General features: G+C 46.4%; 1 protein-coding gene across 1 annotated transcript; it reads left to right on the top strand.

Annotated features, from left to right (window-relative positions):
- Positions 1-31,414: 31,414 nt before the first annotated feature.
- LOC139262462 (uncharacterized protein CG45076-like) lies at positions 31,415-67,399 on the top strand. The gene is made up of 3 exons (XM_070877647.1): positions 31,415-31,514; positions 57,792-58,249; positions 67,307-67,399. Exons 1-3 carry the CDS (start codon positions 31,415-31,417, stop codon positions 67,397-67,399), a joined length of 651 nt encoding a protein of 216 aa, XP_070733748.1.
- Positions 67,400-72,089: the final 4,690 nt, after the last annotated feature.

Genomic DNA, 72,089 nt, shown 5'->3' with positions numbered 1-72,089 from the left:
GTTCCAGCGTATCTTTCCCAGCCAGCTCTTGCCGAGCAGCATGGGACCATCGCCTGGTACCACCCAGAGTGGTAGCTTGTGCAGTGCTCCATCGTAGGAGACCTTTACGGTAGCACTGCCAATTACAGGAATTAGTTCTTTCGTGTAAGTTCTTAGTTTCATGCAAACTTGCGTTAAGTCTGGCCTTGAGGCCTTGTTGCACCACAACCTTTCGAAACTCTTTTTGCCCGTGATGGACTGGCTCACACCTGTATCCAGCTCCATTGACATCGGGACTCCGTTTAGTCCAACATTCAGCATTATCGGGGGGAAATTCGTGGTGAATGTGTGCACCCCATGTACCTCTACCTCCTCGACCTGCGGCTCTGGTTCATCCTGATCCTCCATGGATCAGTCCTCCTCTGCAACAGGTTTAACAGGCTTTGCAGCTCGCCTGCACACTCGTTGGAGGTGTCCCATTGGTCCATAGCCCTTGCCTTGCAAACGTATTCTTTGTATTGGCATGAATGGAATCGATGATCACCCCCACAGCACCAACAAGGTGTTAATGGCCTTGCATTCATCACCCTTGATGGTGGACTCTTGAGACATCTGCGGACGTGTAGCTGCAGGTATGTGTGACCTGCCCTGCATGTTACGATTCGAAAGCAACATCACTTTGTTCACAGTACTTGTAGCAGCACTTGTGTGCTGAGAGATTTATTTTGTATTGTCACTGGTGGCAATGAACGCCTGGGCTATCGCTATGACTTCACTCAAGGTTCAGATCTCTACAGTCAAAAGTTTGCGAAGTATGGTTTTGTGGCCAATGCCAAGTACGAAAAAGTCTCTGAGCATGTGCTCCAAATGTCCTTCAAATTCGCAATGACATCTTAGCTCGGCGACATAACTCACCAATTTCTGGCCTCCAGACCTTTTGTGGGTGTAGAACCAGTACCTCGCTATCAGAATGCTTTCCTTCGGGTTTAAATGCTCCCGGACAAGTGTGCAAAAATCGTCGTACGATTTCTCTGTGGGTTTCGCTGGAGTGAGCAGATTCTTCATGAGGCCATACGTTGGTGCCCCACAGATGGTGAAGAGGATCACCCTTCGTTTGGCAGTGCTCTCTTCCCCATCTAGCTCGTTGGCCACGAAGTATTGGTCGAGTCGCTCCACAAAAATTTCCCAATCATCTCCCTCCGAGAATTTCTCCAGGATGCCCACTGTTCTCTGCATCTTTGGGTTCGCTATCTGTATCTCATCACCAGTTGTTGAGTATAGAGAAAGAGTCAGACTGAACAATGTGAGCTCAAAGTAAAGTGTGACCGTAGTCTTTTATTGCAGGTCTCCAGAGTGACTCTCCAACCTGTGAAGCCTGCTTAAATACCTGTGCTCCCAAGGGATTATGGGATCCCTTGGGACTCCACGGGATGAGCCCTCTGGTCGCTGTACAGAGTAAATACAAATGTACATATAAAATACCCACAGCCTGTCAAATGTCCTCTGGCTCATTATTGATTGACTCTCACCTGTGTCCAATTCCATCGATACTGGCACACCATTAAGTTTTCCATTAATTATTATCAGTTGGCTCTTTGTTAGAAATGAATACAGTCCATATTCTTCCTCCTCTGGTATCTCGGATTGCATATCCGAATCCACGCTAGACTAGTCATCAGCCTCCAGGTGGTGTGTCGCAGCACACTTACTCAGTTGCAGACACATGCACTGGAGATGTCCCACTTTCGAACAGCCTTTACAAATATACTGTTTAAACCGACACTGATGATCTGATGATTTCCCCCACAACGCCAACACGGTGATATTGGATTTATTCCCGTTGACGAATTTTGAGCAGCCACAGGTTTCGTGTATGCAGTTGTGTAGGCCCTGCCATATGCAGCCCTGCCAAATGACGATACTATCTTGTTGACAGTACTTGCCGAGTTCCGATTTTTCAATTATATCTGCTTTAAGCTTTTGTCCGTCGTCATGCATGATTGGGCAATCGTGGTGGCCTTGCTCAAATCCAGCGTCTCCGCCGCCAGTAGCTTACGAAGGATCACCTCATGGTTGATGCCAATTAAAAAGAAGTCCCGCAGCATGTCTGCTGATGCAGTTTTGAACCTACACGGTCCAACTAGACGTCTTAGGTCGTCAACGAATTCCGATACATCGTGGCCCTCAGAACGAACGTGCATAGAGCATCGATATCTTGAGATGATGATGTCTTCATCTGGTTTGAGATGGTCATGTACCAGAACACACAATGTTTCATAGTCCTTGTCCATTGGACTTAAGGGCGAGAGGAGATTCTTTATGAGTCCATAGATTTTCAGACCACAAACCGTGAGGAGGATTGCCCGGCGCCAAACTGCGTCTGCCTCTTTCTCCATTTTGTTGGCCACGAAGTACTGGTTCAAGCAGGCTACAAAGTCTGTCCAATCTTCTCCCTCCATGAATCGCTCCAGAATTCCAATTGTGTTCATTTTTGCATGCAAAGGTTCTTGTTACCTCATCGCCAAAATGTTGTGTATGCAATAACTCAATAGTCTGAATACTATAAACTCCGAACAGGTACAAACCTGGCTCTACTTTATTAGGGCCCAAAGTGATTACATTACAAGATGGCTGGCCTTTTATACCTGGGCCGCACACACGAGCACACAGCCCAATGACCTCCGACAGTGGCGCCACCTGGTGGCTAGTAAACTCAAGCATACAAACATGACGCTTAGCAAGATGGAGTGATGTCTAACAATGTGATTTTATTTAATAACACAGAACTGACAGCTCACAGCAGGATCACCAAGAAGCCCAATGTCACACAGCAAACATATCCATTAAATGGGATAACCCAGTTCACCAGCAGGTTTATTAAAACTTTGAAATTTTCCATCAAAATCATGTTTAATATTTGAGGTTGATTCCAAGTTACTAAGAAAGACCCATCATTAGAGAAAGCTGTTTATATAAAAATCGGATAAAACCTGAACTGTGCTTTGGATAAAGAGTCTTTTAATAATAATATGATATAATATACTATGTAATTTTTGTTATGTATTGATGCCAATGATCTAATGATGTACTGTAACACTAGACCTGTACCTTACCTGTACACCAGAGGGTGCTGCTGCTGGAGACCTAAGGGTCACCTGTACACTGCAGGTAACCCAGTATAAAAGGGAGTTCACCTCTTGATGTCCTCACTCTAGGAGCTGCAATAAAGGACTACAGTCTGTACAGTTCAAGTGCCATACCCCTGCCTTATGGAATCATTAACAGAGTGTCTACATACACAATAACTGGCGACGAGGTTACGAATTCCACGCACAACATGTCTAATCTCAGCAACTTCCAACAATTCACCGATGGGGAAGATTGCGACACCTTCATAGAAAGGTTAGAACACTTCTTCATCGCCAACGACCTGGAAGGGGTCTCACCAGCCACACTAGCGAACAAGCACACAACCATCATGTTTAGTAGTTGTGGGCCCACTATCCACGGCCTCGTCAGGGACCCGCTAGCCCCAACAAAGACAACAACCAAGAGCCATGGGGAGCTTGTAACCTTAATATAAGAGCAACTGAAACCGAAAGAAAGCATCCTCACAGCCAGGCACTGGTTCTACACTCACCGCCGCCCCAAAGGCCAAGAAATTGCTAAGTATGCTGCAGATTTAAGAAGGTTGGCTGCACCGTGTGATTTTGGCGACCACCTCACAGAAGCACTAAGGGACATTTTTGTTCTTGTGTTCGGCCACGAGGGCCTCCTCCACAAACTGCTCTCTGCGGGCATCACAGTCACCCTGCAAAAGGCAATCAAAGTAAGTCAGGCCTTCATGATTTCGGTCTGCAACTCCAAACAAATGATGACCCATGCCCAGGACTCTAAACTGACAAGCGCAGTGAACAGAATGATGACTTTCAAAGGCAGAAATGCTGCCCCGAGTCCCGAAACCCTGAGTCCGCCACATGGGGCCAACTGGCTAGCCCCGTGATGGTGCTGTGGAGGAAACCACAGGGACCACCAGTGCCACTACAAAGACTATACCTGCAAAGGCTGCAACACGAAAGGTCACCTTCAGAGAATGTGCAGAAAAAGCTTTATTCACCATGTCGCTGAAGAGTTGGCTGATCACCTGGGCTCCGACATTGATGAAGACGAAGCTGCTCAACCCTTTGAAGTAGAATACGGAATTTATACCGAGAGTTCCCCGTGGAAGATGGAAGTGGACATCAATGGAGTTCCAGTTTCAATGGAGATCGACACAGTGGTGAGCTAATCTTTGATGCGCCAGATGACTTCGAAAAACTTTGGAACAATCCCGCCGAACGACCAAAGCTGTCTCCTATCCAGGCAAAGCTGCTCACCTACACCAAAGGCAAAATCCCAGTCGTTGTCAGCATGGACGTCCAGGTCTCCCAGCGCGGCGCTATGAACAAGCTCCCCTTGTTGATTGTTGCTGGTGATGGTCCAACACTGTTGGGAAGAAGTTGGATGAAGCAGGTCCAAATCGGTTGGAATGATGAGGGCCTCTGGGGCCTAGCAATCAACATCCCATGCAGCCCCGAACTTGGATCCATCGCAGCAACTAGAAATCCCACTGTCCAGCTCGGCTGCACAGCGACGACTGCACAGTACCGTGGCGAGATCACCCAAACCGAACGTCCAGACCTCACCTTCCGGGCCGTGGTAGGACTCCGAGGGAAGAAGATCAGTTAAAAAGGTGGATTCCCAATGGCTGTGGCCAAACCTGAGAAGAAAAAGATCACCACAGCCTACCTCGAGGAGAGCGAGAAGATGGCAGCCACACCATGAGGCGAAAAACCTAAAATCAAAATGGCCACGACGAAACCACGAGGGGCAGCGTTGGAGGAGCAACACGTGGCACCGAGCGGCGAACCAGATTGGAAGGCCCCCTTAAAGGAGACTGGTAACCCAAAGAAACTAAAGGGACAGTTTCACTCTCGGCACAGCGATGCCAAGGGCTTTAAAGTTAAAAGTGCAGTAAGCGAATGCAGGTATGCAAATGTAACATTGAATTGTGATGCCGGATTAACTAATGAGAAAAATGTAATGAATGCTTGTGAAAGTGCTGTTAGCAACAAATTTGTACTGTTAAATGATGATGCTAGAAATTTTAATATGATAAATGTAACCCTGTATGGCGACACCAATACACAAGGAAGTGTTGTAAGTGCTAAAAGTGATAATGTAAAGAAAGATAACTGTGTAGAATCAACTATTTGTGATCGGAGCCAATGTGTCATGTATGCAGAAAGTAGACTGCTGAAGGACACCGTATTCTAGAGGTACAATGTAAATGCCAGAGGTAAGCCCTCATGGGAGATCCCCAGGTCTAGCGGGCTACCTGACCATGTAGCCTGGCTTTTGGGACAAATGTGATGCCCCAGGAAGGGCTCACTCACACCCAGTGGGAGCAGACCCACTGCAGGGACAGCGGTCAATGGGCAGCACAGCCACCACCACTGGCAATCTGCCCCAAATCGGCCCTACACCCCTTGGCCACCAGAGCCAGGACCGGAAGCGAGAGGCCAGTACCCTCCAGCTTTCCTTGCAGACCCTGGGATGACCAGACTTCTACCACCAATGGAAGACAAGGAGCCCACACAGCCCTGTGGCCCTGCCCACCACCAAACACCATCACTTATCCACTCTACAGTGTATGTACTCTATCCACTGCACTGGCTCCACCACTGAGGAATCTTCCAACAGTGACACCCACATGGTCTGTGTGTGAGAGGGGGGAAATGAATGAGGGCAGCCTCAAGCACAGGGATCACAGCTGGCACCCACACAACCCTCACCACAACCTCCTACAGCCCACTACTGATCACCTCCCCATTTCATGGCAATAAGGACTTGGGAAAGGCTTAGGGGGGAGTGTTGTTATGTATGCATGTCAATGATGTAATGATGTACTGTGACACTAGACCTGTATATACCATACCTGAACACTAGAGGATGCTCCTGCTGGAGACCCAAGGATCACCTGTACACTGCAGGTAACCCAGTATAAAAGGGAGCTCACCTCTTGGTGTCCTCCCTCTGGGAGCTGCAATAAAGGACTACAGGCTGTACAGTTCAAGTGCCATAACCTTGCCTTGTGGAGTCATTAACAGAGTGTCTACATACACAATAAAAGCAGCCCTATTATGTTATGAGCCTATCTCTGGCCTGTGCCCCTATCAAGTAAGACCCTAATCGGGAGCTAAATCTCACCAAGTCATCCTATAATGTACTACTAGTTGTGCTCATCTAACAGTTCAGGTAGGCGAGAGAAAGCAGAATGTTGTGAAGTATCATTGAAGTGAATGCCATATTAAATGAATAGAAATAGAAAAAAATGTTCTATCTACAACAATAATTCATTCTTATTAAATTAATCCTTTTAATTATTTCATTTTAAATAAATTAATTCTGCTGATATAAACTTAAATAAGAGCCTAAATTACAGAACAAATGACAACAGCCTGAAAATATGAAGTAGTTTACACATCAAAAACTTTCCATTACAGTTTAAATTATACATTAAGCAAAATCGCTTTTCTTAGTATCAGTCCATGAATTTCTAGCAGAGTATAGGTTTCTTGATGAACTAATATGTGTTCTTCACTTAAAGGGGCTACTGTCTTTGGCAAAAGATTTCCATTTGTTTACAACTGCAATGCATAAATCACATTGAAACACATCACTGTGCTGTGTGACAAAAATAGTGTAGAGCTCTCCTCCCTATCAATAACTCTCCCATTAACAACTGTCCATAATACATTTTCTACTTCCCTCCTAATGCAGTTCTTTTGTCACATATAGTTTTGTTCCAAGCCTGATAATGCAAAGACTTAACTAGCAGATTATATTCCATTCAGAAAATACTTTTCGCAAGTATATAATATTATATTGCAACTTCTGTTTCTTTTTAAGAATCTTGTATATGACACTTTTTCAAAGATCAACATTTTAAGGTTATGAGTACAAATGTTGCAGACTCGGTGTGGTACAGCTTAATGTAGGAATGCATTAGTAATTAAGTTATTCCCTACCAAAACTAACATGAAATGCTGTAGTGTGCAGTGACTATTCGTGTCAGCAGTTACGTAATTTTGGTAACATTAAACATATAAATGTAACAAGTGGCTGACAGCTTTGACTCTAATGCTAATGCAATTCATCAGTGATTTTTCAGAATGTACTATGAAGAAAACAGCTAAATTAAATTCAAATGTAAGAATAATTACTACTAAGCTTTGCAATATTGTAGTCCACATTGAAACCTTTTTTTATTAGAGTAATTAGCCCTACTTGGGGAGAAGTGAGTAGTGTCTCCAGCGCCAAGTTGACAGGAAGATGACAAGACTGGCAAACGGAGGATACATTCGAATTTGTGGTAGATTTGGTAACCTAATAGCTGAGTCCACATGTTTATAATATTAATAATTGACAGTCAGGATCTGGAGGGTTTGACTGGTCACTGGGGGCTGGTATTCTTCCCCCAACCCCACATAACAATCTAAGCCAATATCCTAACAGGCAGCCTGGTTTTCACTAGACAATCAGTGCACTGTACTGGGTTCGCTGGTTAATTTCCAATGGTATTCTATGCAGATATGGGGGTTGCTGAGCTCTGTCTCTTGTCAACCTGTGCCTATAATCTCTAGTCTTGGGTGAGTAGAGCACATTGCTATGGGGAAATTGACCTGAATTTTAATTGGGAGGTGGATTGGGAGTGGGGGGGGTGGGGTTTGGAAGTGGTCATGAAGCTTGGGAGAACGGGTTTCACGCAGGCGCTGACTATTTTAATTGCAGGGCCAGATATATGCATTGGAAACCTCTGTTTCTCACCCACAGTCAACCAGATTGCGAGATTGGCTGGTTTTTCTTTTATTCGTTCATGGAATGTGGGCATCGCTGGCAAGGGCAGCATCTATTGCCCATTTCTATTTGCCCTGGAGAAGGTGGTGGTGAGCAGAGTTCTTGAACCGCTGCAGTCCGTGAGGTAAAGGTATTCCCGCAGTGCTGTTAGGGAAGGAGTTGCATGATTTTGACCTAGCGATGATAAGAACATTAGAACATAAAAAATAGGAGCAGGAGAAGGCCACTTGATCCCTCAAGTCTGCTCCACCATTAATAAGATAATGGCTGATCTGATCATGGATTCAGCTCCACTTCCCTACCCGCTCCCCATAACCCTTTATTCCCTTATCACTCAAAAATCTGTCTATCTCCGCCTTAAATATATTCAATGACACAGCCTCCACAGCTCTCTGGGGCAGAGAATTCCATAGATTTACAACCCTCTGAGAGAAGAAATTCCTCCTCAGCCTCCTAATCTCAGTTTTAAATGGGCATCCCCTTATTCTGACACCATATCTCCTCATTCTAGTTTCCCCTATGAATGGAAATATCCTCTCTGCATCCACCTTGTCGAGCCCCCTCATTATCTTATATGTTTCGCTAAGATAACCTCTCATTCTTCTGAACTCCAATGAGTATAGGCCCAAACTACTCAACCTATCTTCATAAGTCAACCCCTTCATCTCCGGAATCAACCTAGTGAACCTTCTCTGAACAGCCTCCAATGCAAGTATATCCTTCCTTAAATACTGAGACCAAAACTGTACGCAGTACTCTAGGTGTGGCTTCATCAATACCCTGTAGAATTGTAGCAGAACTTCTCTGCTTTTATACTCTATCCCCCTTGCAATAAAGGCCAACATTCCATTGGCCTTCCTGATTACTTGCTATACCTGCATACTAACTTTTTGTGTTTCATGCACAAGGACCTCCAGGTTCCACTGTAGTGCAGCACTTTGCAATTTTTCTCCATTTAAATTATAATTTGTTTTTCTATTTTTTCTGCCAAAGTGATAACCTCACATTTTTCCAAATTGTACTCCATTAAACTCCATCTCCACCTGCCAAATTTTTGCCCACTCACTTAGCCTGTCTATATCCCTTTGCATATTTTTTTTCCCACCCATCTTTGTATCATCAGCAAACTTGGTTACATTACACTCGGTCCCTTCATCCAAGTCATTAATATAGATTGTAAATAGTTGATGCCCCAGCATCGATCCCTGTGACACCACACTAGTTACGGTTTGTCAACCATAAAATGACCCATTCATCCCGACTCTCTGTTTTCTGTTAATTAGACAATCCTCTATCCATGCTATATATTACCCCTAACCCCGTGAACTTTTATCTTGTGCAGTAACCTTTTATGTGGCACCTTATCAAATGCTTTCTGGAAATCCAAATGCACCACATCCACTGGTTCCCCCTTATCCACACTGCTCGTTACATCCTCAAAGAACTCCAGCAAATTTGTCAAACATGATTTCCCTTTCATAAAACCATGCTGACTCTGCTTGATTGAATAATGCTTTTCCAAATGTCCTGCTACTGCTTCCTTAATAATAGACTCCAACATTTTCCCAACGACAGATGTTAGGTTAAATGGTCTATAGTTTCTTGCTTTCTGTCTGCCTACTTTTTAAAATAGGGATGTTACATTTGCGGTTTACCAATCCGCTGGGACCACCCCAGAGTCCAGGGAATTTTGGTAGATTACAATCAATGCATCCACTGTCTCCGCAGCTACTTCTTTTAAGACCTAGGATGTAAGCCATCAGGTCCAGGGGACTTGTCTGCCTTTAATCCCATTATTTTACTGAGTACTACTTCTTCAGTGATAGTGATTGTATTAAGTTCCTCCCTCCCTATAGCCCCTTGATTATCCACTGTTAGGATGTTTTTAGTGTCTTCTACCATGAAGACCAATACAAAATATTTGTTCAATTTCTCTGCCATTTCCCTTTTCCCCATTATTAATTCCCCTGTCTCATCTTCTAGGGAACCAACATTTACTTTAGCTACTCTTTTCCTTTTCATGTACCTGTAGAAACTCTTACTATCTGTTTTTATATGTTGTGCTAGTTTACTTTCATAATCTATCTTCCCTCTCTTTATTATTTTTTTATTCGTTCTTTGCTGGTTTTTAAAAGTTTCCCAATCCTCTGGCCTCCTACTAGACTGTTTTCAGTTTGATACCATCCCTTATTTCCTTAGTTAGCCATGGATGGTTATCCCTTTTCTTACAGTCTTTCCTTCTTATTGGGATATATTTTTGTTGCGAGTTATGAAATATCTCCTTAAATGTCTGCCACTGCTCATCAACTGTCCCATAGTTTAATCTATTTCCCCAGTCCACTATAACCAACTGATTGGAAGCAGTTGGGACAAGTTAGTTAACTTTAGCAAACAAATATATCTATACAGAACACAGACAGACAGAACAGACTGCCATTATGGCTATTCTTGAGATAACGACCCTTGATGTAATTTGTCAGGAAAGCAATTAAGAAAAAACAGTTGTGAAACCCTAGCAACTGTGTGTACACGATAGACAATCCTATCACTGGCGTCTGGCCTTGTGAGGGCTAGTGGGCTAGATTTTCCACTTTTTTTGCATGCTTAACACCCAGTTAATGTTCATTTTACCCCTGAAATGACGTATAGCGCCCATATATCGCCCATTTAGCCACAAAATGGAAACTGACGGTCATTTTTCGGAAACTTATCACCACGTGTTACTTTCCCCATGTGCGTAACGCTGGGAAAAAATAATACCACCCACCCACTTTTTTTGGGCGTAATCATAAGAATGGGCGAAATCAACGCCCATAATATCACCCGGCGTTAGTTTCCACACAGAATTAATGCCGAGATTCAATAATACCACCCTCCCATTTTTTTTTGTCGTAAATATCACATTTGCCGAAAATAATTGCCATGAGATCACCCAGCATCACTTTCACCACCTCGCACACATATCGCACACAATATCGCTCGCCCCAAAAAACACCCGGAAAAACTGGAACTAATCACAGTGTTATGGATGCCATGTTCTACATCGCATGTTGCTTTAAAAGGCTGCTCTGCTTCAACCTCGGGGGAGGTCTGTTTTACTCTGGAGGTGATGTGAACATCTGTATAAACATCTTGACCATACTGTGACCGATTGGAATTTAATAGATGTCTTCATCAGGACATTCATTCTTTGTGACCAATCAGTGAAAAACAGAGAGCTATTGCAATGGGGCCTGTCCTTTCTCACCCTCTCTTGATGACCAATTACATGCTGCACAGCATTATGTCCCCAATGTAAGATGTGCCAGACTGATGAGGAGGACCAGACATTACAACCCCTGCAAGTACAGGGACAAGCGGTCTTACTTCAACTTGCCTGACACCACCTGCCTTCAGATATTGCGCTTCCACAAAGATGTTATCACTGAGGTATGCCAGCTCATAAGAGTAGATCTGCAGCCTGCCAGCACCATCAGTAGTATCGTTCTACGCGTCGGGTTCTTTTCAGGCTTCAGCTGGCGACATTTGCAGACTTTCTTAGCATGCCACACATCGCTGCATTAGACAGATCACTGAAGCCTTGTACACATGCAGGAGGGACTTAATCAGCTTCCCTATGATCAGGGAGGCACAGACCGAGAGAGCTCTAGGATTCTCCAGAATTGCAAACTTCCCCAAGGTGCAGGGAGCAATAGACTGCATGCACATCATGATGCGGGCAACTTTTCAGGATGCAGATGTTTTCAGGAACCGCAAGGGATTCCACTCCCTGAATGTCCAGCTCGTTGTCGACCACCAGCAAATTATAATGGCAGTGAATGCTAAATTTCCGGGCAGCATCCATGACAGTTTAGGCGAATGGGCAAATACATGGCAGATGCAGTATAATATGGATAAATGTGAGGTTATCCACTTTGGGGGCAAAAATACAAAGGCAGAATATTATCTGAATGGCGACAGATTAGGAAAAGGGGAGGTGCAGCGAGACCTGAGTGTCATGGTCCATCAGTCCTTGAAAGTTGGCATACAGGTACAGCAGGCGGTGAAGAAGGCAAATGGCATGTTGGCCTTCATAGCAAGGGGATTTGAGTATCGGAGCAGGGAAGTCTTACTGCAGTTGTACAGGGCCTTGGTGAGACCCCACCTGAAATATTGTGTTCAGTTTTGGTCTCCTAATCTGAGGAAGGACATTCTTGCTATTGAGGGAGTGCAGCGAAGGCTCACCAGACTGATTCCTGGGATGGCTGGATTGACATATGAGGAGAGACTGGATCAACTGGGCCTTTATACACTGGAGTTTAGAAGGATGAGAGGGGATCTCATCGAAACGTATAAGATTCTGACAGGACTGGACAGGTTAGATGTGGGAAGAATGTCCCCGATGTTGGGGAAGTCCAGAACCAGGGGACACAGTCTTAGGATAAGGGGCAGGCCATTTAGGACTGAGATGAGGAGAAACTTCTTCACTCAGAGAGTTGTTAACCTGTGGAATTCCCTGCCACAGAGAGTTGCTGTTGCCAGTTCATTGGATCTATTCAAGAGGGAGTTAGATATGGCCCTTACGGCTAAAGGGATCGAGTGGTATGGAGAGAGAGCAGGAAAGGGGTGCTGAAGGAATGATCAGCCATGATCTTATTGAATGATGGTGCAGGCTCGAAGGGCCGAATGGCCTACTCCTGCACCTATTTTCTAATTTTCTATTTTTCTATGTTCACATCCTGCGTGAGAGCACTATATCGTACTTGTTTAACAATTGGTCACAAGGTCAATGCTGGATGCTTGGTGACAAGGGATATGGCCTCGCCACCTGGCTGATGACCCCCCTGCAATGACACCCACACAGAAGCTGAGAGGCGATACAATGAGAGCCACAGAGCCATTCGCAATATCGTGGAGAAAACCATTGGAATGCTTAAGCAGCGCTTAAGATGCCTGGACCACTCAGGAGGGGACCTCCAATAACACCCTGAGCAGATATCTCAATTTGTGGTGATGTGCTCCATGCTGCATAACTTGGCTATCAGGAGGGGACAAGAATTGCCTGAAGAGTCTGACCATCCACCTCACCAGAGAGAGGAAGAGGAGGATGAGGAGGCGGATGCTGACATTGGCCCAGACAATCAGGCTGACGTTGAAGCCATGCCCCCGCCCGCCTGTAGACCACAAGAAAGGGCATGATAGCTGCAAGAGCCTTACGTCTGGAGCTCAATCAATGAGCGCTTTGCCTGAAAGAACGTTGGTTTTATTTACAAGGCTGACACACTGCTGGGTGCGCAGGTCATACATCAATGGTGGGCATCACCTTGGTGACAGTTAAAGGTTAAGTTAGTTGACGTTATGTGTAATTATACCCTTTGATGTTAAGGAATCACCAGCCTGTGACGGTGCAGCTATCTGAGCCAATGCACTGCAAGGTTTTGTTAAATAAAAAACATTTAAACTGAACATTTGTCTGAAATCATCAGTATTTCTGTAGAAACTAACCCTACCCCCTCCCCCCACTTCTCCTCCCCACCTCTAGCCCTTCCCCTTCCCCTCCTGACTCAAAGCCGCCTGGCCGAGGAGCTCCTCAGGCAATGCTTCATTGGGGGGAGGGGATGACGGCTGAACTGCTGCTTGGACGGATACGGGAGAGAACGGTCCCGAGGCGGGAATGTGCTCTCCGGTATCCGTCCAAGGAGCGGTTCTGGCTCTCATGTGTGATTGGCAATGGTGGTGTGACACCTTGGGGTGCAGTGCCGCACTCCGGGACCACTGGGACCCCTCTGCCACCAATGTTCCTGGCTAACAGTTCCACGGCCTCCTCCATCCCTTCCATGTTATATATTATTTGTTGGACAAAAACTTGGTGCCAACTACCTTCTTGGTGCTTAGTAGGCTTTTTGCTGCTGGTGAATCTTCCTCGTGCCTCCCACAACAGCCAATCAAGCACACATCACAGCCACACACGCTTTCAGTCCCTCTCAACTCCCTCTCTCTCTGTCTCCTCTTCTGCGCATGTCATGATAACCTTTGATCTCCTGAATTGCGGGAATCGAGCGTTGCCATGCCGTTGCTAAGGACGGTGACATTTTACGGCAGAACATCAGCGAGATTTAACACTGTTGCCCATTTCATATTGCTCGTGGTAATGCCCAATTTCAAAAATGGAGTCTCGGTGCTTTGAGAATGAACAAGAAGCCGGTGATCTGAAAACCCATTTTTACCGCCCACGCCGGAAATAACGCCCATTTTTGAGCGATAGGCACAAAAGTGTAAAATCTAGCCGATGGTCTATTCTGAGAGAGCGGCTCAAGAATGTGGAGTCCGTTGGAAAAACAAGGATCTAAATAGATTAAGCAAGCCCAGAACATTCGAATATTGATAGATATGTAATTATAATGTGAGCCGAGCACCCGGGGACCACCCCCGGTAACGGATGGACAGGGACCAAAAGAGGTATAAGAATGTAACCATTTCTGTACTTCCCAAGTGCTCTGCCCCGAGCGGTCGAGAGAGACTCTCCTTGAAAATGCTCGAATAAAGCTTTATGGAACGCCACTCATGTCTCTGTGTCGAGTACTTAAATAGTATTCCACAACAATTTGGCACTGCAAGCAGAGTACATCATAGGAGAGCCAACCCGGCACTACAGGGAGGGTGAGTACATTTAAATTGCCACCATGGTCGTACTCACCTCCTGCGAGTACCAAAGAACAAGGAAGCGAAGACTCGACTGGCGGTGGGAAACCCGGGTGGGGTAAAAACCACGCAGGTAGGAACTGCGCAGGCAGGAAGACGCCACACCGGGTGTAAATGTCGCGCTACGGGTGTGACACAGAATATAAACCATGCCAGGATAACTCGCATGTAATGGCCAAAAAAGAGAAAGGATCGGGTAGTTCCACATGGGGGCCCGGCGGATCAATAATGCGTTATTTAATGGAGAAACACAGGAAACTGATTGAACAAATGAAAAAAAATGGTTGGGATCCAGAAAGTAGCAGGGAGGTGGGGTGGATTTTCATAAACTTCCATTGATGTTTATTAGCTGATTGCGGAGATGTCTTATTTAGAATTATCTTTCAGGTTTATTTATATGGAGCAGTAAATAGAAATGAATTGCCCATATAACAGGTTACATTTGTGGTGTACACTCTAGAATTGCTGATCATGGGTATAGTGTAAGCATGCTTTTTGTGCAGCCTTTTAAATGTGTTAGAGTAAATACAAATATTCAGTTAACCAATTTACGTTAGAGAAGGACACCCCGCTTGCTTTACCTTGCAGTAACTCCTGTTAAAACAATAGTATGCTCTTTACTGTGTCTATGCAGGGAAAGGGGCGATGAAAACATTGGCCTCAGGTTAAACCTTAGGACTCACCTTCTGTTTCTACCAGCAGGAAGGCAAACAGCAGGTCGCTTAACTATTTTGTTTCAGAAAGATCCATGGCACAATGGCGTCCTGATGAACGACGCAACGTTAACCCCTGCAATTAGCCATTGAATAATATCAACAGATTCGCATGTGTGTGATATCTGCAGGATGATTGCTTTAAAAATATTAATACTCACCGTAACCCACGGGATACTCCGCGGAGAGGCAGAAGTTAAATGCACCAACACAGACGCGGACGATTACCCGATACTGATATACTCTGTGACAAAACATGTGCCGTGTAAATAAGGGTATTTGAATGTAACCAAGGTGGAGCAGATATGTGTGGGTTGCACTTCAGGCACTCCGACTTTTACTAGGGCCATCGGGAAAATACAGGAAAACAGCTGTATTCTAATGTACAATATTGAATGGTGCAAGCGGTAATAAACCTGACCAAGCTAGAATTGCTCGGTTGGTGCCCAGACCACATACGAAATATGTATAAGGCTATGGAGAAGCGAGTTCTATTACAAACAGGAAGAAACAAGGGGAGATCAAGGCTGAGGACGGGGATTATAAATGATGCCCTAACAGAGTACAACACTGGGGTCTCTACTATTAATTCTTTTGACATTGCAGATGATCTAAGAGCTTATGGACACAGAGTAGTGAGATACAACAAAGTGCAGCTCAGACACTGGAGAAGGGGTAGGGAGATTATTAGACCAGGTAACAGTTTTAGAAGCACACACCCGGGCTATAATCCAAGTGGTTGACCAATTACAAAACACCTCAGTCAGACAAGGCAGCACTCCGGCATGTAACATGCACACAATGTGGTTAGTAAAGGATATCGGAATAACCTGAGGCTGATTAACCACGGGGAAATACCGAATTGGATATCAAATCGAAACCTCACGGATTGGGGGAATCAGGAAGACAGCAAGAACCAAACGGAAGCTTGCACCTTGCAGGCCACGACCAAAGTATATAATATAAAAGAGGCATGCAATCACCCGCAAGTGGGAGTACTTGGGACAGTACGAGCAGTACCCCACTTAGACGGACAGAAGCCAACCTCTCTGTGAGCCATGGAAAACGTGGGAGTGGTATGGGACGAATTCCTGATACAGTTCTCCCAATCTCACCAGTATGCTACAATCATGAGCATTGTCACACTAGTGGTACCACGGTTGTCTGTCCTGGTCAGTACGGGAAATAAGGATAAATGCAGGTTCGCCCAGGCAGTAAACTGTAATATCAGATCTTGGAACTGACACACCATGAAACCTGTGTTGCACCTCGTGACAAGGGAGAATATTGTGTGACCATGGGCGAAACCGCCTTTATGTATAAAAATATGATATGTATGATTGAAAACTCAAGCTTTTACTTTAATCTACATTGCCCTATAGTCATTGGCAGACAGCACATTGTCCATGTACGGACAGCCTTGAACTTTACAATACATGCTGATGGTGGACTGGGTGACGTGAGCCAGTTCATAGCCCCAATGATGGCGCGATTCCACATCTGAAGGAGCACCTGAAATTATTGAGGAATCGGGTTCAGACTATTGTTAACCACTACCACGTCATTAAAGAAGAAAGCAAGGAATTGGAGAAGAAGGCCGAAGAAGACCTCCGAGACAGTACGTGATGGGAAGATGTTTGGAATTTTGGACTTAACCTTAATATTCATCCATGGATTCGAATTGCCTCCCATCTATTAGTGGTTGTACAATGTGTACTTGTAATAACATTGCTAATTGATTGATGTATAAGACATGGAAAGCGGAAAGCACAGACATTAGTCAGCCAGATTAGAAGTCAGATGAGTGAAGAGTATGAAACATTGATGAGGAAAATTGAAGAAAAGTATACGGACTTCAAGAGAACAAGGTGTGATATATTCTTTACGACATCACAACACACACTTTTACAAGATGGCTCTTAACTCAGGAACTTGTCAGGTGACCTGACCTGTTTATTCTTGTAAACAGCAATGGCTGCATTACCACAGTAGTCCATGAGGTGGAGCAGTAGTCTATAAGGTGGAACTATATTACACTTTTCCCTCCTTAATGAAGAAGTAATTACAACAAACAATCATCATACATAACTTGCATGGTTACACATAAAAGATATGGGGCTAGATTTTCCATTATTATTGCATGCATATAGCCCACAACGTCCATTCTAATGCAGAAATGGGGTGTAACGCCCATATATCGCCCATTTAGCCACAAACTGGAAAGTAACGCCCATTTCTCGGTCACTTACCGGCGAGCATTAGTTTCGGTATATAATTAATGCCGAGATTTAATAATACCGCCTGCCCACTGTTTTTTGTCGTAAAGATCACATTTGCCGAAACTAACGGCCATAAATTTGCCGAGCCTTACTTTCAGCACCTCGCACACATCTCACCAACAATATCGCTCGCCGAACAAACCGCTGTGAAAAAGTTGAACTGAGCTGACCTAATCACAGTGGTATTGGCGCCATTTTCTAAATCGCAGGTCGCATCATTTAAAAGGCTGCTCTGTTTCAACTTCGGGGGAGTTTGTATGCACTCTGGAGGTCTTTTAAGGTGATGTGAACATCTGAACAAACATCTTTTCATACTGTGGAAGATTGGAATTTATAAAGGTGTCTTAGTGGGGATATTTATTGTTTGTGAACAATCGGTGTAATACTGATAGCTATTTGAATGGGGCCTGTCATTTCGCAGCCTGTCTTGATGACCATCCACATGCTGCAGACATGAGATGGCAGGAGGTAAGATACATTCGACAGCATTATGTGCCCAATGTAAAACATGCCAGACTGATGAGGAGGACCAGACATTAGACCTCCCTGCATTTATAGGGAGCAGTCTTACCTCAACTTGTCCAATACCATTTGCCTTAGGAAACTGCGCTTCCATCAGGAGGTTATCAGTGAGATATGCCAGCTCATCAGAGGAGATGTGCAGCCTGCCAGCACACGAGGCCAAGGTCACCACGGCACTTTTGTTCTACGCGTCGGGTTCCTTTCAGGAATCAGCTGGTGACATTTGCCCTATATCTCAGCATGCCACACATTGCTGCATTAGAAATGTCACTGAAGCCCTTTATGCACGTAGGATGGACGTGATCAGCTTCCCTATGACCAGGGTGGCTCAGACTGAGAGGGCTTTAGGATTCTACCGAATTGCTAACTTCCCCAAGGTGCAGGGAGCAATCGACCGTATGCACAATGCGATGTGGGCACCTTTTTAGGATGCAAAGGTTTTTAGGAACCGTAAGGGATTCCACTCCCTGAATGTGCAACTTGTTGTCGACCACCAGCAAATTATTATGATAGTGAATGCTAAATTTTCAGGCAGCATCCATGATGCTCACATCCTTCGTGAGAGCACTGTACCTGACATGTTTATCAGTTAGCCACAAGGTCAATACTGGATGCTTGGTGAAAAGGATATGGCCTCACCACCTGGCTGATGACCACCCTGCGTGACACCCACACCAAAGCCGAGAAGCATACGAGAGCCACAGATCCACTCGCAATATCATGGAGAAAACCATTGGAGTGCTTAAGCAGCGCTTTAGATGCCTGGACCAGTCAGGAGGTGAGCTCCAAACCACCCTGAGCAGGTAGCTCAATTCATGGTGGTGTGCTCCATGCTGCACAACTTGGCTATCAGGTAGGGACAAGAATTGCCAGAAGGGACTGACGATCCACCTCAAGAGAGAGAGGAAGAGGAGGACGAGGAGGTGGATGCTGACCTCGGGCCAGACAATCAGGCTGATGCTGAAATCATGCCCCCATCCCCCTCTAGACCACAGGAAAGGGCCTGTGGTAGCTACATAGCTGCAAGACTCTTACATCAGCAGTTCATAAATGAGCGCTTTGCTAGAAAGAACATTGTTGTTGTTTACAAAGCTGCAACACTGCTGGGTGTGCAGGTCATACATCAATGGTGTGCATCACTTCGGTGACAGTTAAAGTTTAAGTTGATTGAAGTTACGTGTAATTATAGCCTTACATGTTAAGGAATCACCAGTGTGTAACGGTGCAGCTTTCTGAGACAATGCGCAACAAGTTTATGTTAATTAAAAAACATTTAATCCGACCATTTGTCTGAAATCATAAGTATAACTGTAAAAAAGACCCCACCCCACCCCACAACAAATTTATCACATTTACATCATTCGATTGGTCCCCATTTCCAGCAAAACAGAACACAAATGCAAACCAACAAGGTAGCCCCCTCGCCCCTTGCCCCGACCCTCCCACCAAAATAGCAGCAGCAACCTAAAAATATGCCCCAGACAACACCTGCGGCCATGCACCTCAATTTCCTTCCACCCCCCGCCCGCTTCTCCTCCCCACCTCTACCCCTTCCCCATCCACTCCTGACTCCAAGCCACCTGGCCAAGGAGATCCTCAGGTGCTGCTTTATTGGTGGGGATGACGGCAGAACCGCTGGTTGGATGGATAAGGGAGAGGACGGTCCCAAGGTAGGAACGTGCTCCGAACCAGAAGCAAGATCTTCCTCCTGGCTCCGGTATCCGTCCAAGGAGCGGTTCTGGCTCTCATGTATCATTGGCAATGGGGGTGTGGCACCTTGGGGTGCAGTGCCGCAGTCTGGGACCACTGGGACCCCTCTGCCACTATGGTTCCTGGCTAACAGCTCCAGGGCCTCCTCCATCCCTTCCATGTTATATATTATGTGTTGGACAAAAACTCGGTGCCAACTACATTCCTGGTGCTTAGTAGGCTTTTTGCTGCTGGTGAATCTCCCTCGTGCCTCCCACAACAGCCAAACAAGCACACACCACACCCACACACGCTTTCAGTCCCTCTCAGCTCCCTCTCTCTCAGTCTCCTCTTCTGCGCATGTAATGATGACCCCTGACCTCCTGAAATGCAGGAAACGAGCATTGCCATGCCAATGCTATGGTCGGCAACACTTTACAGCAGAAGGTTAACATTTTTTAATACTATCGCCCATTTCAAATTGCTCGCAGTAACGCCCATTTTAAAAAATGGAAAGTTAGGGTTTTGGAAATGGGCAATAATCCGGCGATCTCAAAACCCATATTTACCACCCATGCTGGAAATAATGCCCAATTTGGCCGATTTGGATAAAAGTGGAAAGTCTTATTTTGCCATATTTACAAATCAAACTTCACCACTGGTTTTCTGTTTCGAAGAGGATACCTTCGCTCTTGAACAGATCCTTTCAAACATGGTGTCGAACTTACACTCATTCTAGGCTGATCCTGAGGAAAGTTTTCATCCAAGGGATGCCCATGATCTACATTCGAACTCTCTACAACTTCAGACTGTTTGTCTGCCTGACTCCGACTCAGACTTAAATTCTAAATTTCTTTGGACTTGTTTCCAGTACATTTGATGCAGGATATGTGAGTCAGAAATAATTGAATCATTCCAACTTTAAGCTCCTTCCACATCTGTAGGTAAAATATGTTCAATGTGAACAACCCTAACCTGTCCATGATCAAACATCTTGACCAAATATGTGCGAGGACCACATATCTTCACTAACTTCCTGATAACCACTTTAACCATTTATGGTGATGGTTCTTCACTCTCACGTTCTGGTTTAATTTCACACTTCTCTCTTTTATTCTACTGCTATCATGATTCTCTTTAGATTCGTCATAGTGAACTAACATGGTGCTCTCTACCAATTGGCTTTTACGCTCCTTGAATGCTGCGTCACATTCTTCTAATACTTCTACTGGACCTGTTTTTTCAACAGCTCATTCAGTGGATGTAACCAAATTTGGTAGGAACTTCCCATAATAGTTCAAAAGACCTAAAAATTATCTAAGTTCAGTGACATTCTTGGGAGTCGTTGCATTTCAATTTGCATCCAGTTTTCCCTTGGTTGGATGTAAACCATCTTTGTCTACTCTATGCTCTAAGTACTCCACTGAGTTTAGAAATAACTCACACTTGTGAGCAGTCACTCGTACTCTCTAGCTGTTTGAGCACTTCATTCAATATGTTATTATGGTTTGCCTGTTTGATGCTGAAATGAGTATGTCATCTAAATAACATACTACCCCTTGAATGCCTTGCAAAATCTGGTTCATCACCACTTGAAACATGGCGGGGGTGGAAGACACACCAATTGGTAGCCTATTAAATTGACATAGGCCTAGATGAGTATTTATAGTCAAGCATGACTTGGATTCCTCATCTAGTTCAAGTTGTAAGTAGGCATTTGTAAGTTCCAACGTTGAGAAGATCTGACCACCTGTCAGTGTTGGGAACAAATCTATATTTGGCAATGTATTGGGGAGATTATCTTTTAGAACTTGGTTTACCTTTACTTTATAATCTCCACACAACCTTACCTTACCATCTGACTTAGGTACAACAACAATGGGTATAGCCCAATTACATAGATCTATCACAGCGATAATGTTCTGTCTCTAGTCTTTTGAGTTCTTGCTCAACTTTCTCCTTCAGTGCATATGATACGGGACGTGTCTTGCAGTAAACTGGTCTAGCGTCCTTCTCCTTCTGTACCCTGACACTCATCTTGAAGTCTTGGATCGGACTGCCTGTTTCGCAGAACACCTTCGGATAATTCTTGATGACATCACCCTTTGATGCAAATCTCGTTTCAACACAAAAAAATCTCACTCCAATCTAGCTTCAGTGATCCCAACCAATTTCTTCCTAGTAAGGCAGGCTTGTTTCCTGCCACTACTAAGAGAGGTAAGCTCTGAAAATGATCCTTGTATTTCACTGGTACGGTGATATGACCTACCACAGGAATGTTCTCTCCCGAGTAGCCTCGCAGCTCTATCTTGGATTTCTCCAATGGGAATTTGTGGAGATATAGCGATTCCGGTACTACACTCACGGATGCACCAGTGTCGATTTCCATGGGTATCTTTGTTCCTGCAACATCTACTTGGATGATAATACTTTTTGAATCGCTGTTAGATACCATCGTGCTCCTAGCGATGTGTATCTCTTCATCCTGTTGTTTTTCTTCCATGCTATGTAGTCTTTGGGGATTTCTACTTATAGTCTTGAAAGTTGATTTACTCTTCAGTTGGCATGCCTTCACAAGATGCCCAGTTTTCCTGCAGAAAGAAACACTCTGCCTTCTCATATGGACAACTTTGAGCAATGTGTTGTCCCAGACTTCATGTAGCACGACTTCAATGCTCTGTTACTATTGCCTGTTGCTGAGACCTTGGGGCCGAACTGCATTTTACGTTTTACCTGTAGGTGATTCACCTCAGTTGTCGGATAACTGAAAATGGTATGAAATTCTCGGGAATATTTGTCGGCCATTTCCATCGACATAGCTGCCTGACAAACTAAATCAAAAGTCAAGTTAGGAGTTGTCAACAACTTTCTTCCGATCACTGCATTTTTCATCCCACAAACAAAGTGGCCACGCAATGCTCGATCCTGAAAGTTTCAAAAATGTCAGTGAATGGATAGCTTTTTTAATGCTACAATGTACTCACTGATACTCTCATCAGGTAATTGATTTTATATTCCAAAACGATAACTTTCAGCAATTTCTAGGGGCTCAGGACTGTAATGCTGTTCTAACTTGCTTAGAATCTCCGTAAATGTGTCCTTTGGCTTGACGGGAACAAACACATTTTTCAGGGTTTCATACACCTCGGGGCCTGCTTCAGTCAGGAAAATAGTCTGTTTTCTTTCCAACACTGCCTAGTTAAGGTTTTCATCATTGGGGGCTTTGATGATACTATTTGTGGTGAGAAACATTTCTAGCCACTCCACATATGCTCCAAAAGTCTCTCAATCATGATGGAATTCACCTAAGTGCCCTATTATTCCCTTAGGCATGGCCATCTGGACTCTTCAGTTCAGCCGTGTGTTTGTAACTTACCTTGGATTATTAGCTGTTCTGCAACATGAAGGACCTCTCTAGTCTCCTTGGTGTTTGATTGGAATTATCCACCAACAAAAATTTCAGCTAGGGAATCCAGGAATCCGATCCTATGTCACCAAATGTAGTATATTCTCTACGACATCACAACACACTCAACTACAAGATGGCTCCATTCCTTTTATTCTTGTAAACAGCAATGGCTACATTACCATAGTAGTTCACTAGGTGGAGCAGTAGTCCACTAGGTGGAGTTATATATTACAGTCATGCTGACTGAAGAGTAAATCAATGTTCAATACTAGAAGTAGTAATCGCCAGAGACTACATAGCATTGAAGAGAAGCAACAGTATGAGGAGCTTGTGGGGATACACGTCATCAAGAACAAAAGAGTACCTAACAATGATTCGCCAAGTATCGTCATCCAAGTAGCCATTTCAGGAACCAGGATACCCTTGGAAATCGACACTGGTGCATCCGTGCACGTAGTACTGGAATCACTTTATCTCGACAAGTTGAATGATTTTCCTCTGGAAAAGTCAAAGATAGAATTGCAAGTTTACTCAGGAGAACAAATCCCTGTGGTAAACATATCACTGTGCCAGTGAAATACAAGGATCAGTTTCAGAGCTTGCCTCTCTTAATACTGGCAGGAGACAAGCCTGCCTTAATAGGTAGAAATTGGTCGGAATCACTGAAGCAGGAGTGGAATGAGATTTTTCATGTTGAAACAAGACTTGCATCAAAGGATGATGTCATCAAACAGTATCCAAAGATGTTCCGCAAAACAGTCAGTCTGATCCAAGGCTTCAAGGCAAATATCATAGTGCAGAAGGACGCGAGACCAGTTTACTGCAAGCCATGTCCCGTACCATAAGCACTCGAGGAGAAAGTTGAGCAAGAACTCAAAAGACTAGAGACTGAGAACATTATCTCTAAGATAGATCTAAGGAATTGAGCTACATCCATTTTTGTTGTACCTAAGTCAGATGGTAAAGCTGAGGCTATATCCAGGTTGCCATCCCCATCACAAGTTACACCCAGTAGGGAAAAAGGGTTCTATTTTTCATACATTGATGAATTGCCTATCAAAGCTGAAGAGATTTGTAGTACAACCAAGCATGACCCAGTTCTGTCAAGGGTACATGATTACATAGAAAATGGCTGGCAAACCATGTATCAGAGGAAGATATTGATCCGTACTTCATTCGTAGAAATGGATTGTCAATGGATGAAGATTTTATCATGTGGGGTGCAAGAATAGTTATCACAAATAAGTTCAGGTCCAAATTATTAGGAGACCTTCATGACCAGCACCTGGGAATGTGCTTGACCAAGAGTTTTGCAAGCAGTTACTTATGGTGGCCTGGTCTACATAAAGATATAGAGTACTTCGTTAGTCAGTATACAACATGTCAATTGGTAAGCAAGAAACCAGCTATGTTTGTGGCAAAGGTTACATGTAGAATTTGCTGAGCTCGGACACATGTCATGCTTCTCCTGTACCATGTGGGAACTCAGGGATGCTTCCAGTGTCCCTGATGACTACATGTGCGGGAAGTGTATCCTGCTGCAGCTCCTGACAGACCGCATTGCGGCACTGGAGCTGCGGGTTGATTCACTCTGGAGCATCCGCGATGCTGAGAATGCCGTGAATAGCACATTTAGTGAGTTGGTCATACCGCAGGTAAAGATAACAGACAGATAGGGAATGGGTGACCAACAGGAAGAGCAGTGGAAGGAAGGTAATGCAGAGGTCCCCTGCGGTCATCCTCCTCCAAAACAGATACACCGTTTTGGGTACTGCTAGGGTGGGATGACTCATCAAGGGAAGGCAGCAGCAGCCAAGTCCATGGCACCATGGGTGGCTGTGCTGCACAGGAGGGCAGGAAAAAGAGTGGGAGAGCTATAGTGGTAGGGGATACAATTGTAAAGGGAATAGATAGATGTTTCTGCGACTGCAATCGAGACCCCAGGATGGTATGTTGCCTCCCTGGTGAAAGGGTCAAGGATGTCTCGGAGCGGATGCAGGACATTTTGGAGAGGGATGGGGTGAACAGCCAGTTGTCGTGGTGCATATAGGTACCAACGATATAGGTACAAAACGGGATGAGGTCCTACAAGCTGAATTTAGGGAGCGAGGAGTTAAATTACAAATAGGACCTCAAAGGTAGTAATCTCAGGATTGCTACCACTGCCACGTACTAGTCAGAGTAGGAATCACAGGATAGTTCAGATGAATACGTGGCTTGAGGATGGTGCAGAAGGGAGGGATTCAAATTCCTGGGACATTGGAACCGGTTCTGGGGGAGGTGGGACCAGTACAAACCAGACGGTCTACACCTGGGCAGGACCGGAACCGATGTCCCAGGGGGAGTGTATGTTAGTGCTGTTGGGGAGGGGTTAAACTAATATGGCAGGGGGATGGGAACCTCTGCAGGGAGACAGAGGGAAGTAGAATGGGGGCAGAAGCAAAAGATAGCAAGAATAAAAGTAAATATGGAGTGCAGAGAAAACCAAGGCAAAAATCAAAAAGGGCCACATTACAGCAAAATTCTGAAGGGGCAACGAGTGTTAAAAAGACAAGCCTGAAGGCTCTGTACCTTAATGCGAGGGGTATTCGTAATAAGGTGGACGAGTTAACTGCACAGGCAACAATTAATGAATATGATATAATTGGCATCATGGAGATATGGCTCCAGGGTGACCAAGGCTGGGAACTCAACATCCGGTGTATTCAACATTCAGGAAGGATTGACAGAAAGGAAAAGGAGGTGGGGTAGTGTTGCTGGTTAAAGAGGAAATTAACGCAATAGTAAGGCAGGACATTAGCTTGGATGATGTGGAATCTGTATGGGTGGAGCTGCGGAATACCAAAGGGCAGAAAACGCTAGTGGGAGTTGTGTACAGACCACCAAACAGTAGTAGTAAAGTTGGGGACAGCATCAAACAAGAAATTAGGTACAATAAAGGTACAGCAGTTATCATGGGCGACTTTAATCTACATATAGATTGGGTTAACCAAACTGCTAGTAATACAGTGGGGGAGGATTTCCTGGAGTGCATTAGGGATGGTTTTCTATACCAATATTTTGAGGAACCAACAACAGGGCTGACCATCCTAGACTACGTGATGTGCAATGAGAAAGGACTAATTAGCAATCTTGTTGTGCGAGGCCCCTTGGGGAAGAGTGACCATAATATGGTAGAATTCTTTATTAAGATGGAGAGTTACACAGTTAATTCAGAGACTAGGGTCCTGAACTTATGGAAAGGTAACTTCAATGGTATGAATTGTCTAGAATAGACTGGAAAATGATACTTAAAGGATTGATGGTGGATAGGCAATGGCAAACATTTAAAGATCACATGGATGAACTTCAACAATTGTACATCCCTGTCTGGAGTAATAAATAAAACGGGGAACATGGTTCAACCATGGCTAACAAGGAAAATTAAGGATAGAGTTAAATCCAATGAAGATGCATATAAATTGGCTAGCCAGAAAAAGCAGCAAACCTGAGGACTGGGAGAATGTTATCATTCAGCAGATGAGGACAAAGGGTTTAATTAGGAGAGGGAAAATAGAGTATGAGTTGAAGCTTGCAGAGAACATAAAAACTGACTGCAAAAGTTTCTATAGATATGTGAAGAGAAAAAGATTAGTGAAGACAAACGTAGGTCCCTTGCAGTCAGACTCAGGTGAATTTATAATGGGGAACAAAGAAATGGTAGACCAGTTGAACAAATACTTTGGTTCTGTCTTCACGAAGGAAGACACAAATAACCTTCCGGAAACACTAGGGGACCGAGGGTCTAGTGAGAAGGAGGAACTGAAGGAAATCCTTATTAGGTGGGAAATTGCATTAGGGAAATTGATGGGATTGAAGGCCGGTAAATCCCTGGGGCCTGATAGTCTACATCCCAGAGTACTTAAGGAAGTGGCCCTAGAAATAATGGATGCATTGGTGATCATTTTCCAACAGTCTATCGACTCTGGATCAGTTCCTATGGACTTGCGGGTAGCTAATGTAACATCACTTTTTAAAAAAGGAGGGAGAGAGAAAACCGGTAAATATAGGCTGGTTAGCCTGACATCAGTAGTGGGGAAAATGTTGGAATCAATTATTAAAGAAGAAATAGCAGCGCATTTGGAAAGTAGTGACAGGATATGTTCAAGTCAGCATGGAATTATAAAAGGGAAATCATGCTTGACAAATCTTCTGGAATTTTTTGAGGATGTAACTAGTACAGTGGACAAGGGAGAACCAGTGGATGTGGTATATTTGGACTTTCAAAAGGCTTTAGACAAGGTCCCACACAAGAGATTGGTGTGCAAAATTAATGCACCTTGTATTGGGGGTAATGTACTGACATAGATAAAGAACTGGTTGGCAGACAGGAAGCAGAGAGTTGGGATAAACGGGTCCTTTTCAGAATGGCAGGCAGTGACTAGTGGGGTGCTGCAGGACTCAGTGCTGGGACCCCAGCTATTTACAGTAGATATTAATGATTTAGATGAAGGAATTGAGTGTAATATCTCCAAGTTTGCAGATAACACTAAGCTGGGTGGCGGTGTGAGCTGTGAGGAGGACGCTAAGAGGCTGCAGGGTGACTTGGACAGGTTAGGTGAGTGGGCAAATGCATGGTAGATGCAGTATAATGGGGATAAATATGAGGTTATCCACTTTGGTGGCAAAAACACGAAGGCAGAATATTATCTGAATGGTGGCAGATTAGGAAAAGGGGAGGTGCAACGAGACCTGAGTGTCATGGTACATCAGTCATTGAAGGTTGGCATGCAGGTACAGCAGGTGGTGAAGAAGGCAAATGATATGTTGGCCTTCATAGCTAGGGGATTAGAGTATAGGAGCAGGGAGGTCTTACTGCAGTTGTACAACGCCTTGGTGAGGCCTCACCTGGAATATTGTGTTCAGTTTTGTTCTCTTAATCTGAGGAAGGACGTTCTTGCTATTGAGGGAGTGCAGCAAAGGTTCACCAGACTGATTCCTGGGATGGCAGGACTGACATATGAGGAGAGACTGGATCGACTGGGCCTGTATTCACTGGAATTTAGAAGGATGAGAGGGAATCTCATAGAAACATATAAAATTCTGACGGGACTGAACAGCTTAGATGCAGGATGAATATTCCCGATGTTGGGGAAGTCCAGAACCAGGGGACACAGCCTGAGGATAAGGGGTAAGCCATTTAGGACTGAGATGAGGAGAAACCTCTTCACTCAGAGAGTTGTTAACCTGTGGAATTCCCTACCGCAGAGAGTTGTTGATGGATATATTCAAGAGGGGGTTAGATATGGCCCTTGTGGCTAATGGGATCAAGGGCTATGGAGCGAAAGCTGTAAAGGGCTACTGAGTGAATAATCAGCCATGATCTTATTGATTGGTGGTGCAGGCTCGAAGGGCCGAATGGCCTACTCCTGCACCTATTTTCTATGTTTTTATGTTTCTAGAAGGACAACAATAGTTCATTGTGATTGATAGCCATTTGAAGTGGGTAGAGCTGTTTACGATGCAGAAAATAACAAGTAGAACTATAGGCAATTCGGGAAGAGTGTTTACTTCATATGGCCTCACAGAAGAAATTGTGTCTGATAGTGGGCCACAATTTTGTTCAGAAGAATTTGCACAGTTCACAAGCATAAACAGTGTGAAACATACGAAGGTTCCACTGCACCAACCTGCTTCAAATGATGTAGCAGAGCGCAGAGTACAAATTGTAAAACGTGCCCTCATCAAGCAAATGTTGGATCCAAATCCAAGGAAATGGCAGTTGTCGTTGGACCACAAAACCACAACACTGCCTCCAGTGTGCCAGTGCAGCCTAAAGTTGCCTGAGAAAGAGAGTGTCTGAAGATCAGGCCCCCAAATCTGGCACCAAACTTATGGTCTGCAGGGCTGTAGTGAAACCATGCCCTCTTGTATGGCTCAGAGACATGGACTATATATAGTAGACACCTCAAATCGCTGGAACAATACCACCAATGATGTCTCCGCAAGATCCTGCAAATCCCCTGGGAGAACAGATACACCAACATCAATGTTCTCGTTCAGGCCAACATCCCAAGCAACGAAGCACTGAACGCACTCGACCAGCTCCGTTGGGCAGGCCACATTGTTCGCATGCCCGACACAAGACTCCCATAGTAAGCGCTCTACTCGGAACTCCTATATGACAAGCGAGCCCTAGGTGGGCAGAGGTAACATTTCAAGGACACCTTCAAAACCTCCTTGATAAAGTGCAGCATCCCTACCGACACCTGGGAGTCGCTGGCCAAAGATTGCCCTTAGTGGATTAAGAGCATCCGGGAGGGCGTTGAGCACCTCGAGTCTTGTCGTCGAGAGATTGCAGAAAACAAGTGCAGGAAGGAGTGTGCGGCAAACCAGATGCTCCACCCACCCTTTCCTCCAATGACTGTCTGTCTCACCTGTGACAGAGATTGTAAGTCCCGTATTAGACTGTTCAGTCACCTGAGAACTCACTTTTAGAGTGAAAGCAAGTCTTCCTCAATTTCGAGGGACTGCCTATGATATGATGATGACAAATTAGTAAATTTTCTAATTACTTATTGTAATACTCCTTATACAACTACTGGTAGAATACCAGCAGAGTTGTTTCTCAAATGACAGCCACGAACCAGGTTCTCATTGTTAAAGCCAAACTAGGCACAGTCAGTAGAAGAGAAACAATTAAGACAGAAAGAGAATCATGATAGAGGTAGAGTAAGAGAGAGAAGTGTGAAATTGAATCAGAAGGTTACAATGAAGAACCATCACCATAAATGTTTAAAGTGGTTTCCAGGAAGAATAGTGAAGATATGTCGTCCTCACACATATTTAGTCAAGATGTTTGATCATCGACAGGTTAGATTTGTTCACATTGACCATAATTTACCCACAGATGTAGAAGGAGTTGAAAGTTGGAATGATTCAATTATTTCTGAATAGTCAGATAGTCTTGTTACAAATAGAGTACCAATAACAAATCCTACATCAGATGTACTAGAAACAAATCAAGGAGAATGTCAGAATTTAAGTCTGAGTCCGAGTCAGGCAGACAAATAGTTTGAAGTTCTAGAGAGTTCAAATGTAGGTCAAAGGTTGCCACTGGAGACAGATGTACCTTAGGATCAGCCTAGAATGAATCTAAGTTCTAAAACAAGTTTGGAAAATTCTGTTCGAGAGCGAAGGTATCCTCTTTGAAACAGAAAACCAGTTTGATTTGTAAATATGGCAAAATAAGTCAATGGGCTAGATTTTACACTTTTGTGCAGGTCGCCCAATAATGGGCGTTATTTCCGGCATGGTTGGTAAAAATGTGTTTTCAGATCGCCGGCTTGTCGTCCATTCTCAAAGCCCCTGTTCTCCATTTTTGAAATTGAGCATTACCGCGAGAGATATGAAATGGGCAGTAGCATTAAATCTCTCTAACCTTCTGCCATAAAGTGTCGCCGTCCTTAGCAATGGCATGGCCAAGAGGGAGCTGAGAGGAAGTGAAGGTGTGTGTGGGTGTGGTGTGACTGCTTTGGGAGGAAGGAGGGAGAGTTTCGAGCTTTAGAGCAAATTGGGAAAAAAAAATTAGCTGTTACCATCCATATATTTGCCTGAATTTGGTGCCTATAATGGAGGGAAAGGAGGAGGCGACACAGCACACTGTGGGGACTGATGCTGGCGAGAGCAGTGAGCTGGGTGAGGAGCACATTGGAGGGGGAAAAGAATGAGGAGGTTCTCGGACAAGGCAAATGCCTCCCTCCTGCCGGAGGTCGAGTTACGCTGGGGTGATTTAACACAGGGAGGGCATGGGAAGCCCATCCCAAAGTGCCTACCAGAAGATGTGGGCCGAGATAGCACAGGTGGTCTCGTCGGCGACCAACCAAGTGTGTGAGGGCAACCAATGCCGCAAGCGAAGGAATGACTTTGTTGGATCCACAAGAGTAAGTATTACATTTATTTACATGTACTTATGTATTTATATAATTTGATTTGTAAGAGTCATGAGTGACTATCATCAGATGTGAGGTCTTTCACTTTTACTGGGAATGTTGTACTCAAAGCCTGCGTTCACAGTGTACATCTTTAGGTAAAGAATAATAATTATCATTATGATCATGATTACATCTGTCGGTTATGTGTTGTATCAATCTTTGTGACAATACCGAGCAATGACATCATGCAATGACCTCATGCCATGTCGTCCTGTTACCTTTTATAGAAGAAGCTATCGAAGATGAGGTCTGTGCAAAGGCGAACGGGTCATGAGCGATATCACTGATATCGAGGAGAGGCTGCTCACACTCGTGGGGCAGCACCCCTGGACGGCCATGCAAGCAGCTGCAGACCCTGAAGTGATGCCACGTGAGTAAAGTATACGCCATTGCGTGATGTAAGGTCAATTGATGCCAGACCCACTCATATCTGAAGATTAATATATGATAGATGGTTTCTAAAATTGGCCTAATGAAAATCATTGCAATGCACAATGTGTTGATGGTCATGAAATGTGATGTCTGTGATGATTTTGATAGCAGTGCTGCTTTTGTTGTGCATAGAAACATAGAAACATAGAAAATAGGAGCAGTAGTAGGCTATTCGGCCCTTCAAGTCTGCACCACTATTCAATATGATCATGGCTGTTCCTCTATCTCAACACCATATTCCTGCTTTTTCCCCATACCCCTTGATACCTTTTGTTTCTAGGAATCTATCCATCTCCCTCTTAAATATATTCAGTGACTTGGCCCCCCAGCCTTCTGTGGTAGAGAATTCCACAGATTCTCTACACTCTGAGTGAAAAGATTTCTCCTCATCTCGGTCCTAAATTTCCTACCCCATATCCTGAGACTGTGGCCCCTTGTTCTAGACTTCCCAGCCAGGGGAAACATCCTCCCCGCACCCAGTCTATCCAACCCAGTCAGAATTTTATACTTTTCAGTGAGATCCCCTCTCATTCTTCTAAACTCTCGTGAATACAGGCCTAGTCGACCCAATCTCTCCTCATATGACAGTCCTGCCATCCCAGGAATCAGTCTGGTGAACCTTCGCTGCACTCCCTCCATGGCAAGTATGTCCTTTCTTAGATAAGGAAACCAAAACTGCACACAATACTCCAGGTGCGGTCTCACTAAGGCCCTGTATAACTGTAGTAAGACGTCCTTGCTCCTGTACTCAAATCCTCTTGGAATGAAGGCCAACATACCATTTGCCTTCCTATCTGCTTGCTGCACCTGCATGTTTGCTTTCAATGACTGGTGTACAAGGACACCCAGGTCCCTCTGTATATCGGCATTTCCCAAGCCATCACCATTTAAATAATACTTTGTCCTCATGTTTTTCCTACCAAAGTGGATAACCACATTTATCCACGTTATACTGCATCTGCCAAGCATTTACCCACTCACTCAACCTATCTAAATTGCCTTGCAGCGTCCTTGCATCCTCCTCACAACTCACAATCCCACCTAGTTTTGCGTCGTCAGCAAACTTGGAAATATTACATTTGGTTCCCTCATTTGGTTCCCTCATCCAAATCATTTATATATATTGTGAATAGCAGGGGCCCAAGCACTGAGCCCTGTGGTACCCCATTATTCACTGCCCGCCATACTGAAAACGACCTGTTTATTCCTACTTTCTGTTTCCTGTCAGTTAACCAATTTTCAATCCATGCCAATACAATGGGCCCAAGTTTCCACAAGAAAAAAAACGGGCGCCCCTCCGAGCTGGGCGCCCGTTTTTCGCGCCTAAAACGGCGCCTAAAAAAAAAAATCGCGATTCTCCAGCGTTCTGCAGCTCCTTGTCTGCCTGGCGCGGCGTGCAGGGGGGCGGAGCCTACACTCGCGCCGATTTTGTAAGTGGGAGGGGGCGGGTACTATTTAAATTAGTTGTTTTCCCTGCCGGCAACGCTGCGCGTGTGCGTTCGAGCGTGTGCGCGCGTGCGTTGGAGCGTTCGCGCACGCGCAGTGTGAAAAAAACATTGGCACTCGGCCATTTTATAAAGTGCTGCAGAAAACGTGAAGATTTGTTCTTGGACCCCTGCAAAGGCTTGTATTTTAATTTTATTGATATTTCTGTGTATGAGGGAGTGCTTTTAGCAGCACTGCTGAAGAAATCACCTGCTGAAATCAGTGAGTTCAGCTTTTCACTGCTAAACTTGCAGTACCTGTGCCTGCAAATTAAGGACTGTGTTTGGAGAAAAAAAAGTGCCAATTCAACTTTGCAATGGATCAACCTCTACCAAGAAAAAAGAATTTCTTACATGAGGAAGTTGAGATATTAGTGAATGTAATTGAGCAGAGATGGCAGGAGCTAGATACCAGCAACAGAGGTCGCATAAAAGTGCCACCAAAAGAAATGAAGAAACGCTGGAACCAAGTTGCAGAAGATTACTGCACAGTGGTGAATACCAGGAGATCTGGAAGTCAGTGTAAAAAGAAATGGCACGACCTTGGTCAAGTAGTTAGTGTAAGTAATATTTCCCATTTTTAATTTAATCGTAATTGTAACCTGGCTATCTGTATGTCCCACCTTGCAGACTGACATACTCTCTAAAAAGTTATATTTTACTCTTTGCAGAAGAAATTGGCCCACGACAAAAGGGAAGCAACTCGAACAGGAGGCGGCGTGCCCAATCTGCATCCACTGACACCCTTGGAACAAAGGGTAGCTGCTATGATGAGTCGGACATGGAGTAAACCAATCGGTGCAGCACAAGCTGGGCCCGCACGCGAGGAAGAGGGTAAGTCCTGAAAATGCATCGTGGCTCTTTAAATCAACCTGCTGCCTGGCCTGCTATGTGTGAGAGTACTCATGCCACCCATCCGGCCCCCTCCCTTGCTGTTAAGCATTTGACTGTTCTGATGTATTTTGCAGAACATAATGATGATGATGATGTTGATGATGATGATGATGCTGCTGCTGCTGCTGCCAACCCTGAGGATCCTGAGGGTACAGAACAAGGACCAGTACAACCAGCTGCGGACGATCCAGACTGGATGATGGCAGCGATGACTGAAATGTCTGCAGGGGAGAGCTTCCAATTAAATGTTTATGAGCCCCCATCAAGGGGCATCAGAGTTTCAACCCCTAGCATAGGTCTTGGTCCCACCTTCCATGCTTTCGCTTCCGATGTTGCGGGTCCCAGTGGTGCTGCTGGTATAATGCAGCTTTCTACAGTCACTGCACTACCGTCCCAGCCTCCCTCTCGCATAGGTTCTGGTTCCACCTACTATGGTTTCGATTCCGACGCTTCGGGTCCCAGTGTTGCTGCTGATATCATCGAGCAGTTTACACCCATTCGTCCAACATCCCAGCCCAAGGCTCGCACTCGAGTGCTGTTGTCTGGAACACAGAGCATCCCACCATTCCAGCCCGAGCCTCTCCCTCCAGTTCAGCCATCTGGAACACAGATTGTCCCACCGTCCCAGCCCGCGCCTCCCAGTGTAGTGGTGCCACGAGGCAGACCCAGGCAGAGGAGAAGGAGATTGGAGACACGCTCTCCTGAAATGCAGCGTGCAACAGATGTGGCTGAGGTTGTGGCATTGGCTATGGAGACCAATGAGCTTACCCGATCACTCATCAGTGGCGTCAATGCAGTAGGTGACGAGTTGACGGGCCTGACGGGAGAAATAGCAGTAATGACACGGGAACTTAGGGAGGGAATGTCCGAGGGAGTGCAATCGATGGCACAGGTCATCAGGGAGGGCATGCAAATTACGGCACAGGCCATCAGGGAGGGCCTGGTTGAGGTAGCTGCTGCAATAAGGGCACACAGCCCAGCCAATCAAATGACACCCCCATGAGGAAGTGAACGTTCACTGAGATGTGGATGAGACATGGTTGCAGCCTTTCTTTGCTGCTTTTGTTCTTGTTCTTGATGTAGCTGTAGTACCATTTTTCAAATTGAAATTGTTTTGTAAGTTTTGTTACGTTACAACTTATAAGGGAGCTTATGGTTTTTAAGTGATCTTATAGTGTAAATGCCCTGACATTTTTTTGTATCTTATTTAATTTTGCACCTAAAAAGTGATCCTGAAGTTTAAAAGTGTTCTTCAGAGTGTAAGATTTTTCAAATTGAAATTGTTTTGTATGTTTTGTTACGTTACAACTTATAAGGGATCTTATGGTTTTTAAGTGATCTTATAGTGTAAATGCTCTGACATTTTTTTGTATCTTATTTAATTTTGCACCTAAAAAGTGATCCTGAAGTTTAAAAGTGTTCTTCAGAGTGTAAGATTTTTCAAATTGAAATTGTTTTGTAAGTTTTGTAACTTTACAACTTATAAGTGATCTCAGGGTTTTCAAGTGATCTTATAGTGTAAATGCTCACACATTCTGTAAATTATTTAATTTTGTATCTAAAAAGTGATCTTGAAGTTTAAGTGATCTTAGAGTGTAAAATTTTTCACATAGAAAGTGTTTTGTTACTTTTATAACTTTACAAGTTTTTAAGTGATCTTCAAGAGTCATATTAAAATGTATAGTTTGATACAACAAATATTTTATTAGAGTGACGTTAACTTTTTAATAAAATATTTTTTCATTAAAACTGTTTCATGTTCCATTAACACAACACAACGTAGGAACAACCACAAAGAATAAACATGTCCATATGCAAAAGTGTTCGCAGAGCCCTCAGGCATCAGTAGTTGAAGCGTTCATGGATGAGCTGCTGGCGCAAGGCTCGAGCAATCATTAAAGGGGCACGATGGACGGCCCTCCTCCGACCTCGTGCTCCGGCATCAGGCACTTGCATGCTTTCCTGATTGTTGTTATCATCCACATCCTGGTCTTCCGTAATACTATCATCATGCACTGGACCCTCACGTGGGTCTTCGGGTTCCACTACCAGCTCCTGCTGCCTCATGATGGCTAAGTTATGAAGCATGCAGCACACAACAGTGAAGTGACCGACAATCTGAGGAGAGTATTGCACCTGTCCTCCGGAATGATCCAGGCATCGGAATCGCTGTTTCAATATGCCAATGGTCCTCTCAATGATGCTGCACGTCGCAATGTGCGCCATGTTGTATTGATGGTCAGCTTCTGTCCGTGTCATGCGTAGAGGTGTCATGAGCCAGGTGGTCAGGCCGTACCCTTTGTCTCCCAGTAGCCAGCTCTGCCCTTCTGGCTGCTGCTCAAACATGTCAGATATAACGCTGTCGCGTAGGATGCTGCCAGGGTATCTCGCATCGACTGACATGATGCGCGGCTTGTCATCACACACGAGCTGCACATTGATCAAGTGGAAACCTTTCCTATTTCGGTACTGCTCAGAATCCTCCACGGGTGCTCGCAAGGCTATGTGGGTACAATCAATGCAGCCCTGTACCTTTGGGAAGCCGGCAATCCTGAAGAAGCCCACAGCCCTCTCATGGATCGCTTGTGCGGTCATTGGGAAATTGATGAAGTCATTCCTTCGCGCATTAAAGTGCAGCTGTGACCTGGTAAACGCAGGTATGTATTGCACGTTGAGAGATGGCACACACATCTCCAGTTGTAGCCTGAAACGATCCCGAGGCATAGAAAGAAATTGCAGCTGTTACCTTCACTTCAACAGACAAGGCAGTTGTCCTTCTGCTTCTGGGCTGCAAATCTGCTCTCACCATATCACAGATCTGAGTGACAACTTCTCTGCGAAAACGCAGCCTTTTCACACAATCAGCCTCGCTCATGTCCAGGTATGAGTGCCTGGTTCGATATTGTTGACGTGGGTAAGGTCTCCTGCCCATCAACCTACGGGCTACGACGTTCCTGGTGCGGTGAGCTCTAATCAATTCTCTCCTATGCAGTGAATTGATGGCGAACCATTGCATAATACGTGGTGTTGACAATGCAGCACCCATTCTGCAAATGTAAATATAAAACTGTCGATGTGGCTGCCTCGTTACTGCCTGCCCCTCCCCCCCTCCCGCTCGCGGGAACATTAATCTTTTCTTTGCTTATAAATGTTTATTCAGGTTGGATTTATTTGTATAATATTTGTATAAGTATAAATAAGGATTTATTGTCGAATTTAATGTTCCCTTCCCCCCTCCCCCCCACCTCGTTCTGGACGCCTAATTTGTAACCTGCGCCTGATTTTTTAATGTGTAGAACAGGTTTTTTCAGTTCTACAAAAATCTTCACTGGCTCCATTCTAACTTAGTTTGGAGTACGTTTTCACTGTGGAAACTTTCAAATCAGGCGTCAGTGGCCGGACACGCCCCCTTTTGAAGAAAAAATTCTGTTCTAAACTAGAACTGTTCTACCTGACTAGAACTGCAGAAAGAAAAATGTGGAGAATTGCGATTTCTAAAATAGGCTGTTCTCCACCAGTTGCTCCTAAAAATCAGGCGCGAATCTTGTGGAAACTTGGGCCCATAATTCTGTGTGTAGCGCTGAACTCACCTTGTGACCCTAGCACCCGCTTCTCCTCTAATAACCTCATTTGTGTTTTGCGGCTCAGCCAGCAGCGCGACCCCAGGTGAGGCCAGAAGGTGGGGGCGCGGGCCGGACTCAGCAGACGATCCTACATCTGCTGAGGAGCTCTGATTCTCGCCCATCGATCCACTGGGTCTGTTCTCCATGGATGAGAGCGCTGACTTCGAGAAACCTGCATCGCCAGGCTCCAGAAGGCATTCCACCCCAAGGCCATCTAGTGCTCCTCCGGCCAATGCCGCCTCCACTCTGGAGGTACTGGCCCAAGCACCTCACCACAGGGCACCCCATTTATCCCCAGGACGGCGCCGACCCCGCGGAGGTTTCCTGGACGCGGCAGGTCTGGTCCACGAGCGCCAGATGAGAGCGGAGAGATGATTACATTGTCCAGGAGAACTGTCGACATTGATGACCAGATCCTCGATGCATTGGGGTGCGTATCCCGACAGCTGGTCACCATTTGCGGCACCATGTCTGAGTACATTCCACAGATGGCGGAGGCCCTGAAGGCAATAGCCCAGAACACGGCTGGCACAGGTCTTCCAGTGGTCCTGAAGCATGGCACTCCACCCCTAGGTTCTGCACCACCAGTGCAAACGACAGATGGGAGGCAGGATCAAGATCCTGTTTCTGCATCAGAGAATGTTCCCACTTCGGCAACCCCCGCTCCCGTACCCGTGCAACCACCGCCTCTGCCTTCACCCCCCTCACTGCCTGAGGAACTCCTCGGACAGGTGGCATGGAACGAGGAGGGGAAGGGGTAGAGGTGGGGAGAAGAAGGGGAGCGGGGAAGGAAAGTGAGGTGCATGTCTGCAGGTGAAGGCTGTGTTATATCTCCATCTGGGTGTATGCAGTTTGTTGTAATGTATGGGGGGAGGGGGCCACCCTGCTGCTTTGCCTTTGTATTCTGTGTTGCTGGACATGTTGACCATTTGATTGATGTCAATGGTTGAAAAAGTGGGTTGCGGGTGGGGTGTTTTTGCCTGTGATACTTATGAATTCAAACCAATGGTCGAATAAAATGTTTCTTATTCAACATAACCTGTTTGCACATTGTCTCAGATAGCTGGACCATTACACACTGGTGATTCCTTAACATGAAAGCATTCAATAAAACTTAACTTAAATCAATTTAAACTTTAACTAGCACCAAGGTGATGCCCACCATTGGTGTCTGAGTTGCACACACTCAGCTTTGTCAATTACAGCACCGTTCTTTCAGGCAAATCATTCATTTATGAACTCCTGACGTAAGAGTCTTGCAGCTATGTAGCCACCACGGGCCCTTTCCTGCGGTCTGGAGGGGGTCGTGGGCATGGTTGCATAGTCAGCCTGATTGTCTGGCCCTAGCTCAGCGGCCATGCCCTCGTCCTCCTCTTTCTCTCTCTCCTGATCTGACCATCAGTCCCTTCTCGCAATTCTTGTCCCCTCCTGATAGCCAGGTTGTGCAGCATGGAGCATACGACCACGAATTTAGCTACTTACTTAGGGTTGTATTGTAGCTCCCCTCCTGAGTGGTCCAGGCATCTGAAGCGCTGCTTAAGCACAGTTATTATTTGCTGGACCAAATTGCCTGTGCCTCTGTGGCTCTGTTTATATCACTTCTCAGGTTCAATATGGGTGTCACGCAGGGGGGTCATCAGCCAGGTGGCTAGGTCATCACGAAGCAACCAGCATTGTCCTTGTGGCTGATTCTTAAAGATGTCAGAGACAGCGCACTCACTCAGGATGTGAGCCTCATCGAAGCTGCCCGAACATTTGGCATTCACTGTCATTACTATCTGCTTGTGGTCAACAACTAGTTGGACCTTCAGGGAGTGAAATCCTTTTCTGTTACGAAAAAGCTCTGGGTCCTGAGAAGGTGCCCACATGGTGATGTGAGTGCACTGTATTGCTCCCTGCATCCTGGGGAACTTAGCAATGCAGTAGAATGCTCCAGCCCTGTCAGTCTGATCCCCCATGATCATGGGGAAGCTGATAAAGTCCATCCTGCACGCAGACAGGGCCTCCGTGACCTGTCTAATGCAGCGATGTGTGGCTTGGTGAGACAGAATGGGAATCTCGACTGCGGAGGCCCGAAAGGAAATGGACGCGTAGAACGACAGTGCCGCGGTGACCTTGACCTCGACGGGCAGTGATGTCCTGATGGCAGGCTGCATATCTGGCCTGATGAGCTCACATATTTCAGTGATCACCACCTTGTTGAAGCGCAGTCTCCGAAGGCAGGTGTGGTCGGACACATCGAGGTAAGACCTCTTCTCCCTGTAAGTGCGGGGTGTGTATGGTCTGGACCTCCTCCTCATTCTGGCACATCTTAGACTGAGCACACAATGATGTACATTAAACGTTGTGCCATTTGCACCCTGCAGCATCTGCGTATTAATCGATGCAGGCTGAGAAATAGCTGGCCCCATTCCAATGAAGTATAATAGCGATTGATCAGAAGCAATAATTTCCTCACTAAAAGACACCTACATTAAAACCCAATCATCCAGAGTCTGAAAAGATGCCTGTTGAGATAGTCACTTCACCTGAGAAGAACTCCAGAGTCAATCCAAACACCCCCAAAGTTGAAGCAGCCTTTTGAATGAAGCGACCTGTGATTTGAAAAATGGCGCCCACACCGATGTGATTAGTTCAGAACAGTTCCACTTTTTCAGAGCGGTGTTTTGGGCGAGCGATATTGTGGGCGACATGTGAGCGAGGTGAAAGTGACGCTGGGCAATACACTGGGCATTAGTTTTGGCAAATTTGATCTTTACGACAAAGAAAAGTGGGCGGTCCGTATTATTGAAACTCGCCATTAATTACGTGCGGAAAGTAACGCTGGTCGATATTATGGGCGTTGGTTTCGCCCATTCTGATGATTCCGCCCAAAAGAAGTGGGCGGGCAGTGTTATTTTTGCCCGGCGTTATGTACATGCCGAATGTAACGCTTGGTGATAAGTCTCCGAAAAATGGGCGTCAATTTCCATTTTGTTGCCAAATCGGCGATATCTGGCCGTTATACCTCATTGCAGCGGTAAAATGGACTTTAAGAGGGCGTTATGCATGCTAAAATAATGGAAAATCTAGCCCAATATCTTTTGTTGTGTATCACCATGCAAGTTATGTATGATGATTATTTTGTTATGATTACTTCTTCATTAAGGAGGGAGAAGCTCCGCCTACTGGACTTCTGCTCCACCCATTGGACTACCATGGTAATGCAACTACCGCTGTAAATAATAAAACGATCATGTGACAAGGTCATATGACTAGTTCCTGTGGAGCCATCATGTGTATGTGTGTGTTTGTGATGTCGTAGAGAACATAATCACATGTTTCCACATGTACGCTGATGACACTCAACTCTATCTCATCACCAGCTCTCTCGACTTCTCCATTCTATTTAACTTGTCAGACTGTACGTCCACCATCCAGTACTAGATGAGCCGATAATTTCTTCCAACTAAACATTGGGAAACCAATACCATTTTCTTTTGTGCCCACTACAAACTCTGCTCCCAAGCCACTGATTCAATCCTCTGCCTGGCAAAGTTCACAACATTGGTGTCATATTTGACCCCGAGATGAGCTTCTGACTACATATCCATGCAATCACTTAAACTGCCTATTTCCATATGTGGAACATTGCTCGATTCCACCTCGCCTCAGCCCATCTGCCGCTGAAACCCTCATCATGCCTTTGTTGCCTTTAGACTTGACTATTCCAACACACTCTTGGCCAGTCTCCCATGTTCTACCCTCCATAAACTTGAGGTTATCCTAAACTCTGCTGCCCATGTCCTAACTCAGACCAAGTCCCATTCACCCATCATCCCTGTGCTCTCTGATGTACATTGGCTCCCAGTTAAACAATGCTTCGATTTCAAAATTTTCATCCTTGTTTTCAAATTCCTCCATGGGCTTGTCCCTCGTTATCTCTGTAATCTCCTCCAGCCCCACAACTCCCCAAGATATCTGCTCTCCTCTAATTCTGGCCTCTTGAGCATCCTCAATTCTAATCGCTCCACCATTGGTGGCCGTGTCTTCAGCTGCCAAGGCCCTAAGCTTTTGGAATTCCTCCCTAAAACTCTCTGCCTCTCTAGCTCTCTTTCCTCCTTTCAGACGCTCCTTAAAACCTACTGTTTTTTAACAAGCTGTTGGCCATCTGCCCTAATATCTCCTTATGTGGCTCGGTGTCAAATTTTGTTTTATAATGCTCCTGTGACGCACCATGGGAAGTTATACTATCTTAAAGGCTCTATATAAATCCAAGTTTTTGTCATTGTTGTTGTTATTGTTGTTGTGTATCACAGGCCACTTGCTCATTGAGGCAAGAACATTCTTTTTCATTGTTATGATTCAGACTTCTCCAGACACAACACATACAAAGCCGATGCTTCGTATGAACTGAAACACAGTCTTGCGCAAAATATAATTTGAGATATGTGTGCCCTGGCTTGAAAGAGCTAGGTCTTGGTCCAGTGGCAAGGATTAACCAAGACGACTGGAACCCAGCTCTGTTACCACTAACTAGTATATCAGAAGTGTCCGACCCATAAAGCCCTTTGAAATGCAGTCTTAGCTGTGAGAAGTTAATTTACAAGACAATGGCACTTCACACCAGTGATGTACAAGCTCCATAACATATACAAAGGCATGCCAATAGCTACTTGTGCAGTCTATACCAGGGCTATTTTATTCAAATTAAGTCATGGTTTACGAGCTTGGTAATATATTCTAATTGTTTCTCCTGCTTGGGTATCATCAGTGATTGTTTTTCTCGACTCTTATGTCTGTTACTAATCAATAGAAATTGTCATCTTTCTAATATGCTTCATGCATAATGCCCCCACAAGGATAGAAGACAATTTCCCAATATGCAGTTGGAGAGATCATTTTGAGGTCGAAAATATACCCTTTCTTCGATTTTGCCATTTTATTATGGAGTGCTCCTCTGAACTTTCCGCTCTTGCACCTTCCATGGAGTCATATCATTTTACAGCACAGAAATAGATTATTGGGTCCATCGTGCCTGTGCCAGCTCTTTGAAAGAGTTATCCAATTGGTTCATTTTTAATATCCACTTCACTACTCTTTCCGCAATGACCTTCAAATTTTTCCAGTTCAAGTATATTTCTAACTTCGTTTTGATATGTCTCTATAGCCTAGAAATTGGAACCCTTAGTGTTGGTTGTTAAGACTGGTTTTGAAAAAAAATGGCGGCCACTTCGCTTCCAGCATGGAACACAGTAGCCACCATGTGCAGATTGGCAGCCGCTGCTATTGCCTGCGCTCGTTGCAAGAATTTTAATTACCAGGAGCACGACGCCAATTGGCGTGCAACACCAAATTGCCACATGCTTAGCGATTTTGCTGCTGCTGCTCTTACCGCTCTCCAAAGCACGCCCGTGCATGCAGCCGTTGACAGCGTGTAGAGCCAGGAGAAAGTGGCGGTGAGCTATAAGCTTACTGATCGCATAGTAAACATTCTCTACAATTCACATTTACCGTGCTACTTTTAAGTAAGATACACCCAAATAACTGACTTCAATTCAGTTTATTACAAAAATTCTTCAATATGACCCAGATCGAGCTGGCTTTTTAAAATTATTGCTTAAGTGAAATTTTTGGGGGTGTTTTCATCAAGGTCCAGTTTACATCAAGAAAATGCTGATGAACCCGCTAAACAAGCAAAGCCCTTTGAAAAGCAGTCTTGGCTGTGATAAGTGAATTTGTAAGGCAATGGCACATCAGTGATGTACAAGCTCCATAACATAAATAAAGATTTATTGAGGGTTTTTTTGATTCTTATTGAAAATTTTAACTTCTTAATTAGCCCCATATTCAAAGACGGGAAATAGCAATTTGTATTGTCTGGGGAATTAGGAGGAGGCAGGGCAGAGGTGTAACTGTTAATAAGGTGACTATCTAAGAATGCCTCACCGATCCTTTAGACCCGACCTTTGGCTGCCTGCTGATGTTGCCGCCAGAAAGACTCTGTTGCACAGGTGCTTCTGTGCTGCACTCATTTAAATCAGCAGGCAGCATCAAAATACCAATGCTGCCTGCACTCTTTTTGTGGGTGATTGTTAACCTTGGCACCACCCATTTTCAGGTTTAATCGAATTTCTGGGCAGATATCTCTGTGTTTGGAAGCTGTGTGTGTGTCTGTATGAGTATGTTCCTAGGGACGAATAGTGTTTATTGATTTTCTTTTCTTGACTTTTCTGAGGTAACAATATGTGATTAGACAGTGATAAACCCAATGACATGGTATACACAGGCTTTCAAAAATCATTTGACAAAGTTCCACATGACGCACAGAGTGGTCTGCACAGAATGGTCTTAAACAGAGTGCTTCTAAATAGAGTGTTAAAGTTGGGAATTTGGAGGCAGTGGGGGGCGAAATTCAGGTGTACCAGAAAGCTGGCGCACCTATGATTTTTTTAACTGGTACTCACCGCTGGAACTCTTGGTGCGGTGAGTACATTCATTTTCAGGACTTGCAATTTTTTTCAAAGTCCTACAGGAAATGGATCATAATGGGGGCAGGCCTTAGACTCAAAGCCAGGCTGACTGGCTGAAAATGGGTCAGTTGGGCCGTCCGCCGCTGTCAGTCAACGTGGTGATGTCACAGCGCATGTGCGTCACCATGCTCTCTCCCCTCCGTTAAGAGGGAGAGATTCAATCATTTTTAACTTTGGCCACTGGGCCACCAGGAAGGATTTGGCTGGACCAGCAGCCTAGCACCCAAGGGAGGGTGTCAAGCTTCCCATTGGTCACCAGGCCGAACCCAGGGGCAGTATTTTACTGGCTGATCGGAAAGTCGACCAGCAGCATCTTTTGCATTGCGACCGTGGCAGTGGGCCCTCCCCATTAAGGGCGGCCGCGCTGCTGGCTGCACAGTTTTCAGAGGGTGCACTGACAGGAAAACCTGCTGGGGGTACCGCGCAGTGGGGGATCGACGGATTGAGCTGAAAATGGATAGGTAAGTATTTATTTTATTTTAATTTGGTGGTGCATCTACTTAGGCGGGATAGGGACCAGGCTGAAAAATCCCCGCCCTGAATTTTGATTGGGTTGGCCTGTTGACCCCAAAGAGGCAGCCATTCGATTTTCAGGAGTGGCTGCCACAAACGGGCATTAACAGTCTGTTTGAGTCCCTGAGTTTTGGCCCCTGGGACTTTGGAGCAGAGGGGGAAGGAGGTGCGGCCTTTTGACTCCAATACTCCAATGTAGTGAGTGCATTGTGTTACAGGTAAATATTTATTTTCATCTATCATAACTTAAATTAGATCTAGTAATTAGTCAAAACTAAACTATAAGCTAAGTTAATTAAGTACATCAACTTTAATTAATTAAATAACTAAGACAAGGTTATGCAGGGATGGCAGTGCAGGTTGTGTGCTGCAACTGCAGCATTTGTGGAGTTAATGGAAAGCATCGCATTCACGGACTACCCCGGCTGCATTAATTGTCTGCATCTCAAGGAACTTCAGCTCAGAGTTGTTGAGCTAAAATCCGAGGTGCAGACATTGCGACGCATCAGGGAGGGGAGTGTGGCTCAAAGAGTGCTGTAGGAGGAAGGGGTCTTAATTCATGGGGCACTGGCACCAGTACTGGGAAAAGAGGTAGCTGTTCCGTTGGGATGGGCTCCAATTAAACCAGGCGGGGGAGCAGCATCCTGGTGAATTGAACAACTAAGGCTATAGGTAGGGCTTTAAACTAAAAAATATGGGGAGAGGGGTCAGGTGAGGGGGAATTTAGATAAGTAAAGAGAAAGGTCAATGCGATAGAGCAGTGTAGCGATTTGGGTAAACATAAACAGAGTGTGACAGGAAGGGACAGAGAGTTAAATGGTAACAGTGTGACAGAGAATAAGATCAAAGCAGGGAATAATGGTAAATAAACTAAATTAAAGGCTTTTTATCTGAATGCATGGAGCATTCGTAATAAGATAGATGAACTAGTGGCACAAATAAAGATAAATGGGTTTGATCTAATGGCCATTACAGAGACATGGTTGCAAGGTGACCAAGGTTGGGAATTAAATGTTCCAGGGTATTTGACATTTCGAAAACACAGGCTGAATGGTAAAGGAGGCAGTGTGGCCCTGATAATAAAGGATGACATAAGGACAGTAGTGAGAAAGGATCTTGGCTCAGAAGATCTGGAAGTAGAATCAGTAAGGGTGGAGATAAAGAATAATATGGGGCAGAAAACACTGGTGGGAATTGCACATAGACCTCCTAACTAGGACTGTAAATAGGGCTTTAAAATAAAAAGGGGGAGTGGTCAGGTGAGGAGAAATTTAGAAGTCTAAACAGAAAAGTCAAGCCAATGGAGCAGTGTAGTGATTTGGGTAAAGATAAGCAGAGTGTGATGGAAAGGGACAGAAAGTGTAACGGTAATAGTGCATCAGCAAATAAGTTGTAAGCAGGGAATGGTAAAATGTTAAATTAAAGGCTTTTTATCTGAATACATACAGTATGCATAACAAGGGATCTACAAGAAATGAAACCAGCCTAAATATAAATGAAACAGGAAAGATCATAGGAAAGACTAAACGAAAGGAGGACATAAATGGCCAGGATATAAATAGTTACAGAACAGGAGTATAAAAAGATGGTTTGGAATAAAGTGAGAGGAACTGCTTTTAAAAATGAGTAAATCTGTCTGTACAGCAATGCACACATTGTCCGCAATAAAACAGGGGAACTGGAGGCAATAATATTTTGCGAGGTACCAGAAATAGTAGGGACTATAGAGACTGGCTACAGAAAAATCAGGACATTGCAGGATACAACATATTTGAAAAAGATAGAGAAAGGGGAGGTGGAGTAGCTGTACTTATTAGAGATAACATAATTGAATTAGAAAAAAATGACACAGCTATCAGAAAGACAGAAATACAATCTAGGTGGATAGAAATAAAAGATAATAAAGGATCAATCATAGTGGTAACCTACAGACAACCCAATAGAGGAAGGGAGGTGAAGGAAGAAATATGCAAACAAATTACGGAAATGAGTAAAAGATATTGGGTTAGATTTTACACTTTGTTCGCATGCTTAACGTCCATTTTACCGCAGAAATGATGTATAACGCCCATATATCGCCCATTTAGCCACAAAATGGAAACTGACCCCCATTTTTCGGACACTTATCGCTGAGCGTTACTTTCCCCATGTACGTAACACTGGGAAAAAAATAACACCGCCCGCACACTTTTTTTGGCGGAATCATCATAATGGGCGAAACCAACGGCCATAATATCGCCCAGTGTTACTTTCCGCACGTAATTAATGTCGAAATTCAATAATACCGAGCACTCACTTTATGTTGTCGTAAAGATCACATTTGCCGAAGCTAACGGCCAGGAGATCGCCCAGCATCACTTTCACCACTTCGTACACATCTCGCCCACAATATCGCTCGCCCAAAACACAGCTCTGAAAAAGTGGAACTGTTCTGAACTAATCACACTGGTGTGGACGCCATTTTTCAAATCACAGGTCGCTTCATTGAACAGGCTGCTTCAACTTCGGGGGAGTTTGGATTGACTCTGGAGTTCTTCTCAGGTGAAGTCACCATCTCAACAGACATCTTTTCAGAATCTGGACGATTGGGGTTTACTATAGGTGTCTTTTAGTGTGGCAATCATTGCTTCTGATCAATCGCTATTATACATTCATTGGAATGGGGCCAACCATTTCTCAACCTGCTTCGATTAATACACAGATGCTGCAGAGTGCAAATTGCACAACATCTAATGCACATCATTGTGTGCCCAATATAAGACATGCCAGAATGAGGAGGCGATCCAGACCATACACACCCCGCACTTACAGGGAGAAGAGATCTTACCTCATTTCAATCTTGGGTGAGTGGTTGGTGTTTTGTTAGCAGTAGAGTGCTGGTGGTTGCTGTTTGTGTGTGTCCCTGACCACTCCATTCTCTTCTCCCCCACCCCCCGCGCCCTGCCCCCCGTCGGCCCACAATTAGATTATGCCAGAGGCTCATTGCATTCATATACATTCAAGTCCAGAAAAATAAGTTTGCATTACATTTGTGGTTCAGTTGTGAGACAAGTACATTAGACTGGTGAGATATATTATCGATACGTACTGGGGATCGGTAACTGGTACGCAAAGACAAGCTAGTTCCAGAACTGCTGGATAGTGTCCCTGCAGTCTGGTGGCAGCGCGGTGCCCAGTGCTGGCAGTGGGAACCCGGTTGGCTCAAGTTGCTTGCTCTCGGGGCTGTTGCCATTGCTCCTAGCGTCGGGCAGGTTCACAGATGCCTGTGACCTCCCTGTCCTTTATTTGTGTCCTGGGTCACTGCTGCTCCCTGAAGAACTGTCATCTAGCACTGCACAGGGAACTGCTGACTCGCTAGCCTGAGCGTTGTTTTGTTTGGGATCCTGGCTGGTTCCGGTCCCCTTTGGGAGAACTGTTACAGGTGACCCTTCATTCCTGGGTATGGCCTTGGTGACAATGGGGTCTGGGGGCTGCGCTTTAGCACAGTTTGCTCTTTCAGGCTTGTGGCGATTGGTGCCATCAGGTGCCAAAGAGGTAAAGCCGATTGGAGGCAGGGTATCGATATCAGTGCCGTTGCCCTCCTGAGATCTCTTGCTCTGCAACTTGTATGTATTAGCTGCTTATGGCCACACTCCATGGTGCATAACTCTGGTCTCAGGGACACAGGCCACAGCATTGGGTAGTGTTATATTTGTATAACTCTGGTCTCAGGGACACACGCCACAGCGTTGGGTAGTATTATATTTGTAAACCTGTAAATACCTTGTGTAGCCACCAGAGGGCTCATCCCTGGAGTCCCAAGGGATCCCACAATCCCTTGGGAGCAAGGTACTTAAGGAGGCCTCACAAGCTGGAGAGGCACTCTGGAGACCTGCAATAAAACACTAAGATCACACTTTACTTTGAGCTCACAGTATCTAGTCAGACTCTTTATTCATACATAACAACTGTCGATGAGATACAGATGACGAACAGATGCAGAGAACAGTGGGCATCCTGGAGAAATTTTTGGAACGAGATGATTGGGAAACTTTTGTGGAGTGACTCAACCAATACTTCATGGCCAACGAGCTGGAAGGAGAAGCGAACGCTGCCAAACGAAGGATGATTCTCCTCACCGTCTGCGGGGCACCAACGTATGGCCTCATGAAAAATCTGCTTGCTCCAATGAAACCCACAGAGAAATCATACGATGATTTGTGTACACTGGTCTGGGAACATCTGAACCCGAAGGAAAGCATTCTGATGGCGAGGTACCGGTTCTGCATCTACAAAAGGTGTGAAGGCCAGGAAGTTGTGAGCTATGTCGCCGAGCTGAGACGCCTTGCAGGACATTGCGAATTTGAAGGACATTTGGAGCACATGCTCAGGGACTTCTTCATACTTGGCATTGGCCATGAAGTGATACTTCACAAACTTTTGACTGTAGAGATCCCAACCTTGAGTAAAGCCATACCGATAGCCCAGATGTTCATTGTCACCAGTGACAATACTAAGCAAATCTCTCAGCACACGAGTGCTGCTACAAGTACTGTGAACAAAGTGATGTTGTTTTCAAATTGCAACATACAGGGCAGGCCCCACATGCCTGCCGCTGCACGTCCGCAGATGTCTCAGAGTCCACCATCAAGGGTGATGAATGCAAAGCCATTAACACCTTGTTGGCGCTGTGGGGGTGATCATCGTTTCCATTCATGCCGCTTCAAAGGATACGTTTGCAAAGGCTGTGGAACAATGGGACACCTCCAACTGCTAATCCTGCAAACCACCATGTTGCAGAGGAGGACAGATCCATAGCAGATCACGATGAACCAGAGCCTCAGGCCGAAGAGGCAGAGGTATATGGGGTGCACACATTTACCACAAAGTGTCCCCCGATAATGCTGAAGGTTGAATTAAATGGACTCCCAGTGTCAATGGAGCTGGACAAGCGAGTCAGTCCATTATGAGCAAAAAGACTTTCGATAAATTGTGGTGCAGCGAGGCCTCAAGGCCAGTCCTGACTCTCATTCGCACTAAACTGAGAACTTACACAAAGGAACTGATTCCCGTAATTGGCAGTGCTACTGTAAAGGTCTCCTCCGATGGAGTGATGCACAATCTACCACTCTGGGTGGTACCGGGCGATGGTCCCATGCTGCTTGGCAGCAGCTGGCTGGGAAAGATACGCTGGAACTTGGACGACGTCTGAGCGCTCTCGTCCGTTGACGATACTTTCTGTGTTCAGGTCTTAAACAAGTTCCCCTCGCTGTTCGAACCAGGCATCGGGAAGTTCCAAGGAGCAAAAGTGCAGATCCACCTAATTCTGGGGCGCGACCCATCCATCACAAGGCGAAAGCAGTACCGTACATGATGAGAGAGAGGGTGGAAATCGAGTTGGACCAGCTGCAACGAAAGGGCATCATTTCACCGATCGAATTCAATGAGTGGGCCAATCCGATTGTCTCAATCCTCAAGGGAAACGGCACCATCAGAATCTGTGCCGATTACAAAGTAACTGTCAATTGTTTCTCCATGCAGAATCAATACCCACTACCAAAGGAAGACGACCTTTTTGCGATGCTGTCGGGAGGAAAGACATTAATGAAGCTGGACTTGACCTCGGCCTACATAATGCAGGAGCTGGAAGAATCATTGAAGGGCCTCACCAGCATCAACAGGCACAAAGGTCACTTCATTTACAACAGATGCCCGTTTGGGATTCGATCAGCCGCGGCTGTTGTGTCCTTACACACTACTATAAATTCACATGAGGCACATACTGGAGACAAGGTCACTCTGTGACCTGTACCTTTATTCACAGGACCAAGAAGTGATGACCCTGTGTGGGATCTCCCTTTATATACCTGGATGACCAGGTGAGGAGTGTCTCCCATAAGTTCACCCCCTGTGGTCAAGGTGTGCATTTCTTAGGTGTGTACAGTATGCAGTGTTGTTACATGAAGGTTACAGTTACATGAAGGTTACATACATGACATCACCTACCCCCCAACGTCTTATGGGGTCAAAGATTAAGTCTTTCGGGTGGACGACGCTCTCTCGTGGAGCGCTGCAGTTGGGGCTCTGGTTGTTGAGCCTTGGCATGTGTCTTTGTCACCTGTGGCGATTCCGGCTTGTCCGGGCTGGCCGCAGGGACTGTGCATGCTGCTGAAAGTTCTTGTTGCTCGTTCACTGGCGGTGGTGTGAGCAACATCTCATGATCTTCCTCAGGTTCCTCAGGGTCCATGTTGAACCTTTTTTTTACTTGGTCCAGATGCTTGCGGCATATCTGTCCATTGTTAAGCCTGACCACTATGAACCTATTCCCTCTTTACCAATTACAGTACCCTCAAGCCACTTGGGCCCCAAAGCGTGATTAAGAACAAATACAGGGTCATCGATTTCTATACATCTCCCCTTTGAGTTACGGTCATGGCACTCATTTTGGGACTGGTGCTTGCCCTCAACAATGTCTGACAGGACTGGATGAATGAGGGACAGCCGAGTTTTAAGTGTACGTTTCATGAGTAGTTCCGCGGGCAGGACTACCGTGAGCGAATGCGGTCGGGACCTATAGGCCAGCAGGAGGCGCGATAGACGGTATTGAAGGGAGGGTCCTTGAATCTGGAGCATGCCTTGTTTTATGATTTGGACCGTTCCGCCTGGCAATTGGAAGCTGGCTTGAACAGTACTGTCCTGACATGTTTGATGCCATTACCCAACATGAACTCCTGGAATTCGCAGCTAGTGAAGCACGGGCCGTTGTCGCGAATTAGGATGTCCAGCAAGCCTTGGGTCGCAAAGACCGCACGCAGACTCTCCACAATGGTGGATGTCGTGCACGAATTCAATATGATGCACTCAATCCATTTCAAGTACGCATCAACAACAATGAGGAAAATGTTTCCCATGATCGGGCCCGCGTAGACTACATGAATACGTGACCATGGCTTGGTGGGCCAGGGACAGGGGCTGAGTGGGGCCTCCCTGGGGGCATTGCCCAGCTGCGCACACGTTGTGCACCTGCGAACACAGTGTTCCAGGTCTGAATCAATTCCCGGCCACCATACATGTGACCGGGCAATGGCCTTCATTAGCACAATGCCTGAGTGCTCGCTATGGAGTTCCCTGATGAATGCTTCCCTTCCCTTCTGGTGCATGACTACCCGGCTGCCCCACAGTAGGCAGTCGGCTTGGATGGAGAGCTCATCCATCTGTCTGTGGAAATGTCTGACCTCCTCAGGGCATGCTCTGCGTGTGGGCGCCCAATCCCCAGTCAGGACACATTTCTTAATCAAGGATAGGAGGGGATCTCTGTTGGTCCAGCTTTTGATCTGGCGGGCTGTGATTGGGGAGCCTGCGCTGTCAAAAGCATCGACAGCCATGACCATCTTGGCGCTTTGCTCCGCTGCCCCCTCAGTGGTGGCCAGTGGAAGCCTGCTGAGCATGTCAGCGCAATTTTCGGTGCCTGGCCGGTGCCATATGGTGTAGTCATATGCAGCCAGCATGAAAGCCCATCGCTGTATGCGAGCTGACGCATTGGCATTGACAGCTTTGCTGTCTGACAACAGGGATGTTAATGGCTTGTGGTCCGTTTCTAACTCGAACCTTCTGCCAAAAAGGTACTGATGCATCTTTTTCACCCCGTAGACACATGCGAGTGCTTCCTTTTCAACCATCCCATTTTACCGTTCTGCTTGGGAGAGTGACCTGGAGGCATAAGCCACAGGTTGGAGTTGGCCCTCATCATTAATCTGCTGCAACATGCACCCAACCCCGTAGGATGATGCATCACATGTCAAAACCAATTTCTTACAGGGGTTGTACTGGGTCAACAGCTTATTCGAACAAAGCAGGTTCCACACCTGATTGAAAGCCCATTCCTGACAGTCTCCCCAAAACCAATCGCAACCCTTACGCAGGAGCACATGTAGCGGCTCCAACAATGTGCTTAAGTTTGGCAGAAAGTTCCCGAAATAATTAAAGAGTTCCAGAAATTAACGCAACTCTGATGTGTTGCCGGGCCTGGGTGCACGACGGATCACCTCCGTTTTGGATTCGGTAGGCCGGATCCCGTCTGCGGCACCCCTCCTGCCCAAAAACTCAACCTCTGAGGCCAAAAACACACACTTGGACTTCTTTAATTGCAGGCCTACCCGGTCCAGTCGGTGTAGCACCTCGTCCAGGTTGTGGAGGTGTTCCTCGGTGTCTCGACCCGTGATAAAGATGTCGTCCTGAAATACGATTGTTCCAGGGATGGATTTGAGCAGGCTTTCCATGTCCCTTTGAAAAATAGCGGCTGCTGAACGAATGACAAACGGACACCTGTTGTAGACAAACAGCCCCTTTTACGTGGTGATGGTGGTCAGTAGCTTGGGTTCTTCAGCCAGTTCCTGGGTCATGTAGGCTGAAGTGAGGTCCAACTTGGTCAACAGCTTGCCGCCTGCCAGCGTGGCGAAAAGATCCTCCACTCTCGGAAGCGGTTATTGGTCTTGTAGTGACACTCGGTTGATAGTGGCCATGTAGTCGCCACAGATCCTGACTGAACCATCCGTTTTTAGGACAGGGATGATAGGGCTTGCCCAGTCGCTGAAATTATGCCCTCTCTTAGCAACCTGTACAACTCACTCTCAATTTTCTCCCGCATCACATACGGCACAGCTCTGGCTTTATGGTGCACTGGTCTGGCATCCGGGGTGATGTGTATCACTACTTTGGTACCTTTGAAAGTCCCGACACCAGGTTGAAATAATGACTCAAATTTCTGTAGGACCTGTGAGCATGAACTTCGCTCCACAGATGAAATGGCGTGCACATCCCCCCATTTCCAGTTCATCTCGGCTAGCCAGCTACTCCCCAAAAGCGCGGGACCATTTCCCGGGACAATCCGGAGTGGCAGCCAGTTCTCTGATCCATTATGTGTGACCACCAACATTGCACTGCCTAGCACTGGGATGATCTCTTTGGTGTACGTCCGTAATTGTGTGTCAATGCATTCTAGTTTGGGTCTGCTAGCTCTGAGTGGCCACAGTTTCTCGAATTGTTGGACACTTATAAGTGACTGGCTGGCCCCTGTGTCCAGCTCCATGTGTACCGGGATGCCATTTCATAGGACTTTCATCATCATGGGTGGCGTTTTTGTATATGAGCTGTGGATGTTTGCCACCTGAACCCGCTGAACTTCAGTGTCCATTGCTGTGTCCCAAGCATAACCCTGCCTTTCAGACCCCTCTTGTGGTTCATCTGCCTCGTAAATTAGCTTCGCTGCGGGCTTCCTGCACATTCTGGCTAAATGTCCACTGAAGTTACAATTTCTGCAGATGAATTGTTGAAACCTGCAGGTTTTTGCAGCATGTCTGCCCCCGCACCTCCAGCATGAGCTGAGATTGTTGTGAACAAAAGAGCTGTTACCAGGAATTCCTCTCTGATTGTCTCTTTGATTACTCTTGAGCACCCTGTTAGTAGGTTTCAATGGCCCCATCCTGGGACGTATTGTCCCTTGTGATGATGTAAATATCCGTTCAACCTGCCATTGTCTCTGTTGAGGACCCACTCTAGAGTCTATTACTGCCTGGGTGGTGTCAAATTGCCCTTGCCTGTCTGTGGGGTTCTGAGTCGCGTTTACAATGTTAACTCCCTGCTTCATCGCCACGTTGGAAGCAGGGTTGCGTGCGTATATGATCTTGGTTTCCTCCTCCCCCGCCATGAAGGTTTGAGCCATCAACGCCGCTGCTTCCAAGGTCAGGTCCTTGGTCTCAATTAGCTTTCTGAAAATCCCGGCATGACCAATGCCCTCAATGAAGAAATCCCGTAACATCTCGCCCCTGCAGGCGTCTGTGAACTTACAGAGGCTGGCCAAGCGCCGAAGGTCCGCAACAAAGTCCAGTATGCTCTGCCCTTCCCGACGTAGGTGCGCATTGAATCGGTGTCGGGCCATGTGTATACTGCTTGCTGGTTTGAGGTGCTCACCGATCAGTTTGCTAAGCTCCTCAAAGGTTTTGTCCGCCGGCTTCTCGGGTGCGAGCAGGTCTTTCATCAGCGCGTACGTCTTAGGTCCGTAGCTGGTCAGTAGATGCGCCCTTCGCTTGCCAGCCACTGCCTCTCCCAGCCAGTCCTTCGTGACAAAGCTCTGCTGGAGCTTCTCAACGAAATCGTCCCAGTCCTCACCAACACAGTACCGTTCCTCTGTGCTACCAGTGGCCATTCTCGTGAGTCGTTGATTCCCGTTTCTTGTCACCAAATGTTGTGTCCTTACACACTACTATGAATTCACATGAGGCACATTCTGTAGACAAGGTCACTCTGTGACCCTAACCTTTATTCACAGGACCAACAAGTGATGACCCTGCATGGGACCTCCCTTTATATACTTTGATGACCAGGTGAGGAGTGTCTCCCACAAGTTGAACCCCTGTAGTCAAGGTGTGCATTTCTTAGCTGTGTACAGTATGCAGTGTTGTTACATGAAAGTTACAGTTACATGAAGGTTACATACATGTCAGCGGCGATATTCCAGAGAAACATGGGAAGCTTACTGAAGTCGGTCCTGCACACCGTGGTCTTCCAGGACGACATCATGGTCACAGGTCCGGACACAGTCGAGCAGCTGCAGAACATGGAGGAGGTTCTTAGTCGACTCAACCGCATGGGGCTCAGGTTAAAACACTTGAAATGAGTTTTCCTGGTGTCTGAAGTGGCGTTCCTGTGTAAATGAATCCCGGCGGACAGCATTAGGCCCACCGAGACAATCGAGAACGCACCGAAGTCACAGAATGTGATGGAGCTGCGGTCGTTTCTTGGACTCCTGAACTGCTTTGATAACTTCTTACCGGGTCTCAGCACACTGTTGGAACCATTGCACGCCTTGCTGCATAAAGGAGACGAATGGGTATGGGGTAAAAGCCAAGAAAATGCCTTTGTAAAAGCTAGAAAATTGTTATGCTCAAACAAATTGCTTGTGTAGTATGATCCATGTAAGTGTTTGGTACTAGCATGTGATGCGTCGTCGTACGGAGTCGGGTGTGTATTGCAACAAGCTAATGAATCTGGAAAATTGCAACTGGTTGCTTATGCATCCAGAAGTCTGTTAAAGGCTGAGAGAGCCTACAGATTGAAAAAGAAGCGTTAGAGTGTGTTTATGGGTAAAGAAAATCATCAATATCTGGGCTCAAATTTGAATTGAAAACTAACCAGAAGCCATTGATAGCCTTTTTTCCTAAAGTACGGGGATAAATACGAATGCATCGGCCTGCACCTAGAGATGGGTGCTCACGTTGTCCGCATACAACTACGCCATCCGTCACAGGCCAGGCACAGAAAACTGTGCCAATGCTCTCAGTAGGCTGCCATTGCCCACCACGGGGAAGAAAATGGCAAAGCCCGCAGATTTAGTCATGGTAATGGAAGTGTTATGTATTGCCCTGGTACATTAAATATATAATTACAATGGTGCGCCACAGAGGGCGCTGTGGTGGGGGACCTGAAAGTACCTGCAAGACAGAGTATAAAAGGCTGCCCACAACACCTGAGGGGCACTCTGGAGTTACCTAATAAAGGACTAAGATCACAGTAGTTAATACAATACGAGATCACGTGGAGTTAGTGATTTGAGTGCTACAAACATCATAAGGACACGGACGAATTTCATGCAACCATGGCAACTCTGGGCTCGTTAAAGGATTTTACGTTGGGAAATAATTGGGAGGCCTTCACGGAAAGGCTTGAGTACTACTTCACAGCAAATGACCTGACGGGGAACACGGACGCACTGAGAGAGAAGCGTAAGGCGATATTGCTTTCCAGTTGTGGCGATGAGGTTTACTATCTCGTCAGGGATTTGTTGGCACCCGAGAGCGCCAGAGACAAGTCACATGAGGAGCTGATCGCACTCATTCATGACCGACTGAAACCGAAGGAGAGCATCCTCACAGTCCGGCACAAATTCTACCTTAACCCATGGCCTGCAGAACTGAGGGCCAGGATGTCACCAAATATGCTGCGGACCTCAGGAGACTCGCGGCGCCGTGTGATTTTGGCACACACCTTGACGAGGCGTTGCGGGACGTTTTTGTTATGGGGATTGGCCATGAGAGTCTCCTTCACAGGCTGCTATCCACGGAACCTACAGTCACCCTGAAGCAAGCCATCACCATCAGCAGGGCATTTATGACCTCGACTTGCAGCACCAAGCAGATGATCCACACAGTCTTGAACCCGGCAGGCACTGTCCACAGGATAGCGCCCACCATGGACAGCTGCAGAATGTGGCTCTGCCCAGGGCAGAGAGCATGGACCTTGGGGTCCTGGAACTCAGAGTCCGCTGAGGGGGGCTAATCAAGTAGCACCATGCTGGCGCTATGGAGGAAGCCATGGGGTTCACTGGTGGAGGTTTGCGGAGTTTACGTGCAATACCTGCCACACGAAAGGCCACCTTCAGCGTATGTGCAAAAGAAACCTGACTCACCGTGTGGCTGAGGAGATGGTAGAGGATCCCAGTGAGGAGCAGGCAGAAGAAGATGAGGTGCTTGGACTATATATGTGTATCAACGATTCGTCTCCAGTGACTCCAGGAGGTCAAGATCAGCGGAGTCCCAGTGAGTATGGAAGTAGACACTGGATCGGGTCCATCGTTGATAAGTCAGAGAACTTTTGATAAACTGTGGGTCAACCCAGCTGCACGACCCAAGCTGATCCCGGTCACGGCAAAACTGCGTACCTACACCAGGGAATGATACCTGTCCTTGGCAGAGCGGATGTGCAGGTATCTCACGGGGGTGAGGCGCACGGGTTACCTTTGTGGATCATTGCAGGTGATGGGCCGACGCTACTATGCAGGAGGTGGATGGGGAAGGTTCGTGGGAGCTGGGAAGACTTCATTCCTCCACAGACCGCTGTCCCCCGGATCCCCAAAGAGCAGCGCCGGAGAAAGAAGCCATTCAATGGCAGTTCAAATCCCCACACTGAAGAGCAGGCATTGACCGGGAAATCCACCGACGGGCGACAAATGGGGGGGGGCCCACGCGGAGATAAAGTCGGGCGGCGGTCGCAGCTACGGTGGAGGCGGTAGAGGAGGCTACGGCAGTAGAGGAGGCTATGGCAGTAGAGGAGGCTACGGTGGCAGAGGAGGCTACGGCGGCAGAGGAGGCTACGGCGGCAGAGGAGGCTACGGCGGCAGAGGAGGCTACGGCAGTAGAGGAGGCTACGGCGGCAGAGGAGGCTACAGCGGCAGAGGAGGCTACAGCGGCAGAGGAGGCTACGGCGGCAGAGGAGGCTACGGCAGTAGAGGAGGAGGCTACGGCGGCAGAGGAGGCTACGGCAGTAGAGGAGGAGGCTACGGCGGCAGAGGAGGCTACGGCGGCAGAGGAGGCTACGGCAGTAGAGGAGGAGGCTACGGCGGCAGAGGAGGCTACGGCGGCAGAGGAGGCTACGGCAGTAGAGGAGGAGGCTACGGCGGCAGAGGAGGCTACGGCGGCAGAGGAGGCTACGGCAGTAGAGGAGACTACGGTGGCAGAGGAGGCTACGGCGGCAGAGGAGGCTACGGCGGCAGAGGAGGAGGCTACGGCGGCAGAGGAGGCTACGGCAGTAGAGGAGGCTGCGGCGGCAGAGGAGGCTACGGCGGCAGAGGAGGCTACGGTGGCAGAGGAGGCTACGGCGGCAGAGGAGGCTACGGCGGCAGAGGAGGAGGCTACGGCGGCAGAGGAGGCTACGGCGGCAGAGGAGGCTACGGCGGTAGAGGAGGCTACGGCGGCAGAGGAGGCTACGGCGGCAGAGGAGGCTACGGCAGTAGAGGGGGCGGCCGGCATAACTCGGGAGAACGCAACAGCTACTCGGGTGGGTACAAGAGCCAGAGCGGCGGGGACGGCAGCAGTTACAGCAAGTATGGAGGCCACAGGGACTGATCGAATCGTTCTCGGCCGTTTTTCCTTCCTTCTGCAGTTATCAGTATGTCTGCACAGAGCTGCTTGTAGCATGGGGGAGGGTGCAGGGAGAACGGAAGGGTTCATATCATCCTGCTCATCGGCAGGCGCTAATCCTGACTCGACAAACATCTTGGAAATCAGTAACCTGGGTTGAGGTAGATGCTGAAAGATCATGAACAAAAGTTTTTTTAAATAAAGAAAATGTAACTTTGAATTAGTTTTAAAATCTAACACTTCTTAATTTAATGGAGAAATAACAATAAAGTGATCTCACTGTCAGCGAGCTCAAAATGGTGGCGAGCCTCGTGGCTGCAAGAACAAAGGCAAGCAGAACAACTAAATAGCACCACAAGATGGCGTCTTAAAAGGGAAATGCACACGGGAGCCTTAAAAGAGCCGTGCACCGGTGGCAGTCCCCACAAAAAAACTTTTGTTAGGCAAGAGCAAGATAAATGTGTAATGTGATTTGCATGATGACAGATTTAGGATAAGAATTAATATTTTGATGCTGATGGTTACTCTGTTTAAAATGATGGATATGACTGATTTACGAAAAGAGTTAATACCACGAGGTACAAGTAAAAGGGCTAATGGACCTAAAGGACCAATGCGATCTTCGATATTATGAATTCATGCAAGGGTTCAATGGCTGCAGATGAGCCGCTAAGGCGACCACTGAGAACAGAGGCAATGCACTAGTTGCGATGCCCTGCCTCAGCGCAGGCCATTTCCTCGGGCAAAAAGGGGCAGTATACCATCACCATACCTCACCCAGTGGAGCTGGGATCAAATAACTGTTCAGTGCACCTATAACCTTTTGTCATAACATCTGTACCACATATTATATGTACCATAGAAATGTACAGTCCTTAAAAAAGGAGGGAGAGAGAAAACAGGGAATTATCGACCGGTCAGCCTGACATCGGTAGTGGGTAAAATGATGGAATCAATTATTAAGGATGTCATAGCAGCGCATTTGGAAAGAGGTGACATGATAGGTCCAAGTCAGCATGGATTTGTGAAAGGGAAATCATGCTTGACAAATCTTCTGGAATTTTTTGAGGATGTTTCCAGTAGAGTGGACAAGGGAGAAGCAGTTGATGTGGTATATTTGGACTTTCAGAAGGCTTTCGACAAGATCCCACATGAGAGATTAATGTGCAAAGTTAAAGCACATGGGATTGGGGGTAGTGTGCTGACGTGGATTGAGAACTGGTTGGCAGACAGGAAGCAAAGAGTAGGAGTAAATGGGTACTTTTCAGAATGGCAGGCAGTGACTAGTGGGGTACTGCAAGGTTCTGTGCTGGGGCCCCAGCTGTTTACATTGTATATTAATGATTTAGACAAGGGGATTAAATGTAGTATCTCCAAATTTGCGGATGACACTAAGTTGGGTGGCAGTGTGAGTTGCGAGGAGGATGCTATGAGGCTGCAGAGTGACTTGGATAGATTAGGTGAGTGGGCAAATGCATGGCAGATGAAGTATAATGTGGATAAATGTGAGGTTATCCACTTTGGTGGTAAAAACAGAGAGACAGACTATTATCTGAATGGTGACAGATTAGGAAAAGGGGAGGTGCAACGAGACCTGGGTGTCATGATACATCAGTCATTGAAGGTTGGCATGCAGGTCCAGCAGGCGGTTAAGAAAGCAAATGGCATGTTGGCCTTCATAGCGAGGGGATTTGAGTACAGGGGCAGGGAAGTGTTACTACAGTTGTACAGGGCCTTGGTGAGGCCACACCTGGAGTATTGTGTACAGTTTTGGTCTTCTAACTTGAGGAAGGACATTCTTGCTATTGAGGGAGTGCAGCAAAGGTTCACCAGACTGATTCCCGGGATGGCGGGACTGACATATCAAGAAAGACTGAATCAACTGGGCTTGTATTCACTGGGGTTCAGAAGAATGAGAGGGGATCTCATAGAAACGTTTAAAATTCTGATGGGTTTAGACAGGTTAGATGCAGGAAGAATGTTCCCAATGTTGGGGAAGTCCAGAACCAGGGATCATAGTCTAAGAATAAGGGGTAAGCTATTTAGGACCGAGATGAGGAGAAACTTCTTCACCCAGAGAGTGGTGAACCTGTGGAATTCTCTACCACAGGAAAGCTAATTCACTAAATATATTCAAAAAGGAGTTAGATGTAGTCCTTACTACTAGGGGGATCAAGGGGTATGGCGAGAAAGCAGGAATGGTGTACTGAAGTTGCATGTTCAGCCATGAACTAATTGAATGGCGGTGCAGGCTCGAAGGGCCGAATAGCCTACTCCTGCACCTATTTTCTATGTTTCTATGTGTCTATACCTGCTTTCTGTTGGAGGTTATGCTTGTGTACTTCATCGCCCATGTAAGGACTGCAAATACCACATGCTTGCACTGGATAATCTCCACATGGGGGGAAGAGGGAAGTGGATGGTCATGGACTTACACTCAAATTACCGGCAATGGCTTTTGGAACTGGGGGGGAGTGAAATGTTATGTATTGTCCTGGCACATTAAATATATAAGTACAATGGTGCGCCACAGAGGGCGCTGTGGTGGGAGACCTAAAAGTACCTGCAAGACAGAGTATAAAAGGCTGCCCGCCACACCTGAGGGGCAGTCTGGAGTTACCTAATAAAGGGCTAAGGTCACAGCAGTTAATACAACACGAGACCGCGTGGAGTCAGTGATTTGAATGCTACACACATCACAGGAAGCATTCGAGAGTGAGCAATCACCCGTCACAGCCCGACAGATTGGAACCTGGGTGAGCCAGGACCCCTTACTGTCCCTAGTAAAAAATTGTGTGCTTCACGGGAGCTGGTCCTGTGTCCCAGTGGAAATGCAGGAAGAGATAAAGCCGTACCAGCGGCACAAAGATGAAATGTCTACACAGGCAGACTGTCTTCTGTGGGATAATCGGGTAGTGGTCCCTAAGAAGGGCAGGGACACTTTCATTAGTGATCTCCACAGTATTCATCCAGGCATCATAATGATGAAAGCGATAGCCAGATCCCACGTGTGGTGGCCCAGTATCGATGCGGACTTAGAGTCCTGCGTTCACAGATGTAATACATGGTCGCAGTTAAGCAATGCACCCAGGGAGGTGACACTAAGTTTATGGTCTTGGCCCTCCAAACCATGGTCCAGGGTCCATGTCGACTATGCAGGCCGGTTCTTGGGTAAAATGTTCCTTGTGGTTGTAGATGCGTACTCCAAATGGATTGAATATGAGATAATGTCGGCAAGCTGTCCGCTGCCATCACTGAAAGCCTGCGGGCCATGTTTGCCACGCACGGCCTGCCTGATGTCCTTGTGAGCGACAACGGGCCATGTTTCACCAGTGCCGAGTTCAAAGAGTTCATGACCCGTAATGGGATCAAACATGTTACATCTGCCCCGTTCAAACCAGCACCCAATGGTCAGGCAAAGAGAGCAGTGCAAACCATCAAGCAGAGCTTAAAGAGGGTAACTAAAGGCTCACTGCAGACTCGCCTATCCCGAGTCCTGCTTAGCTACCGCACGAGACCCCACACGCTCACTGGGACTCCACCAGCTGAATTGCTCATGAAAAGGGCACTGAAGACAAGGCTCTCATTAGTCCACCCTGATCTACATGAATGGGTAGAGAGCAGGCACTTCAACAAAGTACATATTATGATAGCGCAAACGTGTCACGTGAAATTAAAATCAATGATCCTGTATTTGTGTTGAACTATGGACAAGGTCCCAAGTGGCTTCCCGGCACTGTTGTGACCAAACAGGGGAGTAGGGTGTTTCGGGTCAAACTTTCAAATGGACTCATCCACCGGAAACACTTGGACCAAATCAAACTCAGATTCACGGACTATCCAGAGCAAGCCACATTCGACTCTCTGTTCTTTGACCTCCCAACATACACACCAGTAGCAACCGACACAGCGGTTGACCACGAAGCAGAACCCATCACCCGCAGTAGCCGAGCAGGACTCACCACACCAGGCAGCCCAGCAAGGTCAGCTGCACAGCAGCCCAGCGAGAGCCCAACAAACGACTCACCAAAACCAGCATTTGCACCGAGACAATCAACCAGGGAAAGAAAGGCCCCAGATCGACTCACCTTGTAAATAGTTACACTATTGACCTTGGGTGGAGGGGCGGGGGGGGGTTGGCGGGGAGTGTTGTTATATTTGTAAACCTGTAAATACCTTGTGTAACCACCAGGGCTCATCCCCTGGAGTCCCAAGGGATCCCACAATCCCTTGGGAGCACCTGTACTTCAGGAGGCCTCACAGGCTGGAGAGGCACTCTGGAGACCTGCAATAAATGACTGAGGTCAAACTTTACTTTGAGCTCACAGTATCTAGTCAGACTCTTTATTCATACATAACAGGTAGCTCACTGGACCTGTGTGCTCCTGATGGGTGTTTGCCCGCTGCATTCGCTGTGTGCAGTTGAAATCCTACATCGCACAATGTTTCATTACTTATTGTGAGTATCCTGTGGCTCCAATCGCGATCGTGCAACTTTTCCTTGCTCATTGTATGTACACAACTCTGATCATCAATTACACATTTTATCTCGAACTCATAGTTGCTATTACATCGTTTGAGTGTGTGAAACTGCCCCTTTAAGTGAGGTGGTTTGCAGGCCTCCTTTAAGAGAGCCTTGCTTTCTTTACCCCAATTCTCTTCTCCGTTTGGTGCCACGTGTTGCTCCATCAGCGCTGCACCTTGTGGTCTGGCCGCCACCATTTTTTCTTCAGCACATTACCTCGTGGTTCGTGCGCCATCTTTCCTCCATCCACGATGTCGACTGCGGTGATCCTCTTCTCCCCGGGTTCTGCCACCGAAGCTGGAAAGTCGCCTTTGGATCCGATTTTCTTCCTCCAGAGTCCTGCCACTGGAGCCTGGAAGGTGAGTTCGTGTCGTCTCAGCTGGATCATCTCCACGCAGTCGTGCTGGGCAATCTGTCCCTTGGGTGCTGTGCAGGTCTGCTCTCTGGTGCCGGGTCCAGGCTTGCTTTGCCTCTGAGCACGGAGGACGTCGATCGTTGGAGGGGTGAAGTCTTTCCACTTCCAATGGATCTTCTCCATCCACCTTCTTCCGAGTAATGTTGGTCCATCACCTGCAACAATCCACAGAGGTAACCTGTGCACCGTGTCTTCATGGAGTACCTTTACATTTGCTCTACCAACGACTGGGATAAGTTCATCAGTGTAGGTGCATATCTTTGCCTGAACTGGGACCAACTTGGGTCGTTCAGCTTGATTGTCCCACAGCCTCTCAAAGGCTTCTTGATTCATTATTGACTGGCTTGCCCCCATGCCCACTTCCATGAAGACTGGAACGCCATCTATCTCGACTTCCATGCTCAATGAGGAACATTCGGTGGTGCATGTAAACATGCTGTATACCTCATCGTGGGGCTGAGCTGTCTCTCTGCCTATCGTTTCTTAATCCGCACTGGATTCATGGCCATCTACACACTCTTTATCAACACAGTGAGTCATATTCCTCTTACACATTCACTGGAGGTGGCCCTTTGTGCTGCAGGCTTTACATACATAGTCTTTAAAACGGCACTGCTGATCTCTGTGTTTCCCTCCACAACGCCAGCATGGGGCTACTCAGTTAGCCCCCCTCGGTGGACTCTGAGCTAAGGGACTCGAGGGCCTGTTCTCTCTGCCCTGAGAAGGTTCGCGTTCTACAGTCCAGCCTCTAAAAGGCACCATTCTGTGCACAGTACTTGCCGGGTTTGAGTCCTGAGGATGAGTCATCTGCCTAGAATAATACTTCAAGGTCATGAATGCCTGGCTCACAGAGATGGCCTTCTGAAGTGTGACTGTGGTATCAGCCGACAGTAGCTTATGAAGAAGGTCCTCATGGCTGATTCCAATGACAAAAATGTCCCGCAGTGCTTTGATGAGGTGGGCGCCGAAATCACATGGTGCCTCCAGCATCCTGAGGTCTGCAGCGTATTTCACGATTTTCTGGCCTTAGGGCCGTCGATGGGTGTAGAACTGGGGTCTGGCTGTGAGGATGCTCTTCTTGGGCTTGAGTTGCTCATGGATCAGTGTTATGAGCTCCTCATACGTCTTAGTCGTTGTCTTCGCTGGTGCCAGCAAGTCCCTGACGAGGCCATAGACAGTGGGCCCACAACTGGTTAGCAGGATTGCTCTGCGCTTGCCAGCCAGTGTGGCCAGGTTATCTCCTGCCAGGTCGTTTGCTGTGAAGAAATGTTCAAGCCTCTCCACAAAGATGTCCCAATCATCACCATCGGCGAACTGCTGCAACGTACCAAGGGTAGCCATTTTCGCGTAAAAGTCCGTAATCTCATCGCCAATTGTTATGTCCTAGAATGCTCTGATAATCACTGCATGAGGCAATGTGTTGTACTTGAACTGCAGTGACCTTCGTCCTTTATCGATAACTCAAGAGTGAGGATCACACCTGGTGACCTGCCTTTTATACTAGGCCAGGCACACCTGTGCAGGTAACCTACAAGTCTCCCAATGCTGTGCCCTCTGGTGGCACACCTTGTGATAGTACAAACAGTAGCCATGTAAGATAAATGACACGTAGGATGGACTTTATCAGCTTCCCCATGACCACAGCGGTTCAGACTGACAGGGCTGGAGCATTCTACCACATTGCTAAGTTCCTCACGGTGCAGGGAACAATATAGTGCACTCATATCGCCATGCAGGCACCTTCTCAGGACCCAGAGCTTTTTCGTAACAGAAAAGGATTTCACTCCCTGAAGGTCCAACGAGTTGTCGACCACAACCAGTCATAATGGCACTGAATGCCAAATGTCCGCGCAGCTTTGATGAGGCTCACATCCTGAGTGAGGGCGCTGTCTCTGACATCTTTAAGAGTCAGCCACAAGAACAATGCTGGATGCTTGGTGATGACCGATTATGGCCTAGCCATCCGGCTGATGACCTCGCTGCGTGAAACCCATATTGAGCCTGAGAAGCGATTGGGAAATTGGCTTCTATACTTGTGGGGGCGTTATGCATGAAGCATATTAGAAAGATGACAATTTCTATTGATTAGTAACAGACATAAGAGTCGAGAAAAACAATCACTGACTATACCCAAGCAGAAGAAACAATTAGAATATATTACCAAGCTAGTAAACCATGACTTAATTTGAATAAAATAGCCCTAGCATAGATTGCACAAGTAGCTATTGGCATGCCTTTGTATATGTTATGGAGCTTGTACATCACTGGTGTGAAATGCTATTGTCTTGTAAATTAACTTCTCACAGCTAAGACTGCATTTCAAAGGGCTTTATGGGTCGGACACTTCTGATATACTAGTTAGTGGTAACAGAGCTGGTCTTCAGTCGTCTTGGTTAATCCTTGCCACTGAACCAAGACCTAGCTCTGTCAAGCACGTGTGCTGGCTGGTGTGCAAGTGCCAACACACGTTAAAAAAAATCCACGCACAGGCCTCTTCCACCATTCAATATGCAGTTCGGGACCTGGAATATTAGGTCCTTCATTGAAACACCTGCGAACTCATCCCTTTTTGGTGGAAGGAAGTCATCCTCAATACGAGGGACCACCGAAGAAGACTAGTTAGTGACACTTTTTAGATGGCTTTAACAGACACTTAAGCAAGGCATGCCTCTATAGATAGAATCGCCCATATAATTCTGGGAAATACTGATCAACTGTTCTCTTTCTAATTCTTATTTGTTTGAAAAATCAGTAAAGAATGCCAAAGGAATGCAACTAATTGGTGGGTTATTTAACCTTTTCATGAACTTGCTCATAGCTGCTGTTATTTGGATTAATTTCAATAACCATCACTCCATCTTGTTGCTGTAAATGAATCAATTTGTAAATAAACCCATTTGATAGTTTATCATCAAAGTGCCTTGAGTGACTAATATCATCTCTTGAAGTGATGTGAGTGTATATTACAAATCCTACATGTAATTTGGATGTAATTAGATTGGTCTAATTTTTGCCAGGGCACACATATCTCAAATTACATTTTGCGCAAGACTGTGTTTCAGTTCATACGAGCATTGGCTTGGTATGTGTTGTGTCTGGAGAAGTCTGAATCATAACAATGAAAAAGAATGTTCTTGCCTCAATGAGCAAGTGGCCTGTGATACACAACAACAATAACAACAACAATGACAAAAACTTGGATTTATATAGAGCCTTTAAGATAGTATAACTTCCCAAGGTGCGTCACATGAGCATTATAAAACAAAATTTGACACCGAGCCACATAAGGAGATATTAGGGCAGATGGCCAACAGCTTGTTAAAAAACAGTAGGTTTTAAGGAGCGTCTGAAAGGAGGAAAGAGAGCTAGAGAAGCAGAGAGTTTTAGGGAGGAATTCCAAAGCTTAGGGCCTTGGCAGTTGAAGGCACTGCCACCAATGGTGGAGCGATTAGAATTGAGGATGCTCAAGAGGCCAGAATTAGAGGAGAGCAGATATCTTGGGGAGTTGTGGGGCTGGAGGAGATTACAGAGATATGTAGGGACAAGCCCATGGAGGGATTTGAAAACAAGGATGAGAATTTTGAAATCGAAGCATTGCTTAACTGGGAGCCAATGTACATCAGAGAGCACAGGGATGATGGGTGAATGGGACTTGGTCTGAGTTAGGACATGGGCAGCAGAGCTTAGGATGACCTCAAGTTTATGGAGGGTAGAACATGGGAGACTGGCCAAGAGTGTGTTGGAATAGTCAAGTCTAAAGGCAACAAAGGCATGGATGAGAGTTTCAGCGGCAGATGGGCTGAGGCGAGGTGGAATCGAGCAATGTTCCAAATATGGAAATAGGCAGTTTAAGTGATTGCACGGATATGTAGTCAGAAGTTCATCTCGGGGTCAAATATGACACCAATGTTGTGAACTTTGCCAGGCAGAGGATTGAATCAGTGGCTCGGGAGCAGAGTTTGTAGCGGGCACAAAAAAAATGGCTTTGGTCTCCCAATGTTTAGTTGGAAGAAATTATCGGCTCATCTAGTACTGGATGGTGGACGTACAGTCTGACAAGTTAAATAGAATGGAGAAGTCGAAAGAGCTGGTGATGAGATAGAGTTGGGTGTCATTAGTGTACATGTGGAAACATGTGATATGTTCTCTACGACATCACAAACGCACACATACACATAATGGCTCCACAGGAACTAGTCATATGACCTTGTCACATGATCGTTTTTTATATACAGCAGTAGTTGCATTAACATGGTAGTCCAATGGGTGGAGCAGAAGTCCAGTAGGCAGAGCTTCTCCCTCCTTAATGAAGAAGTAATCATAACAAAATAATCATCATACATAACTTGCATGGTTATACACAACAAAAGATATTGGGCTAGATTTTCCATTATTTTTGCATGCATAACGCCCTCTTAAAGTCCATTTTGCCGCTGAAATGAGGTATAACGCCCAGATATCGCCCATTTGGCAACAAAATGGAAATTGATGCTCATTTTTCGGCGACTTATCGGCAAGCGTTACTTTCGGCATGTACATAACGCCGGGCAAAAATAATATCGCCCGCCCACTTCTTTTGAGCGGAATCATGAGAATGGGCGAAAACAATGCCCATAATATCGGCCAGTGTTACTTTCCGCACAAAATTAACGGCGAGTTTCAATAATACCGACCGCCCAATTTTTTTTGTTGTAAAGGTCAAATTTGCCGAAACTAACGCCCTGTATATTTCCTAGCGTCACTTTCATCACCTCACACACATCTCACCCACAATATCGCTCATCGAAAACACCGCTCTGAAAAAATGGAACTGTTCTGAACTCATCACACCGGCGTGGGCACCATTTTTCAAATCACAGGTTGCTTCATTCAAAAGGCTGCTTCAACTTCGGGGGAGTTTGGATTGACTCTGGAGTTCTTCTCAGGTGAAGTGACTATCTCAACAGGCATCTTTTCAGACTCTGGACGATTGGGTTTTAATGTAGGTGTCTTTTAGTGAGGAAATTATTGCTTCTGATCAATCGCTATTAAACTTCATTGGAATGTGGCCATCTATTTCCCAGCCTATATCGATTAATACGCAGATGCTGCAGGGTGCAAATGGCACAACGTCTAATGTACATCATTGTGTGCTCAGTCTAAGATGTGCCAGAATGAGGAGGAGTTCCAGACCATACACACCCCGCCCTTACAGGGAGAAGAGGTGTTACCTCGATGTGTCCGACCACACCTGCCTTCGGAGACTGCGCTTCTACAAGGTGGTGATCACTGAAATATGTGAGCTCATCAGACCAAATATGCAGCCTGCTATCAGGACATCACTGCCCGTCAAGGTCAAGGTCACCGCAGCACTGTCGTTCTACGCATCCATTTCCTTTCGGGCCTCCGCAGTCGAGATTCCCACTCTGTCTCACCATGCCACACATCGCTGCATTAGACAGGTCACGGAGGCCCTATATGCGTGTAGGATGGACTTTATCAGCTTCCCCATGATCACGGAGGCTCAGACTGACAGGGCTGGAGCATTCTACCGCATTGCTAAGTTCCCCAGGATGCAGGGAGCAATACAGTGTACTCACATCGCCATGTGGGCACCTTCTCAGCACCCAGAGCTTTTTCGTAACAGAAAAGGATTTCACTCCCTGAAGGTCCAACTAGTTGTCGACCACAAGCAGATAGTAATGACAGTGAATGGCAAATGTTCGGGCAGCTTCGATGAGGCTCACATCCTGAGTGAGGGCGCTGTCTCTGACACCTTTAAGAGTCAGCCACAAGGACAATGCTGGCTGCTTGGTGATGACCTATATGGCCTAGCCACCTGGCTGATGACCCCACTGCGTGACACCCATATTGAGCCTGAGAAGCGATATAACCAGAGCCACAGAGACACACGCAATGTGGTCCAGCAAACAATAACTGTGCTTAAGCAACGCTTCAGATGCCTGGACCACTCAGGAAGGGAGCTACAATACAACCCTAAGCAAGTAGCTAAATTCCATGCTGCACAACCTGGCTATCAGGAGATGACAAGAATTGCCAGAAGGAACTGATGGTCACATCAGGAGAGAGAGAGAACGAGGAGGACGAGGGGCTGGTCGCTGAGCTCGGGCCAGACAATCAGGCTGACTATGCAACCATGCCCATGACCCCCTCCAGACTGCAGGAAAGTCCCCGTGGTGGCTACATAGCTACAAGACTCTTATGTCAGGAGCTCATAACTGAACGATTTGCCTGAAAGAACATTGCTGTGATTGACAACGCTGACACACTGCTGTGTATGTGCAGTTGAGACATCGATGGTGGCCATCACCTTGGTGCCAGTTAAAGTTTATGTTAATTCAAGTTAACATAGAAACATAGAAACATAGAAAATAGGTGCAGGAGTAGGCCATTCAGACCTTCGAGCCTGCACCACCATTCAATATGTTCATGGCTGATCATTTCCTCAGTACCCCTTTCCTACTTTCTCTCCATACCCCTTGATCCCTTTAGCCGTAACGGCCATATCTAACTCGCTCTTGAATATATCCAATGAACTGGCATCAACAACTCTCTGCGGTAGAGAATTCCACAGGTTAACAACTCTCTGAGTGAAGAAGTTTCTCCTCATCTCAGTCCTAAATGTCTTACCCCTTATCCTTATACTGTGTCCCCTGGTTCTGGACTTCCCCAACATCGGGAACATTCTCCCTGCATCTTCCTGTCCAGTCCCGTCAGAGTTTTATATGTTTCTATGAGATCCCCTCTCATCCTTGTAAACTCCAGTGAATACAGGCCAGTCGATCCAATTTCTCCTCATATGTCAGTCCTGCCATCCCGGGAATCAGTCTGGTGAACTTTCACTGCAGTCACTCAATAGCAAGAATGTCCTTCCTCAGATTAGGAGACCAAAACTGAATACAATATTCCAGGTAAGTTTTATTTAACCCTTTCATGTTAAGGAATCACCAGTGTGTAACGATCCAGCTATCTGAGACAATGCGCAACAAGTTTATGTTGAATAAAAAACATTTTATACGACCATTGGTCTGAAATCATAAGTATCACGGGCAAAAACACCACACCCCCACCCCACTTTTTCGACCATTGACGTTAATCAAATGGTCCACATTTCCAGCAACAGAGAATACAAAGGCAAAGCTGGAGGGTGGCCCCCTCCCCCCATACATTACAACAAATTGCATACACCCAGATGGAGATATAACACAGCCATCACATGCAGACATGCACCTCACTTTCTTTCCCCCCTCCCCTTCTGTTCTCCACCTCTACCCCTTCCCCTCCTTGCTCCACGCCGCCTGGCTGAGGAGCTCCTCAGGCGGTGCCTCATTGTGGGTGATTAAGGCAGAGGTGGTGGTTGCACAGGTACGGGAGCGGGGTTGCCGAGCTGGGAACATTCTCAGATCCAGAAGCAGGATCTTGGTCCTGCTTCTCATCTATCGTTGGCAGTGATTGTGCAGAACGTAGGGGTGGAGTGCCACGCTCTGGGACCACTGGTTATCGCCTCCAGGGCCTTCGCCATCTGCAGAACGTACTCAGTCATGGTGGCCAGCTGTCGGGATATGCCCCCCAATGCATCGAGGATCTGGTCACCAACATCTACAGTCCTCCTGGACAACTGTACCATCTCTCCGCTCTCATGTGTTGCTCGTGGAACAGACCTGCCGCGTTTACGAAACCTCCGTGGGGTCGGCGCCGTCCTGGGGACAAATGGGGTGCCCTGTGGTGACCTGCTTGGGCCCGGTACCTCAAGAGTGGAGGCGGGAATGGCTGGAGGAGCACTAGATGGCCTTGGGGTGGAATGGCTTCTGGAGTGTGGCGATGCACGTTTCTCCGAAGTCCGCGCTCTCATCCGTAGAGAACAGGCCCAGCTTATTGATGGGCGAGAATCGGAGCCCCTCAGCACCAGATGTAGGACCGTCCGACGAGTCTGGCCTCGTGCCCCAACCTTCTTGGCTCTGTGGTCTTGCCTGGGGCCGTGCTGCTGGCTGAGCTGCAAAACACAAATGAGGTTATTAGAGGAAAAGGGGTGCTAGGGTCACAAGGTGAGTCCAGCGCTACACACAGCATATGCACGACAAAAGCACCACTGCTATCAAAATCATCACAGACATCACATTTCATGAACATCAACACATTCTGCACTGCAATGATTTTCATTAGGCCAGCATTATTTATAGGATAATTTTAGAAATCATCTATCATATATGATTGTTCGGATATGAATGGTTGTGGCATCTATGGACTTTACATCACGCAATGGTGTAAACTTTACTCACGTGGCATCACTTCAGGGTCTGCAGCTGCTTGCGTGGCCATCCGGGGGTGCTTCCCCACGAGTTGAGCATCCTTTCCTCCATCTCAGTGATGTCGCTGGGAACTGGTGGCCCCCCCACCCGTTCGCCTCTGCATGGACCTCATCGCCGATAGCTTCTTCTGTAAAAGGTAACAGGACAACATGGCATGAGATCATTGCGTGATATTGCTAGGTACTGTCACAGACACTGATACAACACATAACCGACAGATGTAATCATGATTATCATGATAATTATCATTCTTTACCTGACGACGTAAACTGTGACTGGAGGCTTTGAGTACAACATTTCTGGTAAAAGTGAAAGACCTCACATCTGCTGATAGTCATTCATAACT

Source organism: Pristiophorus japonicus, chromosome 4 (assembly GCF_044704955.1).
Source record: "Pristiophorus japonicus isolate sPriJap1 chromosome 4, sPriJap1.hap1, whole genome shotgun sequence".
In the NCBI taxonomy this organism is placed as follows: Eukaryota; Metazoa; Chordata; class Chondrichthyes; family Pristiophoridae; genus Pristiophorus; species Pristiophorus japonicus.
The sequence above is the reverse complement of the archived record's forward strand: the minus strand, read 5'-3'. Positions and strand labels throughout refer to the sequence as shown.

Coding starts and splice junctions, on each gene's coding strand:
- LOC139262462 (XM_070877647.1), top strand. CDS start 31,415: ATGAGCGATATCACTGATATCGAGGAGAGGCTGCTCACACTCGTGGGG. Junction 31,515..57,791: donor AGACCCTGAAGTGATGCCAC/GTGAGTAAAGTA, acceptor CTACGGCGGCAG/AGGAGGCTACAGCGGCAGAG. Junction 58,250..67,306: donor CGGCGGCAGAGGAGGCTACG/GCGGCAGAGGAG, acceptor ACGGATATGTAG/TCAGAAGTTCATCTCGGGGT.